Raw genomic sequence first — 69,387 nt, 5'->3', positions numbered from 1 at the left:
GGTCAGCACAGCTCCTCTAGAGCCTGAGAACCAGGTCATTAGAGCTGCTGTAGAGCCAGAGAACCAGGTCCGCAGAGCTTTTGTAGAGCCAGGGAAAGCAGGTCAGCAGAGCTGCATTAGAGCCAGAGAACCAGGTCAGTAGAGCTGCTCTAGAGCCTAAGAACCAGGTCAGCAGCGCTGCTCTAGAGCCTGAGAACCAGGTCATTAGAGCTGCTGTAGAGCAAGAGAACCAGGTCAGCAGAGCTGCTGTAGAGCCAGAGAAAACAGGTCAGCAGAGCTGCATTAGAGCCAGAGAACCAGGTCAGTAGAGCTGCTCTAGAGCCTAAGAACCAGGTCAGCAGAGCTGCTCTAGAGCCAGAGAACCAGGTCAGCCGAGCTGCTGTAGAGCCAGAGAAACCAGGTCAGCAGAGCTGCTCTAGAGGGAGAGAACCAGATCAGCAGAGCTGCTCTAGAGCCTAAGAACCAGGTCAACAGAGCTACTCTAGAGCCATAGAACAAGGTCAGCAGAGCTGCTTTAGAGCCAGAGAACTAGGTCAGCAGAGCTGTTTTAGAGCCAGACAACCAGGTCAGCAGAGATGCTCTAGAGCCTGAGAACCAGGTCAGCACAGCTGCTCTTGAGCCAGATAACGAGGTCAGCAGAGCTGCTTTTGAGGCAGAGAACCAGGTCATCAGAGCTGCTTTAGAGCCTAAGAACCAGGTCAGCAGAGCTGCTCTAGAGACTAAGAACAAGGTCAGCAGATCTGCTCTAGAGCTAGAGAACCAGGTCAGCAGAGCTGTTTTAGAGCCAGAGAACCAGGCCAGCAGAGCTGCTTTAGAGCCAGAGAACCAGGGCAGCAGAGCTGCTTTAGAGCCAGAGAACCAGGGCAGCAGAGCTGCTCTCGAACCAGAGAACCAGGTCAGCAGAGCTGATTTAGAGCCATAGAACCAGGTCAGCAGAGCTGCTTTAGAGCCAGAGAACCAGGTCAGCCGAGCTGCTGTAGAGCCAGAGAAACCAGGTCAGCAGAGCTGCTTTAGAGGGAGAGAACCAGGTCAGGAGAGCTGCTTCAGAGGGAGAGAACCAGGTCAGCAGAGCTGCTCTAGAGCCTAAGAACCAGGTCAGCACAGCTGCTGTAGAGCCAGAGAACCAGGTCAGCAGAGCTGCTGTAGAGCCAGAGAACCAGGTCAGCACAGCTCCTCTAGAGCCTGAGAACCAGGTCAGTAGACCTGCTCTAGAGCCTAAGAACCAGGTCAGCAGAGCTGCTCTAGAGCCAGAGAACCAGGTCAGCCGAGCTGCTGTAGAGCCAGAGAAACCAGGTCAGCAGAGCTGCTGTAGAGGGAGAGAACCAGGTCAGCAGAGCTGCTCTAGAGCCTAAGAACCAGGTCAACAGAGCTGTTTTAGAGCCAGACAACCAGGTCAGCAGAGATGCTCTAGAGCCTCAGAACCACCAGGTCAGCAGAGCTGCTCTAGAGGCAGAGAACCAGGTTAGCAGAGCTGCTTTAGAGCCAGAGAACCAGGGCAGCAGACCTCCTCTAGAACCAGAGAACCAGGTCAGCAGAGCTGCTGTAGAGCCAGAGAAACTAGGTCAGCAGTGCTGCTGTAGAGGGAGAGAACCAGGTCAGCAGAGCTGCTTTAGAGCCAGAGAACTAGGTCAGCAGAGCTGCTCTATAGCCTAATAACCAAGTAAGCAGAGCTGATCTAGAGCCAGAGAACCAGGTCAGTAGAGCTGCTTTAGAGCCAGAGAGCTAGGTCAGCAGACCTGTTTTAGAGCCAGAGAACCAGATCAACAGATCTGCTCTAGAGCCTGAGAACCAGGTCAGCAGAGCTGCTCTAGAGACAGAGAACCAGGTCAGCAGAGCAGCTATAGAGCCAGAGAACCAGGTCAGCAGAGCTGATTTAGAACCAGAGAACCAGGTCAGCAGAGCTGCTGTAGAGCCAGAGAACCAGTTCAGCAGACCTGCTCTAGAGCCTGATAACCAGGTCAGCAGAGCTTCTCAAGAGCCAGAGAACCAGGTCAGCCAAGCTGCTGTAGAGCCAGAGAAACCAGGTCAGCAATGCTGCTTTAGAGGCAGAGAACCAGGTCAGCAGAGCTGCTTTAGAGCCAGAGAACCAGGTCAGCTGAGCTGCTGTAGAGCCAGAGAAACCAGGTCAGCAGAGCTGCTCTAGAGGGAGAGAACCAGGTCAAAAGAGCTGCTTCAGAGGAAGAGAACCAGGTCAGCAGAGCTGTTCTAGAGCCTAAGAACCAGGTCAGCACAGCTGCTCTAGAGCCTAAGAACCAGGTCAGCAGAGCTGCTCTAGAGCCAGAGAACCAGGTCAGCCGAGCTGCTGTAGAGCCAGAGAAACCAGGTCAGCAGAGCTGCTCTAGAGGGAGAAAACCAGGTCAGCAGAGCTGCTCTAGAGCCTAAGAACCAGGTCAGCAGAGCTGCTCTAGAGCCAGAGAACCAGGTCAGCCGAGCTGCTGTAGAGCCAGAGAAACCAGGTCAGCAGAGCTGCTCTAGAGGGAGAGAACCAGGTCAGCAGAGCTGCTCTAGAGCCTAAGAACCAGGTCAACAGAGCTACTCTAGAGCCAGAGAACAAGGTCAGCAGAGCTGCTTTAGAGCCAGAGAACTAGGTCAGCAGAGCTGTTTTAGAGCCAGACAACCAGGTCAGCAGAGATGCTCTAGAGCCTGAGAACCAGGTCAGCACAGCTGCTCTTGAGCCAGATAACGAAGTCAGCAGAGCTGCTTTTGAGGCAGAGAACCAGGTCATCAGAGCTGCTCTATAGACTAAGAACAAGGTCAGCATTTCTGCTCTAGAGCTAGAGAACCAGGTCAGCAGAGCTGTTTTAGAGCCAGAGAACCAGGCCAGCAGAGCTGCTTTAGAGCCAGAGAACCAGGGCAGCAGAGCTGCTCTCGAACCAGAGAACCAGGTCAGCAGAGCTGATTTAGAGCCATAGAACCAGGCCAGCAGAGCTGCTCTCGAACCAGAGAACCAGGTCAGCAGAGCTGATTTAGTGCCATAGAACCAGGTCAGCAGAGCTGCTTTAGAGCCAGAGAACCAGGTCAGCAGAGCTGCTTTAGAGGGAGAGAACCAGGTCAGGAGAGCTGCTTCAGAGGGAGAGAACCAGGTCAGCAGAGCTGCTCCAGAGCCTAAGAACCAGGTCAGCACAGCTGCTGTAGAGCCAGAGAACCAGGTCAGCAGAGCTGCTGTAGCGCCAGAGAACCAGGTCAGCACAGCTCCTCTAGAGCCTGATAACCAGGTCATTAGAGCTGCTGTAGAGCCAGAGAACCAGGTCAGCAGAGCTGCTGTAGAGCCAGAGAAAGCAGGTCAGCAGAGCTGCATTAGAGCCAGAGAACCAGGTCAGTAGAGCTGCTCTAGAGCCTAAGAACCAGGTCAGCAGAGCTGCTCTAGAGCCTGAGAACCAGGTCATTAGAGCTGCTGTAGAGCCAGAGAACCAGGTCAGCAGAGCTGCTGTAGAGCTAGAGAAAGCAGGTCAGCAGAGCTGCATTAGAGCCAGAGAACCAGGTCAGTAGAGCTGCTCTAGAGCCTAAGAACCAGGTCAGCAGAGCTGCTCTAGAGCCAGAGAACCAGGTCAGCCGAGCTGCTGTAGAGCCAGAGAAACCAGGTCAGCAGAGCTGCTCTAGAGGGAGAGAACCAGGTCAGCAGAGCTGCTCTAGAGCCTAAGAACCAGGTCAGCAGAGCTGCTCTAGAGGGAGAGAACCAGATCAGCAGAGCTGCTCTAGAGCCTAAGAACCAGGTCAACAGAGCTACTCTAGAGCCATAGAACAAGGTCAGCAGAGCTGCTTTAGAGCCAGAGAACTAGGTCAGCAGAGCTGTTTTAGAGCCAGACAACCAGGTCAGCAGAGATGCTCTAGAGCCTGAGAACCAGGTCAGCACAGCTGCTCTTGAGCCAGATAACGAGGTCAGCAGAGCTGCTTTTGAGGCAGAGAACCAGGTCATCAGAGCTGCTTTAGAGCCTAAGAACCAGGTCAGCAGAGCTGCTCTAGAGACTAAGAACAAGGTCAGCAGATCTGCTCTAGAGCTAGAGAACCAGGTCAGCAGAGCTGTTTTAGAGCCAGAGAACCAGGCCAGCAGAGCTGCTTTAGAGCCAGAGAACCAGGGCAGCAGAGCTGCTTTAGAGCCAGAGAACCAGGGCAGCAGAGCTGCTCTCGAACCAGAGAACCAGGTCAGCAGAGCTGATTTAGAGCCATAGAACCAGGTCAGCAGAGCTGCTTTAGAGCCAGAGAACCAGGTCAGCTGAGCTGCTGTAGAGCCAGAGAAACCAGGTCAGCAGAGCTGCTTTAGAGGGAGAGAACCAGGTCAGGAGAGCTGCTTCAGAGGGAGAGAACCAGGTCAGCAGAGCTGCTCTAGAGCCTAAGAACCAGGTCAGCACAGCTGCTGTAGAGCCAGAGAACCAGGTCAGCAGAGCTGCTGTAGAGCCAGAGAACCAGGTCAGCACAGCTCCTCTAGAGCCTGAGAACCAGGTCAGTAGACCTGCTCTAGAGCCTAAGAACCAGGTCAGCAGAGCTGCTCTAGAGCCAGAGAACCAGGTCAGCCGAGCTGCTGTAGAGCCAGAGAAACCAGGTCAGCAGAGCTGCTGTAGAGGGAGAGAACCAGGTCAGCAGAGCTGCTCTAGAGCCTAAGAACCAGGTCAACAGAGCTGTTTTAGAGCCAGACAACCAGGTCAGCAGAGATGCTCTAGAGCCTCAGAACCACCAGGTCAGCAGAGCTGCTCTAGAGGCAGAGAACCAGGTTAGCAGAGCTGCTTTAGAGCCAGAGAACCAGGGCAGCAGACCTCCTCTAGAACCAGAGAACCAGGTCAGCAGAGCTGCTGTAGAGCCAGAGAAACTAGGTCAGCAGTGCTGCTGTAGAGGGAGAGAACCAGGTCAGCAGAGCTGCTTTAGAGCCAGAGAACTAGGTCAGCAGAGCTGCTCTATAGCCTAATAACCAAGTAAGCAGAGCTGATCTAGAGCCAGAGAACCAGGTCAGTAGAGCTGCTTTAGAGCCAGAGAGCTAGGTCAGCAGACCTGTTTTAGAGCCAGAGAACCAGATCAACAGATCTGCTCTAGAGCCTGAGAACCAGGTCAGCAGAGCTGCTCTAGAGACAGAGAACCAGGTCAGCAGAGCAGCTATAGAGCCAGAGAACCAGGTCAGCAGAGCTGATTTAGAACCAGAGAACCAGGTCAGCAGAGCTGCTGTAGAGCCAGAGAACCAGTTCAGCAGACCTGCTCTAGAGCCTGATAACCAGGTCAGCAGAGCTTCTCAAGAGCCAGAGAACCAGGTCAGCCAAGCTGCTGTAGAGCCAGAGAAACCAGGTCAGCAATGCTGCTTTAGAGGCAGAGAACCAGGTCAGCGGAGCTGCTTTAGAGCCAGAGAACCAGGTCAGCTGAGCTGCTGTAGAGCCAGAGAAACCAGGTCAGCAGAGCTGCTCTAGAGGGAGAGAACCAGGTCAAGAGAGCTGCTTCAGAGGAAGAGAACCAGGTCAGCAGAGCTGTTCTAGAGCCTAAGACCCAGGTCAGCACAGCTGCTCTAGAGCCTAAGAACCAGGTCAGCAGAGCTGCTCTAGAGCCAGAGAACCAGGTCAGCCGAGCTGCTGTAGAGCCAGAGAAACCAGGTCAGCAGAGCTGCTCTAGAGGGAGAAAACCAGGTCAGCAGAGCTGCTCTAGAGCCTAAGAACCAGGTCAGCAGAGCTGCTCTAGAGCCAGAGAACCAGGTCAGCCGAGCTGCTGTAGAGCCAGAGAAACCAGGTCAGCAGAGCTGCTCTAGAGGGAGAGAACCAGGTCAGCAGAGCTGCTCTAGAGCCTAAGAACCAGGTCAACAGAGCTACTCTAGAGCCAGAGAACAAGGTCAGCAGAGCTGCTTTAGAGCCAGAGAACTAGGTCAGCAGAGCTGTTTTAGAGCCAGACAACCAGGTCAGCAGAGATGCTCTAGAGCCTGAGAACCAGGTCAGCACAGCTGCTCTTGAGCCAGATAACGAAGTCAGCAGAGCTGCTTTTGAGGCAGAGAACCAGGTCATCAGAGCTGCTCTATAGACTAAGAACAAGGTCAGCATATCTGCTCTAGAGCTAGAGAACCAGGTCAGCAGAGCTGTTTTAGAGCCAGAGAACCAGGCCAGCAGAGCTGCTTTAGAGCCAGAGAACCAGGGCAGCAGAGCTGCTCTCGAACCAGAGAACCAGGTCAGCAGAGCTGATTTAGAGCCATAGAACCAGGCCAGCAGAGCTGCTCTCGAACCAGAGAACCAGGTCAGCAGAGCTGATTTAGTGCCATAGAACCAGGTCAGCAGAGCTGCTTTAGAGCCAGAGAACCAGGTCAGCAGAGCTGCTTTAGAGGGAGAGAACCAGGTCAGGAGAGCTGCTTCAGAGGGAGAGAACCAGGTCAGCAGAGCTGCTCCAGAGCCTAAGAACCAGGTCAGCACAGCTGCTGTAGAGCCAGAGAACCAGGTCAGCAGAGCTGCTGTAGCGCCAGAGAACCAGGTCAGCACAGCTCCTCTAGAGCCTGATAACCAGGTCATTAGAGCTGCTGTAGAGCCAGAGAACCAGGTCAGCAGAGCTGCTGTAGAGCCAGAGAAAGCAGGTCAGCAGAGCTGCATTAGAGCCAGAGAACCAGGTCAGTAGAGCTGCTCTAGAGCCTAAGAACCAGGTCAGCAGAGCTGCTCTAGAGCCTGAGAACCAGGTCATTAGAGCTGCTGTAGAGCCAGAGAACCAGGTCAGCAGAGCTGCTGTAGAGCTAGAGAAAGCAGGTCAGCAGAGCTGCATTAGAGCCAGAGAACCAGGTCAGTAGAGCTGCTCTAGAGCCTAAGAACCAGGTCAGCAGAGCTGCTCTAGAGCCAGAGAACCAGGTCAGCCGAGCTGCTGTAGAGCCAGAGAAACCAGGTCAGCAGAGCTGCTCTAGAGGGAGAGAACCAGGTCAGCAGAGCTGCTCTAGAGCCTAAGAACCAGGTCAGCAGAGCTGCTCTAGAGCCAGAGAACCAGGTCAGCCGAGCTGCTGTAGAGCCAGAGAAACCAGGTCAGCAGAGCTGCTCTAGAGGGAGAGGACCAGGTCAGCAGAGCTGCTCTAGAGCCTAAGAACCAGGTCAACAGAGCTACTCTAGAGCCAGAGAACAAGGTCAGCAGAGCTGCTTTAGAGCCAGAGAACTAGGTCAGCAGAGCTGTTTTAGAGCCAGACAACCAGGTCAGCAGAGATGCTCTAGAGCCTGAGAACCAGGTCAGCACAGCTGCTCTTGAGCCAGATAACGAGGTCAGCAGAGCTGCTTTTGAGGCAGAGAACCAGGTCATCAGAGCTGCTCTATAGACTAAGAACAAGGTCAGCATATCTGCTCTAGAGCTAGAGAACCAGGTCAGCAGAGCTGTTTTAGAGCCAGAGAACCAGGCCAGCAGAGCTGCTTTAGAGCCAGAGAACCAGGTCAGCCGAGCTGCTGTAGAGCCAGAGAAACCAGGTCAGCAGAGCAGCTTTAGAGGGAGAGAACCAGGTCAGGAGAGCTGCTTCAGAGGGAGAGAACCAGGTCAGCAGAGCTGCTCTAGAGCCTAAGAACCAGGTCAGCACAGCTGCTGTAGAGCCAGAGAACCAGGTCAGCAGAGCTGCTGTGGAGCCAGAAAACCAGGTCAGCACAGCTCCTCTAGAGCCTGAGAACCAGGTCATTAGAGCTGCTGTAGAGCCAGAGAACCAGGTCCGCAGAGCTTTTGTAGAGCCAGGGAAAGCAGGTCAGCAGAGCTGCATTAGAGCCAGAGAACCAGGTCAGTAGAGCTGCTCTAGAGCCTAAGAACCAGGTCAGCAGCGCTGCTCTAGAGCCTGAGAACCAGGTCATTAGAGCTGCTGTAGAGCAAGAGAACCAGGTCAGCAGAGCTGCTGTAGAGCCAGAGAAAACAGGTCAGCAGAGCTGCATTAGAGCCAGAGAACCAGGTCAGTAGAGCTGCTCTAGAGCCTAAGAACCAGGTCAGCAGAGCTGCTCTAGAGCCAGAGAACCAGGTCAGCCGAGCTGCTGTAGAGCCAGAGAAACCAGGTCAGCAGAGCTGCTCTAGACGGAGAGAACCAGATCAGCAGAGCTGCTCTAGAGCCTAAGAACCAGGTCAACAGAGCTACTCTAGAGCCAGAGAACAAGGTCAGCAGAGCTGCTTTAGAGCCAGAGAACTAGGTCAGCAGAGCTGTTTTAGAGCCAGACAACCAGGTCTGCAGAGATGCTCTAGAGCCTGAGAACCAGGTCAGCACAGCTGCTCTTGAGCCAGATAACGAGGTCAGCACAGCTGCTGTAGAGCCAGAGAACCAGGTCAGCAGAGCTGCTATAGCGCCAGAGAACCAGGTCAGCACAGCTCCTCTAGAGCCTGAGAACCAGGTCATTAGAGCTGCTGTAGAGCCAGAGAACCAGGTCAGCAGAGCTGCTGTAGAGCCAGAGAAAGCAGGTCAGCAGAGCTGCATTAGAGCCAGAGAACCAGGTCAGTAGAGCTGCTCTAGAGCCTAAGAACCAGGTCAGCAGAGCTGCTCTAGAGCCTGAGAACCAGGTCATTAGAGCTGCTGTAGAGCCAGAGAACCAGGTCAGCAGAGCTGCTGTAGAGCTAGAGAAAGCAGGTCAGCAGAGCTGCATTAGAGCCAGAGAACCAGGTCAGTAGAGCTGCTCTAGAGCCTAAGAACCAGGTCAGCAGAGCTGCTCTAGAGCCAGAGAACCAGGTCAGCCGAGCTGCTGTAGAGCCAGAGAAACCAGGTCAGCAGAGCTGCTCTAGAGGGAGAGAACCAGGTCAGCAGAGCTGCTCTAGAGCCTAAGAACCAGGTCAGCAGAGCTGCTCTAGAGCCAGAGAACCAGGTCAGCCGAGCTGCTGTAGAGCCAGAGAAACCAGGTCAGCAGAGCTGCTCTAGAGGGAGAGGACCAGGTCAGCAGAGCTGCTCTAGAGCCTAAGAACCAGGTCAACAGAGCTACTCTAGAGCCAGAGAACAAGGTCAGCAGAGCTGCTTTAGAGCCAGAGAACTAGGTCAGCAGAGCTGTTTTAGAGCCAGACAACCAGGTCAGCAGAGATGCTCTAGAGCCTGAGAACCAGGTCAGCACAGCTGCTCTTGAGCCAGATAACGAGGTCAGCAGAGCTGCTTTTGAGGCAGAGAACCAGGTCATCAGAGCTGCTCTATAGACTAAGAACAAGGTCAGCATATCTGCTCTAGAGCTAGAGAACCAGGTCAGCAGAGCTGTTTTAGAGCCAGAGAACCAGGCCAGCAGAGCTGCTTTAGAGCCAGAGAACCAGGTCAGCCGAGCTGCTGTAGAGCCAGAGAAACCAGGTCAGCAGAGCAGCTTTAGAGGGAGAGAACCAGGTCAGGAGAGCTGCTTCAGAGGGAGAGAACCAGGTCAGCAGAGCTGCTCTAGAGCCTAAGAACCAGGTCAGCACAGCTGCTGTAGAGCCAGAGAACCAGGTCAGCAGAGCTGCTGTGGAGCCAGAGAACCAGGTCAGCACAGCTCCTCTAGAGCCTGAGAACCAGGTCATTAGAGCTGCTGTAGAGCCAGAGAACCAGGTCCGCAGAGCTTTTGTAGAGCCAGGGAAAGCAGGTCAGCAGAGCTGCATTAGAGCCAGAGAACCAGGTCAGTAGAGCTGCTCTAGAGCCTAAGAACCAGGTCAGCAGCGCTGCTCTAGAGCCTGAGAACCAGGTCATTAGAGCTGCTGTAGAGCAAGAGAACCAGGTCAGCAGAGCTGCTGTAGAGCCAGAGAAAACAGGTCAGCAGAGCTGCATTAGAGCCAGAGAACCAGGTCAGTAGAGCTGCTCTAGAGCCTAAGAACCAGGTCAGCAGAGCTGCTCTAGAGCCAGAGAACCAGGTCAGCCGAGCTGCTGTAGAGCCAGAGAAACCAGGTCAGCAGAGCTGCTCTAGACGGAGAGAACCAGATCAGCAGAGCTGCTCTAGAGCCTAAGAACCAGGTCAACAGAGCTACTCTAGAGCCAGAGAACAAGGTCAGCAGAGCTGCTTTAGAGCCAGAGAACTAGGTCAGCAGAGCTGTTTTAGAGCCAGACAACCAGGTCTGCAGAGATGCTCTAGAGCCTGAGAACCAGGTCAGCACAGCTGCTCTTGAGCCAGATAACGAGGTCAGCAGAGCTGCTTTTGAGGCAGAGAACCAGGTCATCAGAGCTGCTTTAGAGCCTAAGAACCAGGTCAGCAGAGCTGCTCTAGAGACTAAGAACAAGGTCAGCAGATCTGCTCTAGAGCTAGAGAACCAGGTCAGCAGAGCTGTTTTAGAGCCAGAGAACCAGGCCAGCAGAGCTGCTTTAGAGCCAGAGAACCAGGGCAGCAGAGCTGCTCTCGAACCAGAGAACCAGGTCAGCAGAGCTGATTTAGAGCCATAGAACCAGGTCAGCAGAGCTGCTTTAGAGCCAGAGAACCAGGTCAGCCGAGCTGCTGTAGAGCCAGGGAAACCAGGTCAGCAGAGCTGCTTTAGAGGGAGAGAACCAGGTCAGGAGAGCTGCTTCAGAGGGAGAGAACCAGGTCAGCAGAGCTGCTCTAGAGCCTAAGAACCAGGTCAGCACAGCTGCTGTAGAGCCAGAGAACCAGGTCAGCAGAGCTGCTGTAGAGCCAGAGAACCAGGTCAGCACAGCTCCTCTAGAGCCTGAGAACTAGGTCAGTAGAGCTGCTCTAGAGCCTAAGAACCAGGTCAGCAGAGCTGCTCTAGAGCCAGAGAACCAGGTCAGCCGAGCTGCTGTAGAGCCAGAGAAACCAGGTCAGCAGAGCTGCTGTAGAGGGAGAGAACCAGGTCAGCAGAGCTGCTCTAGAGCCTAAGAACCAGGTCAACAGAGCTGTTTTAGAGCCAGACAACCAGGTCAGCAGAGATGCTCTAGAGCCTCAGAACCACCAGGTCAGCAGAGCTGCTCTAGAGGCAGAGAACCAGGTTAGCAGAGCTGCTTTAGAGCCAGAGAACCAGGGCAGCAGACCCCCTCTAGAACCAGAGAACCAGGTCAGCAGAGCTGCTGTAGAGCCAGAGAAACTAGGTCAGCAGTGCTGCTGTAGAGGGAGAGAACCAGGTCAGCAGAGCTGCTTTAGAGCCAGAGAACTAGGTCAGCAGAGCTGCTCTATAGCCTAATAACCAAGTAAGCAGAGCTGATCTAGAGCCAGAGAACCAGGTCAGTAGAGCTGCTTTAGAGCCAGAGAGCTAGGTCAGCAGACCTGTTTTAGAGCCAGAGAACCAGATCAACAGATCTGCTCTAGAGCCTGAGAACCAGGTCAGCAGAGCTGCTCTAGAGACAGAGAACCAGGTCAGCAGAGCAGCTATAGAGCCAGAGAACCAGGTCAGCAGAGCTGCTTTAGAACCAGAGAACCAGGTCAGCAGAGCTGCTGTAGAGCCAGAGAACCAGTTCAGCAGACCTGCTCTAGAGCCTGATAACCAGGTCAGCAGAGCTTCTCAAGAGCCAGAGAACCAGGTCAGCCAAGCTGCTGTAGAGCCAGAGAAACCAGGTCAGCAATGCTGCTTTAGAGGCAGAGAACCAGGTCAGCGGAGCTGCTTTATAGCCAGAGAACCAGGTCAGCTGAGCTGCTGTAGAGCCAGAGAAACCAGGTCAGCAGAGCTGCTCTAGAGGGAGAGAACCAGGTCAAGAGAGCTGCTTCAGAGGGAGAGAACCAGGTCAGCAGAGCTGCTCTAGAGCCTAAGAACCAGGTCAGCACAGCTGCTCTAGAGCCTAAGAACCAGGTCAGCAGAGCTGCTCTAGAGCCAGAGAACCAGGTCAGCAGAGCTGCTCTAGAGGGAGAGAACTAGGTCAGCCGAGCTGCTGTAGAGCCAGAGAAACCAGGTCAGCAGAGCTGCTCTAGAGGGAGAGAACCAGGTCAGCAGAGCTGCTCTAGAGCCTAAGAACCAGGTCAGCAGAGCTGCTCTAGAGCCAGAGAACCAGGTCAGCCGAGCTGCTGTAGAGCCAGAGAAACCAGGTCAGCAGAGCTGCTCTAGAGGGAGAGAACCAGGTCAGCAGAGCTGCTCTAGAGCCTAAGAACCAGGGCAGCAGAGCTGCTCTAGAGCCAGAGAACCAGGTCAGCCGAGCTGCTGTAGAGCCAGAGAAACCAGGTCAGCAGAGCTGCTCTAGAGGGAGAGAACCAGGTCAGCAGAGCTGCTCTAGAGCCTAAGAACCAGGTCAACAGAGCTACTCTAGAGCCAGAGAACAAGGTCAGCAGAGCTGCTTTAGAGCCAGAGAACTAGGTCAGCAGAGCTGTTTTAGAGCCAGACAACCAGGTCAGCAGAGATGCTCTAGAGCCTGAGAACCAGGTCAGCACAGCTGCTCTTGAGCCAGATAACGAGGTCAGCAGAGCTGCTTTTGAGGCAGAGAACCAGGTCATCAGAGCTGCTCTATAGACTAAGAACAAGGTCAGCATATCTGCTCTAGAGCTAGAGAACCAGGTCAGCAGAGCTGTTTTAGAGCCAGAGAACCAGGCCAGCAGAGCTGCTTTAGAGCCAGAGAACCAGGGCAGCAGAGCTGCTCTCGAACCAGAGAACCAGGTCAGCAGAGCTGATTTAGAGCCATAGAACCAGGCCAGCAGAGCTGCTCTCGAACCAGAGAACCAGGTCAGCAGAGCTGATTTAGTGCCATAGAACCAGGTCAGCAGAGCTGCTTTAGAGCCAGAGAACCAGGTCAGCAGAGCTGCTTTAGAGGGAGAGAACCAGGTCAGGAGAGCTGCTTCAGAGGGAGAGAACCAGGTCAGCAGAGCTGCTCCAGAGCCTAAGAACCAGGTCAGCACAGCTGCTGTAGAGCCAGAGAACCAGGTCAGCAGAGCTGCTGTAGCGCCAGAGAACCAGGTCAGCACAGCTCCTCTAGAGCCTGAGAACCAGGTCATTAGAGCTTCTGTAGAGCCAGAGAACCAGGTCAGGAGAGCTGCTTCAGAGGGAGAGAACCAGGTCAGCAGAGCTGCTCCAGAGCCTAAGAACCAGGTCAGCACAGCTGCTGTATAGCCAGAGAACCAGGTCAGCAGAGCTGCTGTAGCGCCAGAGAACCAGGTCAGCACAGCTCCTCTAGAGCCTGAGAACCAGGTCATTAGAGCTGCTGTAGAGCCAGAGAACCAGGTCAGCAGAGCTGCTGTAGAGCCAGAGAAAGCAGGTCAGCAGAGCTGCATTAGAGCCAGAGAACCAGGTCAGTAGAGCTGCTCTAGAGCCTAAGAACCAGGTCAGCAGAGCTGCTCTAGAGCCTGAGAACCAGGTCATTAAAGCTGCTGTAGAGCCAGAGAACCAGGTCAGCAGAGCTGCTGTAGAGCTAGAGAAAGCAGGTCAGCAGAGCTGCATTAGAGCCAGAGAACCAGGTCAGTAGAGCTGCTCTAGAGCCTAAGAACCAGGTCAGCAGAGCTGCTCTGGAGCCAGAGAACCAGGTCAGCCGAGCTGCTGTAGAGCCAGAGAAACCAGGTCAGCAGAGCTGCTCTAGAGGGAGAGAACCAGGTCAGCAGAGCTGCTCTAGAGCCTAAGAACCAGGTCAGCAGAGCTGCTCTAGAGCCAGAGAACCAGGTCAGCCGAGCTGCTGTAGAGCCAGAGAAACCAGGTCAGCAGAGCTGCTCTAGAGGGAGAGAACCAGGTCAGCAGAGCTGCTCCAGAGCCTAAGAACCAGGTCAACAGAGCTACTCTAGAGCCAGAGAACAAGGTCAGCATAGCTGCTTTAGAGCCAGAGAACTAGGTCAGCAGAGCTGTTTTAGAGCCAGACAACCAGGTCAGCAGAGATGCTCTAGAGCCTGAGAACCAGGTCAGCACAGCTGCTCTTGAGCCAGATAACGAGGTCAGCAGAGCTGCTTTTGAGGCAGAGAACCAGGTCATCAGAGCTGCTCTATAGACTAAGAACAAGGTCAGCATATCTGCTCTAGAGCTAGAGAACCAGGTCAGCAGAGCTGTTTTAGAGCCAGAGAACCAGGCCAGCAGAGCTGCTTTAGAGCCAGAGAGCCAGGTCAGCCGAGCTGCTGTAGAGCCAGAGAAACCAGGTCAGCAGAGCAGCTTTAGAGGGAGAGAACCAGGTCAGGAGAGCTGCTTCAGAGGGAGAGAACCAGGTCAGCAGAGCTGCTCTAGAGCCTAAGAACCAGGTCAGCACAGCTGCTGTAGAGCCAGAGAACCAGGTCAGCAGAGCTGCTGTAGAGCCAGAGAACCAGGTCAGCACAGCTCCTCTAGAGCCTGAGAACCAGGTCATTAGAGCTGCTGTAGAGCCAGAGAACCAGGTCCGCAGAGCTTTTGTAGAGCCAGGGAAAGCAGGTCAGCAGAGCTGCATTAGAGCCAGAGAACCAGGTCAGTAGAGCTGCTCTAGAGCCTAAGAACCAGGTCAGCAGCGCTGCTCTAGAGCCTGAGAACCAGGTCATTAGAGCTGCTGTAGAGCAAGAGAACCAGGTCAGCAGAGCTGCTGTAGAGCCAGAGAAAACAGGTCAGCAGAGCTGCATTAGAGCCAGAGAACCAGGTCAGTAGAGCTGCTCTAGAGCCTAAGAACCAGGTCAGCAGAGCTGCTCTAGAGCCAGAGAACCAGGTCAGCCGAGCTGCTGTAGAGCCAGAGAAACCAGGTCAGCAGAGCTGCTCTAGAGGGAGAGAACCAGATCAGCAGAGCTGCTCTAGAGCCTAAGAACCAGGTCAACAGAGCTACTCTAGAGCCATGGAACAAGGTCAGCAGAGCTGCTTTAGAGCCAGAGAACTAGGTCAGCAGAGCTGTTTTAGAGCCAGACAACCAGGTCAGCAGAGATGCTTTAGAGCCTAAGAACCAGGTCAGCAGAGCTGCTCTAGAGCCAGAGAACCAGGTCAGCCGAGCTGCTGTAGAGCCAGAGAAACCAGGTCAGCAGAGCTGCTGTAGAGGGAGAGAACCAGGTCAGCAGAGCTGCTCTAGAGCCTAAGAACCAGGTCAACAGAGCTGTTTTAGAGCCAGACAACCAGGTCAGCAGAGATGCTCTAGAGCCTCAGAACCACCAGGTCAGCAGAGCTGCTCTAGAGGCAGAGAACCAGGTTAGCAGAGCTGCTTTAGAGCCAGAGAACCAGGGCAGCAGACCTCCTCTAGAACCAGAGAACCAGGTCAGCAGAGCTGCTGTAGAGCCAGAGAAACTAGGTCAGCAGTGCTGCTGTAGAGGGAGAGAACCAGGTCAGCAGAGCTGCTTTAGAGCCAGAGAACTAGGTCAGCAGAGCTGCTCTATAGCCTAATAACCAAGTAAGCAGAGCTGATCTAGAACCAGAGAACCAGGTCAGTAGAGCTGCTTTAGAGCCAGAGAGCTAGGTCAGCAGACCTGTTTTAGAGCCAGAGAACCAGATCAACAGATCTGCTCTAGAGCCTGAGAACCAGGTCAGCAGAGCTGCTCTAGAGACAGAGAACCAGGTCAGCAGAGCAGCTATAGAGCCAGAGAACCAGGTCAGCAGAGCTGCTTTAGAACCAGAGAACCAGGTCAGCAGAGCTGCTGTAGAGCCAGAGAACCAGTTCAGCAGACCTGCTCTAGAGCCTGATAACCAGGTCAGCAGAGCTTCTCAAGAGCCAGAGAACCAGGTCAGCCAAGCTGCTGTAGAGCCAGAGAAACCAGGTCAGCAATGCTGCTTTAGAGGCAGAGAACCAGGTCAGCGGAGCTGCTTTAGAGCCAGAGAACCAGGTCAGCTGAGCTGCTGTAGAGCCAGAGAAACCAGGTCAGCAGAGCTGCTCTAGAGGGAGAGAACCAGGTCAAGAGAGCTGCTTCAGAGGGAGAGAACCAGGTCAGCAGAGCTGCTCTAGAGCCTAAGAACCAGGTCAGCACAGCTGCTCTAGAGCCTAAGAACCAGGTCAGCAGAGCTGCTCTAGAGCCAGAGAACCAGGTCAGCCGAGCTGCTGTAGAGCCAGAGAAACCAGGTCAGCAGAGCTGCTCTAGAGGGAGAGAACCAGGTCAGCAGAGCTGCTCTAGAGCCTAAGAACCAGGTCAGCAGAGCTGCTCTAGAGCCAGAGAACCAGGTCAGCCGAGCTGCTGTAGAGCCAGAGAAACCAGGTCAGCAGAGCTGCTCTAGAGGGAGAGAACCAGGTCAGCAGAGCTGCTCTAGAGCCTAAGAACCAGGTCAACAGAGCTACTCTAGAGCCAGAGAACAAGGTCAGCAGAGCTGCTTTAGAGCCAGAGAACTAGGTCAGCAGAGCTGTTTTAGAGCCAGACAACCAGGTCAGCAGAGATGCTCTAGAGCCTGAGAACCAGGTCAGCACAGCTGCTCTTGAGCCAGATAACGAGGTCAGCAGAGCTGCTTTTGAGGCAGAGAACCAGGTCATCAGAGCTGCTCTATAGACTAAGAACAAGGTCAGCATATCTGCTCTAGAGCTAGAGAACCAGGTCAGCAGAGCTGTTTTAGAGCCAGAGAACCAGGCCAGCAGAGCTGCTTTAGAGCCAGAGAACCAGGGCAGCAGAGCTGCTCTCGAACCAGAGAACCAGGTCAGCAGAGCTGATTTAGAGCCATAGAACCAGGCCAGCAGAGCTGCTCTCGAACCAGAGAACCAGGTCAGCAGAGCTGATTTAGTGCCATAGAACCAGGTCAGCAGAGCTGCTTTAGAGCCAGAGAACCAGGTCAGCAGAGCTGCTTTAGAGGGAGAGAACCAGGTCAGGAGAGCTGCTTCAGAGGGAGAGAACCAGGTCAGCAGAGCTGCTCCAGAGCCTAAGAACCAGGTCAGCACCGCTGCTGTAGAGCCAGAGAACCAGGTCAGCAGAGCTGCTGTAGCGCCAGAGAACCAGGTCAGCACAGCTCCTCTAGAGCCTGAGAACCAGGTCATTAGAGCTGCTGTAGAGCCAGAGAACCAGGTCAGCAGAGCTGCTGTAGAGCCAGAGAAAGCAGGTCAGCAGAGCTGCATTAGAGCCAGAGAACCAGGTCAGTAGAGCTGCTCTAGAGCCTAAGAACCAGGTCAGCAGAGCTGCTCTAGAGCCTGAGAACCAGGTCATTAGAGCTGCTGTAGAGCCAGAGAACGAGGTCAGCAGAGCTGCTGTAGAGCTAGAGAAAGCAGGTCAGCAGAGCTGCATTAGAGCCAGAGAACCAGGTCAGTAGAGCTGCTCTAGAGCCTAAGAACCAGGTCAGCAGAGCTGCTCTAGAGCCAGAGAACCAGGTCAGCCGAGCTGCTGTAGAGCCAGAGAAACCAGGTCAGCAGAGCTGCTCTAGAGGGAGAGAACCAGGTCAGCAGAGCTGCTCTAGAGCCTAAGAACCAGGTCAGCAGAGCTGCTCTAGAGCCAGAGAACCAGGTCAGACGAGCTGCTGTAGAGCCAGAGAACCAGGTCAGCAGAGCTGCTCTAGAGCTTAAGAACCAGGTCAACAGAGCTACTCTAGAGCCAGAGAACAAGGTCAGCAGAGCTGCTTTAGAGCCAGAGAACTAGGTCAGCAGAGCTGTTTTAGAGCCAGACAACCAGGTCAGCCGAGCTGCTGTAGAGCCAGAGAAACCAGGTCAGCAGAGCTGCTCTAGAGGGAGAGAACCAGGTCATCAGAGCTGCTTTAGAGCCTAAGAACCAGGTCAGCAGAGCTGCTCTAGAGACTAAGAACAAGGTCATCAGATCTGCTCTAGAGCTAGAGAACCAGGTCAGCAGAGCTGTTTTAGAGCCAGAGAACCAGGCCAGCAGAGCTGCTTTAGAGCCAGAGAACCAGGGCAGCAGAGCTGCTCTCGAACCAGAGAACCAGGTCAGCAGAGCTGATTTAGAGCCATAGAACCAGGTCAGCAGAGCTGCTTTAGAGCCAGAGAACCAGGTCAGCCGAGCTGCTGTAGAGCCAGAGAAACCAGGTCAGCAGAGCTGCTTTAGAGGGAGAGAACCAGGTCAGGAGAGCTGCTTCAGAGGGAGAGAACCAGGTCAGCAGAGCTGCTCTAGAGCCTAAGAACCAGGTCAGCACAGCTGCTGTAGAGCCAGAGAACCAGGTCAGCAGAGCTGCTGTAGAGCCAGAGAACCAGGTCAGCACAGCTCCTCTAGAGCCTGAGAACCAGGTCAGTAGAGCTGCTCTAGAGCCTAAGAACCAGGTCAGCAGAGCTGCTCTAGAGCCAGAGAACCAGGTCAGCCGAGCTGCTGTAGAGCCAGAGAAACCAGGTCAGCAGAGCTGCTGTAGAGGGAGAGAACCAGGTCAGCAGAGCTGCTCTAGAGCCTAAGAACCAGGTCAACAGAGCTGTTTTAGAGCCAGACAACCAGGTCAGCAGAGATGCTCTAGAGCCTCAGAACCACCAGGTCAGCAGAGCTGCTCTAGAGGCAGAGAACCAGGTTAGCAGAGCTGCTTTAGAGCCAGAGAACCAGGGCAGCAGACCTCCTCTAGAACCAGAGAACCAGGTCAGCAGAGCTGCTGTAGAGCCAGAGAAACTAGGTCAGCAGTGCTGCTGTAGAGGGAGAGAACCAGGTCAGCAGAGCTGCTTTAGAGCCAGAGAACTAGGTCAGCAGAGCTGCTCTATAGCCTAATAACCAAGTAAGCAGAGCTGATCTAGAGCCAGAGAACCAGGTCAGTAGAGCTGCTTTAGAGCCAGAGAGCTAGGTCAGCAGACCTGTTTTAGAGCCAGAGAACCAGATCAACAGATCTGCTCTAGAGCCTGAGAACCAGGTCAGCAGAGCTGCTCTAGAGACAGAGAACCAGGTCAGCAGAGCAGCTATAGAGCCAGAGAACCAGGTCAGCAGAGCTGCTTTAGAACCAGAGAACCAGGTCAGCAGAGCTGCTGTAGAGCCAGAGAACCAGTTCAGCAGACCTGCTCTAGAGCCTGATAACCAGGTCAGCAGAGCTTCTCAAGAGCCAGAGAACCAGGTCAGCCAAGCTGCTGTAGAGCCAGAGAAACCAGGTCAGCAATGCTGCTTTAGAGGCAGAGAACCAGGTCAGCGGAGCTGCTTTAGAGCCAGAGAACCAGGTCAGCTGAGCTGCTGTAGAGCCAGAGAAACCAGGTCAGCAGAGCTGCTCTAGAGGGAGAGAACCAGGTCAAGAGAGCTGCTTCAGAGGGAGAGAACCAGGTCAGCAGAGCTGCTCTAGAGCCTAAGAACCAGGTCAGCACAGCTGCTCTAGAGCCTAAGAACCAGGTCAGCAGAGCTGCTCTAGAGCCAGAGAACCAGGTCAGCCGAGCTGCTGTAGAGCCAGAGAAACCAGGTCAGCAGAGCTGCTCTAGAGGGAGAGAACCAGGTCAGCAGAGCTGCTCTAGAGCCTAAGAACCAGGTCAGCAGAGCTGCTCTAGAGCCAGAGAACCAGGTCAGCCGAGCTGCTGTAGAGCCAGAGAAACCAGGTCAGCAGAGCTGCTCTAGAGGGAGAGAACCAGGTCAGCAGAGCTGCTCTAGAGCCTAAGAACCAGGTCAACAGAGCTACTCTAGAGCCAGAGAACAAGGTCAGCAGAGCTGCTTTAGAGCCAGAGAACTAGGTCAGCAGAGCTGTTTTAGAGCCAGACAACCAGGTCAGCAGAGATGCTCTAGAGCCTGAGAACCAGGTCAGCACAGCTGCTCTTGAGCCAGATAACGAGGTCAGCAGAGCTGCTTTTGAGGCAGAGAACCAGGTCATCAGAGCTGCTCTATAGACTAAGAACAAGGTCAGCATATCTGCTCTAGAGCTAGAGAACCAGGTCAGCAGAGCTGTTTTAGAGCCAGAGAACCAGGCCAGCAGAGCTGCTTTAGAGCCAGAGAACCAGGGCAGCAGAGCTGCTCTCGAACCAGAGAACCAGGTCAGCAGAGTTGATTTAGAGCCATAGAACCAGGCCAGCAGAGCTGCTCTCGAACCAGAGAACCAGGTCAGCAGAGCTGATTTAGTGCCATAGAACCAGGTCAGCAGAGCTGCTTTAGAGCCAGAGAACCAGGTCAGCAGAGCTGCTTTAGAGGGAGAGAACCAGGTCAGGAGAGCTGCTTCAGAGGGAGAGAACCAGGTCAGCAGAGCTGCTCCAGAGCCTAAGAACCAGGTCAGCACCGCTGCTGTAGAGCCAGAGAACCAGGTCAGCAGAGCTGCTGTAGCGCCAGAGAACCAGGTCAGCACAGCTCCTCTAGAGCCTGAGAACCAGGTCAGCAGAGCTGCTCTAGAGACAGAGAACCAGGTCAGCAGAGCAGCTATAGAGCCAGAGAACCAGGTCAGCAGAGCTGCTTTAGAACCAGAGAACCAGGTCAGCAGAGCTGCTGTAGAGCCAGAGAACCAGTTCAGCAGACCTGCTCTAGAGCCTGATAACCAGGTCAGCAGAGCTTCTCAAGAGCCAGAGAACCAGGTCAGCCAAGCTGCTGTAGAGCCAGAGAAACCAGGTCAGCAATGCTGCTTTAGAGGCAGAGAACCAGGTCAGCGGAGCTGCTTTAGAGCCAGAGAACCAGGTCAGCTGAGCTGCTGTAGAGCCAGAGAAACCAGGTCAGCAGAGCTGCTCTAGAGGGAGAGAACCAGGTCAAGAGAGCTGCTTCAGAGGGAGAGAACCAGGTCAGCAGAGCTGCTCTAGAGCCTAAGAACCAGGTCAGCACAGCTGCTCTAGAGCCTAAGAACCAGGTCAGCAGAGCTGCTCTAGAGCCAGAGAACCAGGTCAGCCGAGCTGCTGTAGAGCCAGAGAAACCAGGTCAGCAGAGCTGCTCTAGAGGGAGAGAACCAGGTCAGCAGAGCTGCTCTAGAGCCTAAGAACCAGGTCAGCAGAGCTGCTCTAGAGCCAGAGAACCAGGTCAGCCGAGCTGCTGTAGAGCCAGAGAAACCAGGTCAGCAGAGCTGCTCTAGAGGGAGAGAACCAGGTCAGCAGAGCTGCTCTAGAGCCTAAGAACCAGGTCAACAGAGCTACTCTAGAGCCAGAGAACAAGGTCAGCAGAGCTGCTTTAGAGCCAGAGAACTAGGTCAGCAGAGCTGTTTTAGAGCCAGACAACCAGGTCAGCAGAGATGCTCTAGAGCCTGAGAACCAGGTCAGCACAGCTGCTCTTGAGCCAGATAACGAGGTCAGCAGAGCTGCTTTTGAGGCAGAGAACCAGGTCATCAGAGCTGCTCTATAGACTAAGAACAAGGTCAGCATATCTGCTCTAGAGCTAGAGAACCAGGTCAGCAGAGCTGTTTTAGAGCCAGAGAACCAGGCCAGCAGAGCTGCTTTAGAGCCAGAGAACCAGGGCAGCAGAGCTGCTCTCGAACCAGAGAACCAGGTCAGCAGAGTTGATTTAGAGCCATAGAACCAGGCCAGCAGAGCTGCTCTCGAACCAGAGAACCAGGTCAGCAGAGCTGATTTAGTGCCATAGAACCAGGTCAGCAGAGCTGCTTTAGAGCCAGAGAACCAGGTCAGCAGAGCTGCTTTAGAGGGAGAGAACCAGGTCAGGAGAGCTGCTTCAGAGGGAGAGAACCAGGTCAGCAGAGCTGCTCCAGAGCCTAAGAACCAGGTCAGCACCGCTGCTGTAGAGCCAGAGAACCAGGTCAGCAGAGCTGCTGTAGCGCCAGAGAACCAGGTCAGCACAGCTCCTCTAGAGCCTGAGAACCAGGTCATTAGAGCTGCTGTAGAGCCAGAGAACCAGGTCAGCAGAGCTGCTGTAGAGCCAGAGAAAGCAGGTCAGCAGAGCTGCATTAGAGCCAGAGAACCAGGTCAGTAGAGCTGCTCTAGAGCCTAAGAACCAGGTCAGCAGAGCTGCTCTAGAGCCTGAGAACCAGGTCATTAGAGCTGCTGTAGAGCCAGAGAACGAGGTCAGCAGAGCTGCTGTAGAGCTAGAGAAAGCAGGTCAGCAGAGCTGCATTAGAGCCAGAGAACCAGGTCAGTAGAGCTGCTCTAGAGCCTAAGAACCAGGTCAGCAGAGCTGCTCTAGAGCCAGAGAACCAGGTCAGCCGAGCTGCTGTAGAGCCAGAGAAACCAGGTCAGCAGAGCTGCTCTAGAGGGAGAGAACCAGGTCAGCAGAGCTGCTCTAGAGCCTAAGAACCAGGTCAGCAGAGCTGCTCTAGAGCCAGAGAACCAGGTCAGACGAGCTGCTGTAGAGCCAGAGAACCAGGTCAGCAGAGCTGCTCTAGAGCCTAAGAACCAGGTCAACAGAGCTACTCTAGAGCCAGAGAACAAGGTCAGCAGAGCTGCTTTAGAGCCAGAGAACTAGGTCAGCAGAGCTGTTTTAGAGCCAGACAACCAGGTCAGCAGAGATGCTCTAGAGCCTGAGAACCAGGTCAGCACAGCTGCTCTTGAGCCAGATAACGAGGTCAGCAGAACTGCTTTTGAGGCAGAGAACCAGGTCATCAGAGCTGCTCTATAGACTAAGAAGAAGGTCAGCATATCTGCTCTAGAGCTAGAGAACCAGGTCAGCAGAGCTGTTTTAGAGCCAGAGAACCAGGCCAGCAGAGCTGCTTTAGAGCCAGAGAACCAGGTCAGCCGAGCTGCTGTAGAGCCAGAGAAACCATGTCAGCAGAGCAGCTTTAGAGGGAGAGAACCAGGTCAGGAGAGCTGCTTCAGAGGGAGAGAACCAGGTCAGCAGAGCTGCTCTAGAGCCTAAGAACCAGGTCAGCACAGCTGCTGTAGAGCCAGAGAACCAGGTCAACAGAGCTGCTGTGGAGCCAGAGAACCAGGTCAGCACAGCTCCTCTAGAGCCTGAGAACCAGGTCATTAGAGCTGCTGTAGAGCCAGAGAACCAGGTCCGCAGAGCTTTTGTAGAGCCAGGGAAAGCAGGTCAGCAGAGCTGCATTAGAGCCAGAGAACCAGGTCAGTAGAGCTGCTCTAGAGCCTAAGAACCAGGTCAGCAGCGCTGCTCTAGAGCCTGAGAACCAGGTCATTAGAGCTGCTGTAGAGCAAGAGAACCAGGTCAGCAGAGCTGCTGTAGAGCCAGAGAAAACAGGTCAGCAGAGCTGCATTAGAGCCAGAGAACAAGGTCAGCAGAGCTGCTTTAGAGCCAGAGAACTAGGTCAGCAGAGCTGTTTTAGAGCCAGACAACCAGGTCAGCAGAGATGCTCTAGAGCCTGAGAACCAGGTCAGCACAGCTGCTCTTGAGCCAGATAACGAGGTCAGCAGAGCTGCTTTTGAGGCAGAGAACCAGGTCATCAGAGCTGCTTTAGAGCCTAAGAACCAGGTCAGCAGAGCTGCTCTAGAGACTAAGAACAAGGTCAGCAGATCTGCTCTAGAGCTAGAGAACCAGGTCAGCAGAGCTGTTTTAGAGCCAGAGAACCAGGGCAGCAGAGCTGCTCTCGAACCAGAGAACCAGGTCAGCAGAGCTGATTTAGAGCCATAGAACCAGGTCAGCAGAGCTGCTTTAGAGCCAGAGAACCAGGTCAGCCGAGCTGCTGTAGAGCCAGAGAAACCAGGTCAGCAGAGCTGCTTTAGAGGGAGAGAACCAGGTCAGGAGAGCTGCTTCAGAGGGAGAGAACCAGGTCAGCAGAGCTGCTCTAGAGCCTAAGAACCAGGTCAGCACAGCTGCTGTAGAGCCAGAGAACCAAGTCAGCAGAGCTGCTGCAGAGCCATAGAACCAGGTCAGCACAGCTCCTCTAGAGCCTGAGAACCAGGTCAGTAGAGCTGCTCTAGAGCCTAAGAACCAGGTCAGCAGATCTGCTCTAGAGCCAGAGAACCAGGTCAGCCGAGCTGCTGTAGAGCCAGAGAAACCAGGTCAGCAGAGCTGCTGTAGAGGGAGAGAACCAGGTCAGCAGAGCTGCTCTAGAGCCTAAGAACCAGGTCAACAGAGCTGTTTTAGAGCCAGACAACCAGGTCAGCAGAGATGCTCTAGAGCCTCAGAACCACCAGGTCAGCAGAGCTGCTCTAGAGGCAGAGAACCAGGTTAGCAGAGCTGCTTTAGAGCCAGAGAACCAGGGCAGCAGACCTCCTCTAGAACCAGAGAACCAGGTCAGCAGAGCTGCTGTAGAGCCAGAGAAACTAGGTCAGCAGTGCTGCTGTAGAGGGAGAGAACCAGGTCAGCAGAGCTGCTTTAGAGCCAGAGAACTAGGTCAGCAGAGCTGCTCTATAGCCTAATAACCAACTAAGCAGAGCTGATCTAGAGCCAGAGAACCAGGTCAGTAGAGCTGCTTTAGAGCCAGAGAGCTAGGTCAGCAGACCTGTTTTAGAGCCAGAGAACCAGATCAACAGATCTGCTCTAGAGCCTGAGAACCAGGTCAGCAGAGCTGCTCTAGAGACAGAGAACCAGGTCAGCAGAGCAGCTATAGAGCCAGAGAACCAGGTCAGCAGAGCTGCTTTAGAACCAGAGAACCAGGTCAGCAGAGCTGCTGTAGAGCCAGAGAACCAGTTCAGCAGACCTGCTCTAGAGCCTGATAACCAGGTCAGCAGAGCTTCTCAAGAGCCAGAGAACCAGGTCAGCCAAGCTGCTGTAGAGCCAGAGAAACCAGGTCAGCAATGCTGCTTTAGAGGCAGAGAACCAGGTCAGCGGAGCTGCTTTAGAGCCAGAGAACCAGGTCAGCTGAGCTGCTGTAGAGCCAGAGAAACCAGGTCAGCAGAGCTGCTCTAGAGGGAGAGAACCAGGTCAAGAGAGCTGCTTCAGAGGGAGAGAACCAGGTCAGCAGAGCTGCTCTAGAGCCTAAGAACCAGGTCAGCACAGCTGCTCTAGAGCCAGAGAACAAGGTCATCAGAGCTGCTGTAGAGCCAGAGAACCAGGTCAGCAGAGCTGCTGTAGAGCCAGAGAAACCAGGTGAGAATAGCTGCTTTAGAGGGAGAGAACCAGGTCAGCAGAGATGCTCTAGAGCCTAAGAACCAGGTAAGCACAGCTGCTCTAGTGCCAGAGAACCAGGTCAACAGATCTGCTTTAGAGCCAGAGAAACCAGGTCAGCAGTGCTGCTTTAGAGGGAGAGAACCAGGTCTGCAGAGCTGCTCTAGAGCCTAAGAACCTAGTCAGCACAGCTGCTCTTGAGCCAGATAACGAGGTCAGCAGAGCTGTTTTAGAGCTAGACAACTAGGTCAGCAGAGCTGCTCTAGAGCCTGAGAACCAGGTCAGCAGAGCTGCTCTAGAGGCAGAGAACCAATGCAGCAGAGCGACTTTAGAGCCAGAGAACCAGGGCAGCAGACCTCCTCTAGAACCAGGTCAGCAGAGCTGCTGTAGAGCCAGAGAAACCAGGTCAGCAGTGCTGCTTTAGAGGGAGAGAACCAGGTCTGCAGAGCTGCTCTAGAGCCTAAGAACCTAGTCAGCACAGCTGCTCTTGAGCCAGATAACGAGGTCAGCAGAGCTGCTTTTGAGGCAGAGAACCAGGTCATCAGAGCTGCTTTAGAGCCTAAGAACCAGGTCAGCAGAGCTGCTCTAGAGACTAAGAACAAGGTCAGCAGATCTGCTCTAGAGCGAGAGGACCAGGTCAGCAGAGCTGTTTTAGAGCCAGAGAACCAGGCCAGCAGAGCTGCTTTAGAGCCAGAGAACCAGGTCAGCAGAGCTGCTCTAGAGCCAGAGAACCAGGTCAGCCGAGCTGCTGTAGAGCCAGAGAAACCAGGTCAGCAGAGCTGCTCTAGAGGGAGAGAACCAGGTCAGCAGAGCTGCTCTAGAGCCTAAGAACCAGGTCAGCAGAGCTGCTCTAGAGCCAGAGAACCAGGTCAGACGAGCTGCTGTAGAGCCAGAGAACCAGGTCAGCAGAGCTGCTCTAGAGCCTAAGAACCAGGTCAACAGAGCTACTCTAGAGCCAGAGAACAAGGTCAGCAGAGCTGCTTTAGAGCCAGAGAACTAGGTCAGCAGAGCTGTTTTAGAGCCAGACAACCAGGTCAGCCGAGCTGCTGTAGAGCCAGAGAAACCAGGTCAGCAGAGCTGCTCTAGAGGGAGAGAACCAGGTCATCAGAGCTGCTTTAGAGCCTAAGAACCAGGTCAGCAGAGCTGCTCTAGAGACTAAGAACAAGGTCATCAGATCTGCTCTAGAGCTAGAGAACCAGGTCAGCAGAGCTGTTTTAGAGCCAGAGAACCAGGCCAGCAGAGCTGCTTTAGAGCCAGAGAACCAGGGCAGCAGAGCTGCTCTCGAACCAGAGAACCAGGTCAGCAGAGCTGATTTAGAGCCATAGAACCAGGTCAGCAGAGCTGCTTTAGAGCCAGAGAACCAGGTCAGCCGAGCTGCTGTAGAGCCAGAGAAACCAGGTCAGCAGAGCTGCTTTAGAGGGAGAGAACCAGGTCAGGAGAGCTGCTTCAGAGGGAGAGAACCAGGTCAGCAGAGCTGCTCTAGAGCCTAAGAACCAGGTCAGCACAGCTGCTGTAGAGCCAGAGAACCAGGTCAGCAGAGCTGCTGTAGAGCCAGAGAACCAGGTCAGCACAGCTCCTCTAGAGCCTGAGAACCAGGTCAGTAGAGCTGCTCTAGAGCCTAAGAACCAGGTCAGCAGAGCTGCTCTAGAGCCAGAGAACCAGGTCAGCCGAGCTGCTGTAGAGCCAGAGAAACCAGGTCAGCAGAGCTGCTGTAGAGGGAGAGAACCAGGTCAGCAGAGCTGCTCTAGAGCCTAAGAACCAGGTCAACAGAGCTGTTTTAGAACCAGACAACCAGGTCAGCAGAGATGCTCTAGAGCCTCAGAACCACCAGGTCAGCAGAGCTGCTCTAGAGGCAGAGAACCAGGTTAGCAGAGCTGCTTTAGAGCCAGAGAACCAGGGCAGCAGACCTCCTCTAGAACCAGAGAACCAGGTCAGCAGAGCTGCTGTAGAGCCAGAGAAACTAGGTCAGCAGTGCTGCTGTAGAGGGAGAGAACCAGGTCAGCAGAGCTGCTTTAGAGCCAGAGAACTAGGTCAGCAGAGCTGCTCTATAGCCTAATACCCAAGTAAGCAGAGCTGATCTAGAGCCAGAGAACCAGGTCAGTAGAGCTGCTTTAGAGCCAGAGAGCTAGGTCAGCAGACCTGTTTTAGAGCCAGAGAACCAGATCAACAGATCTGCTCTAGAGCCTGAGAACCAGGTCAGCAGAGCTGCTCTAGAGACAGAGAACCAGGTCAGCAGAGCAGCTATAGAGCCAGAGAACCAGGTCAGCAGAGCTGCTTTAGAACCAGAGAACCAGGTCAGCAGAGCTGCTGTAGAGCCAGAGAACCAGTTCAGCAGACCTGCTCTAGAGCCTGATAACCAGGTCAGCAGAGCTTCTCAAGAGCCAGAGAACCAGGTCAGCCAAGCTGCTGTAGAGCCAGAGAAACCAGGTCAGCAATGCTGCTTTAGAGGCAGAGAACCAGGTCAGCGGAGCTGCTTTAGAGCCAGAGAACCAGGTCAGCTGAGCTGCTGTAGAGCCAGAGAAACCAGGTCAGCAGAGCTGCTCTAGAGGGAGAGAACCAGGTCAAGAGAGCTGCTTCAGAGGGAGAGAACCAGGTCAGCAGAGCTGCTCTAGAGCCTAAGAACCAGGTCAGCACAGCTGCTCTAGAGCCTAAGAACCAGGTCAGCAGAGCTGCTCTAGAGCCAGAGAACCAGGTCAGCCGAGCTGCTGTAGAGCCAGAGAAACCAGGTCAGCAGAGCTGCTCTAGAGGGAGAGAACCAGGTCAGCAGAGCTGCTCTAGAGCCTAAGAACCAGGTCAGCAGAGCTGCTCTAGAGCCAGAGAACCAGGTCAGCCGAGCTGCTGTAGAGCCAGAGAAACCAGGTCAGCAGAGCTGCTCTAGAGGGAGAGAACCAGGTCAGCAGAGCTGCTCTAGAGCCTAAGAACCAGGTCAACAGAGCTACTCTAGAGCCAGAGAACAAGGTCAGCAGAGCTGCTTTAGAGCCAGAGAACTAGGTCAGCAGAGCTGTTTTAGAGCCAGACAACCAGGTCAGCAGAGATGCTCTAGAGCCTGAGAACCAGGTCAGCACAGCTGCTCTTGAGCCAGATAACGAGGTCAGCAGAGCTGCTTTTGAGGCAGAGAACCAGGTCATCAGAGCTGCTCTATAGACTAAGAACAAGGTCAGCATATCTGCTCTAGAGCTAGAGAACCAGGTCAGCAGAGCTGTTTTAGAGCCAGAGAACCAGGCCAGCAGAGCTGCTTTAGAGCCAGAGAACCAGGGCAGCAGAGCTGCTCTCGAACCAGAGAACCAGGTCAGCAGAGCTGATTTAGAGCCATAGAACCAGGCCAGCAGAGCTGCTCTCGAACCAGAGAACCAGGTCAGCAGAGCTGATTTAGTGCCATAGAACCAGGTCAGCAGAGCTGCTTTAGAGCCAGAGAACCAGGTCAGCAGAGCTGCTTTAGAGGGAGAGAACCAGGTCAGGAGAGCTGCTTCAGAGGGAGAGAACCAGGTCAGCAGAGCTGCTCCAGAGCCTAAGAACCAGGTCAGCACCACTGCTGTTGAGCCAGAGAACCAGGTCAGCAGAGCTGCTGTAGCGCCAGAGAACCAGGTCAGCACAGCTCCTCTAGAGCCTGAGAACCAGGTCATTAGAGCTGCTGTAGAGCCAGAGAACCAGGTCAGCAGAGCTGCTGTAGAGCCAGAGAAAGCAGGTCAGCAGAGCTGCATTAGAGCCAGAGAACCAGGTCAGTAGAGCTGCTCTAGAGCCTAAGAACCAGGTCAGCAGAGCTGCTCTAGAGCCTGAGAACCAGGTCATTAGAGCTGCTGTAGAGCCAGAGAACGAGGTCAGCAGAGCTGCTGTAGAGCTAGAGAAAGCAGGTCAGCAGAGCTGCATTAGAGCCAGAGAACCAGGTCAGTAGAGCTGCTCTAGAGCCTAAGAACCAGGTCAGCAGAGCTGCTCTAGAGCCAGAGAACCAGGTCAGCCGAGCTGCTGTAGAGCCAGAGAAACCAGGTCAGCAGAGCTGCTCTAGAGGGAGAGAACCAGGTCAGCAGAGCTGCTCTAGAGCCTAAGAACCAGGTCAGCAGAGCTGCTCTAGAGCCAGAGAACCAGGTCAGACGAGCTGCTGTAGAGCCAGAGAACCAGGTCAGCAGAGCTGCTCTAGAGCCTAAGAACCAGGTCAACAGAGCTACTCTAGAGCCAGAGAACAAGGTCAGCAGAGCTGCTTTAGAGCCAGAGAACTAGGTCAGCAGAGCTGTTTTAGAGCCAGACAACCAGGTCAGCAGAGATGCTCTAGAGCCTGAGAACCAGGTCAGCACAGCTGCTCTTGAGCCAGATAACGAGGTCAGCAGAACTGCTTTTGAGGCAGAGAACCAGGTCATCAGAGCTGCTCTATAGACTAAGAAGAAGGTCAGCATATCTGCTCTAGAGCTAGAGAACCAGGTCAGCAGAGCTGTTTTAGAGCCAGAGAACCAGGCCAGCAGAGCTGCTTTAGAGCCAGAGAACCAGGTCAGCCGAGCTGCTGTAGAGCCAGAGAAACCAGGTCAGCAGAGCAGCTTTAGAGGGAGAGAACCAGGTCAGGAGAGCTGCTTCAGAGGGAGAGAACCAGGTCAGCAGAGCTGCTCTAGAGCCTAAGAACCAGGTCAGCACAGCTGCTGTAGAGCCAGAGAACCAGGTCAACAGAGCTGCTGTGGAGCCAGAGAACCAGGTCAGCACAGCTCCTCTAGAGCCTGAGAACCAGGTCATTAGAGCTGCTGTAGAGCCAGAGAACCAGGTCCGCAGAGCTTTTGTAGAGCCAGGGAAAGCAGGTCAGCAGAGCTGCATTAGAGCCAGAGAACCAGGTCAGTAGAGCTGCTCTAGAGCCTAAGAACCAGGTCAGCAGAGCTGCTCTAGAGCCAGAGAACCAGGTCAGACGAGCTGCTGTAGAGCCAGAGAACCAGGTCAGCAGAGCTGCTCTAGAGCCTAAGAACCAGGTCAACAGAGCTACTCTAGAGCCAGAGAACAAGGTCAGCAGAGCTGCTTTAGAGCCAGAGAACTAGGTCAGCAGAGCTGTTTTAGAGCCAGACAACCAGGTCAGCAGAGATGCTCTAGAGCCTGAGAACCAGGTCAGCACAGCTGCTCTTGAGCCAGATAACGAGGTCAGCAGAACTGCTTTTGAGGCAGAGAACCAGGTCATCAGAGCTGCTCTATAGACTAAGAAGAAGGTCAGCATATCTGCTCTAGAGCTAGAGAACCAGGTCAGCAGAGCTGTTTTAGAGCCAGAGAACCAGGCCAGCAGAGCTGCTTTAGAGCCAGAGAACCAGGTCAGCCGAGCTGCTGTAGAGCCAGAGAAACCAGGTCAGCAGAGCAGCTTTAGAGGGAGAGAACCAGGTCAGGAGAGCTGCTTCAGAGGGAGAGAACCAGGTCAGCAGAGCTGCTCTAGAGCCTAAGAACCAGGTCAGCACAGCTGCTGTAGAGCCAGAGAACCAGGTCAACAGAGCTGCTGTGGAGCCAGAGAACCAGGTCAGCACAGCTCCTCTAGAGCCTGAGAACCAGGTCATTAGAGCTGCTGTAGAGCCAGAGAACCAGGTCCGCAGAGCTTTTGTAGAGCCAGGGAAAGCAGGTCAGCAGAGCTGCATTAGAGCCAGAGAACCAGGTCAGTAGAGCTGCTCTAGAGCCTAAGAACCAGGTCAGCAGCGCTGCTCTAGAGCCTGAGAACCAGGTCATTAGAGCTGCTGTAGAGCAAGAGAACCAGGTCAGCAGAGCTGCTGTAGAGCCAGAGAAAACAGGTCAGCAGAGCTGCATTAGAGCCAGAGAACAAGGTCAGCAGAGCTGCTTTAGAGCCAGAGAACTAGGTCAGCAGAGCTGTTTTAGAGCCAGACAACCAGGTCAGCAGAAATGCTCTAGAGCCTGAGAACCAGGTCAGCACAGCTGCTCTTGAGCCAGATAACGAGGTCAGCAGAGCTGCTTTTGAGGCAGAGAACCAGGTCATCAGAGCTGCTTTAGAGCCTAAGAACCAGGTCAGCAGAGCTGCTCTAGAGACTAAGAACAAGGTCAGCAGATCTGCTCTAGAGCTAGAGAACCAGGTCAGCAGAGCTGTTTTAGAGCCAGAGAACCAGGGCAGCAGAGCTGCTCTCGAACCAGAGAACCAGGTCAGCAGAGCTGATTTAGAGCCATAGAACCAGGTCAGCAGAGCTGCTTTAGAGCCAGAGAACCAGGTCAGCCGAGCTGCTGTAGAGCCAGAGAAACCAGGTCAGCAGAGCTGCTTTAGAGGGAGAGAACCAGGTCAGGAGAGCTGCTTCAGAGGGAGAGAACCAGGTCAGCAGAGCTGCTCTAGAGCCTAAGAACCAGGTCAGCACAGCTGCTGTAGAGCCAGAGAACCAAGTCAGCAGAGCTGCTGCAGAGCCATAGAACCAGGTCAGCACAGCTCCTCTAGAGCCTGAGAACCAGGTCAGTAGAGCTGCTCTAGAGCCTAAGAACCAGGTCAGCAGATCTGCTCTAGAGCCAGAGAACCAGGTCAGCCGAGCTGCTGTAGAGCCAGAGAAACCAGGTCAGCAGAGCTGCTGTAGAGGGAGAGAACCAGGTCAGCAGAGCTGCTCTAGAGCCTAAGAACCAGGTCAACAGAGCTGTTTTAGAGCCAGACAACCAGGTCAGCAGAGATGCTCTAGAGCCTCAGAACCACCAGGTCAGCAGAGCTGCTCTAGAGGCAGAGAACCAGGTTAGCAGAGCTGCTTTAGAGCCAGAGAACCAGGGCAGCAGACCTCCTCTAGAACCAGAGAACCAGGTCAGCAGAGCTGCTGTAGAGCCAGAGAAACTAGGTCAGCAGTGCTGCTGTAGAGGGAGAGAACCAGGTCAGCAGAGCTGCTTTAGAGCCAGAGAACTAGGTCAGCAGAGCTGCTCTATAGCCTAATAACCAACTAAGCAGAGCTGATCTAGAGCCAGAGAACCAGGTCAGTAGAGCTGCTTTAGAGCCAGAGAGCTAGGTCAGCAGACCTGTTTTAGAGCCAGAGAACCAGATCAACAGATCTGCTCTAGAGCCTGAGAACCAGGTCAGCAGAGCTGCTCTAGAGACAGAGAACCAGGTCAGCAGAGCAGCTATAGAGCCAGAGAACCAGGTCAGCAGAGCTGCTTTAGAACCAGAGAACCAGGTCAGCAGAGCTGCTGTAGAGCCAGAGAACCAGTTCAGCAGACCTGTTCTAGAGCCTGATAACCAGGTCAGCAGAGCTTCTCAAGAGCCAGAGAACCAGGTCAGCCAAGCTGCTGTAGAGCCAGAGAAACCAGGTCAGCAATGCTGCTTTAGAGGCAGAGAACCAGGTCAGCGGAGCTGCTTTAGAGCCAGAGAACCAGGTCAGCTGAGCTGCTGTAGAGCCAGAGAAACCAGGTCAGCAGAGCTGCTCTAGAGGGAGAGAACCAGGTCAAGAGAGCTGCTTCAGAGGGAGAGAACCAGGTCAGCAGAGCTGCTCTAGAGCCTAAGAACCAGGTCAGCACAGCTGCTCTAGAGCCAGAGAACAAGGTCATCAGAGCTGCTGTAGAGCCAGAGAACCAGGTCAGCAGAGCTGCTGTAGAGCCAGAGAAACCAGGTGAGAATAGCTGCTTTAGAGGGAGAGAACCAGGTCAGCAGAGATGCTCTAGAGCCTAAGAACCAGGTAAGCACAGCTGCTCTAGTGCCAGAGAACCAGGTCAACAGATCTGCTTTAGAGCCAGAGAAACCAGGTCAGCAGTGCTGCTTTAGAGGGAGAGAACCAGGTCTGCAGAGCTGCTCTAGAGCCTAAGAACCTAGTCAGCACAGCTGCTCTTGAGCCAGATAACGAGGTCAGCAGAGCTGTTTTAGAGCTAGACAACTAGGTCAGCAGAGCTGCTCTAGAGCCTGAGAACCAGGTCAGCAGAGCTGCTCTAGAGGCAGAGAACCAATGCAGCAGAGCGACTTTAGAGCCAGAGAACCAGGGCAGCAGACCTCCTCTAGAACCAGGTCAGCAGAGCTGCTGTAGAGCCAGAGAAACCAGGTCAGCAGTGCTGCTTTAGAGGGAGAGAACCAGGTCTGCAGAGCTGCTCTAGAGCCTAAGAACCTAGTCAGCACAGCTGCTCTTGAGCCAGATAACGAGGTCAGCAGAGCTGCTTTTGAGGCAGAGAACCAGGTCATCAGAGCTGCTTTAGAGCCTAAGAACCAGGTCAGCAGAGCTGCTCTAGAGACTAAGAACAAGGTCAGCAGATCTGCTCTAGAGCGAGAGGACCAGGTCAGCAGAGCTGTTTTAGAGCCAGAGAACCAGGCCAGCAGAGCTGCTTTAGAGCCAGAGAACCAGGGCAGCAGAGCTGCTCTCGAACCAGAGAACCAGGTCAGCAGAGCTGATTTAGAGCCATAGAACCAGGTCAGCAGAGCTGCTTTAGAGCCAGAGAACCAGGTCAGCCGAGCTGCTGTAGAGCCAGAGAAACCAGGTCAGCAGAGCTGCTTTAGAGGGAGGGAACCAGGTCAGGAGAGCTGCTTCAGAGGGAGAGAACCAGGTCAGCAGAGCTGCTCTAGAGCCTAAGAACCAGGTCAGCACAGCTGCTCTAGAGCCAGAGAACCAGGTCAACAGAGCTGCTGTAGAGCCAGAGAACCAGGTCAGCAGAGCTGCTGTAGAGCCAGAGAACCAGGTCAGCAGATCTGCTTTAGAGCCAGAGAACTAGGTCAGCAGATCTGCTTTTGAGCCAGAGAACCAGGTCAGCACAGCTCCTCTAGAGCCTGAGAACCAGGTCATTAGAGCTGCTGTAGAGCCAGAGAAAGCAGGTCAGCATTTCTGGTGATGAGGATATTATTCCTCCCTTCTAGAGGGAGAGACATGTTAAAATCCTACTTTGCTGTTTAACTCTAACCAAAGCCTCAGCATCACAAAATGGATGCTGCTGCCACAGACACGAGTCTGACCCCCTGCTGCTGGGAGTGATCCTGGCAAGGGAGGCTTGCACAATAGGTTCCCTGCTTGGGGAGGTGCTAGCACCTCCCCAGACAGACTTTAGTGTATTGGGGCAGGGAGGGCTGAAAGGAATGAGACATGCCTGGGGCACACAAGGGTGCCGATTACGATCCTGTAAAAAAATTCCCCATACGACTCGTATCCGGTCTTTTTACCGTACGAATCGTACAAGTGCCGTACAAACTGCCAACTACGATTCGCTTGGGAAAAAGTCCATACGAATCGCATTGGGAATAATTCCCCACACGTCCTCGGGTCGGAAAATGTGCCCGACACGTCTCCGGACGAATTACCGTACAAATGTGAAAAGTGAAGTCCGACCGCGGAAGTACGATCCATCCCGTGCGTCCGATGTTACAACCGGATGGGAAAAGCACCGTCCGCACCGAACTCCCATAGCAACCATGGAGACATGTGCCCGCATACGCGCCCAACACTCCCCCCAGCCCCGTATGTACGCGCCCAACCAGCCCCCCAGCCCTCCTATGTACGAGTCGAACCCCCACCCGTGTATGTACACCCGTGTACGTACGAGTCGAACCCCCACCCGTGTATGTACACCCGTGTATGTACGAGACGTACCCCCACCCGTGTATGTACACCCCCGTACGTACGGCCCGTACCCCCACCCGCGTATGTATGGAGCGTACCCCCACCCCAACCATGTATGTACGGACCGTACCCACACCCGTGTATGTATGGAGCGTACCCCCACCCCAACCGTGCATGTACGGCTCGTACCCACACCCGCGTATGTATGGAGCGTACCCCCACCCCAACTGTGTATGTACGGCCCGTACCCTCACCCGCGTATGTATGGAGCGTACCCCCACCCCAACCGTGCATGTACGGCTCGTACCCACACCCGCGTATGTATGGAGCGTACCCCCACCCCAACCATGCATGTACGGCTCGTACCCACACCCGCGTATGTATGGAGCGTACCCCCACCCCAACAGTGTACGTACGGACCGTAACACCACCCCCGTATGTATGGAGCGTACCCCCACCCCAACCGTGTATGTACGGCCCGTACCCTCACCCGCGTATGTATGGAGCGTACCCCCCCCAACAGTGTATGTAAGGACCGTAACACCACCCCCGTATGCATGGAGCGTACCCCCACCCCAACCGTGTATGTACGGCCCGTACCCCCATCCGCGTATGTATTGAGCGTACCCCGACCCCAACAGTCTAAGTACGGAGCGCACCCCAGGCCCCAACACCAGCACCTTCACCCAACATTGCGCATGTACGAGTCGTACCAAGCCAGCGACAAGGACAGCACAGTACAACAAAATGGCCGATGTACACACCGTACACACGCTAAAAACACACGTACACAACCAGGACAAAGCAAAACAACACAAGAATACTCTATTCGAATCGCACAAAGCCACAAAACATGTCCAACAAGCACAAATACATCACATTCACTGACCTGCAACTGCCAAACTCCCAAACAGAGGCCCAAAACACAACCACTCCTTATAACACACCCACCCAAAGTTCAAACACAGCCACACCCACCAATGGACCAATAAAAAGGGCCCACAGACACAAACCATGAGCCTTTGCAACAGACTCACTGCTGCCAGACCCCACAGACAACCCACAGCACCATACTTGAACCTTTACTACGCCTCACACTTGCTCACCTTCACACAACCACCTTCACAAACACCCCCTCATCAGATTCACACACACACCTGCACAACCACACCCACACACCCACAACCATCCACACCCACACCCCCCACAACCATCCACACCCACACCCCTCACCATGCCCACTAACAAGAATCCAAAGTTCACTAGCCAAGAGTTGGAGGTCCTTGTCGATGAAATCCTCAGAGTCGAGCCACACCTCTTTGGAACATTGGTCAGACAGACCAGCATTTTCGAAAAAACAGCCATGTGGCAGACGATTGTCGATGCTGTGAATGCTGTTGCGTCCACCAGAAGGACCAGGCATGAATGCCAAGCCAGGTGGTACGATCTGCGGAGGAGGGTCCGAGCCAAAATGACCGACGACCACAACCAGGCCAACATCACTGGAGGAGGGCCGCCCCGCAGACGCGTACAATACCATCCCTGGGAGGAGAGGGTGATGGCCATACTGACGGTGGTGGCAGTGGACGGAGTAGAAGGACTCCGAGAGCCGGGTGAGTACACAAACAACTCACCTCACATGGGGGGAACGTCATCCACAACCAAACTCACAATTATGCACGCAACCACCCCAAGCTATCGCATGACTCAACCACACTCCATAAACACGCACATGCCACTAGCGCCACCATGCCCCATGCACCCCGCTGGACAATGCCAAGTCACAGGCCACAGAAAACACCAACACAAGACACGGTAACCCGGATGGCGGGAGTGTGGGCCCCAAAAATCACATAGTGCAACTCAGAAGCAGACAACAATGCCCTCTGCCCATATGGCCTAGGTCACAGCCAGACAAACAGTGTGTCCCCACACAGGAAAGACTTGCCTGCAAATGGAGGACGCCTTGCATGAAGACATGGGGGTGAAGGCACTTTTTGCACATGACAGCAGCCAATGAACAGCCAACACTGTGAAAGAGTGGCAGCACACACCACCACAGCAGCAGCGCAGACACAGACACTACACCCAATGGGTGCCTGGAGATCAGAAACAAACTCACATGAACAAGCCAAGGGCCCTTCAAAGATCTGCAAAAAGTGTGTGCCTAGGAAGCTGGGCTGAGGTGACAGAGGGTGACACACAGAGGGAGGGAGAGGGGGAGAGAGAGGGAGGGAGACACAGGGAGACGGACAGAGGGAGGAGGCTGACACAAGGAGGGAGGGAGAGGGGGACAGAGAGGGAGTGAGAAAGGGAGACACAGGGAGACCAATTCAGCCTTGGGTGGTGTGGGAATGTCTGCTCGTCAGCAGGTGGACTGCGTGCATGTAGACAAGGGTGGCCAGTGCCTGAATCCCCCTCTCTTCACCATGGAAAAACACTGGGCCATGTCTCAACCTGTGCACGAGCACAACAACAGCTACCTGCATCATATAAGTGTGTGGAACAACTCCATGTGCCCACGTACAGTGCAACACGGAAGGCGCCAATGCATGGCTCGCCACACCTGCTCACTCCACTGCTGACTGCAGTCACAATTGACGCAGCAAGTAAGACTGTGTCACACATAGGTAAAATCTCAAAAGCTGTGGCCAAGGGACATACCCATGCACAAGTGCACTGTGAGTGGAATGCAAGACATATCCAAATACCCAGAGGAAATTTGCCAACTTTGAAACATGGATGTTGCATGGAACAAAATTAACATTGTCTCTCTCACACACAGGTCAACGTCGTGGATCACCCCCCAACCCGGGGGGGAAGACTCACAGGACCCGGCTCTGCGGGATGACGATCCCACCGGCAGTGACGACTCTCACCACTCTGTGGACGACCCCGACCAACCTGGCCCCTCTGGTGTCCAACCACCTGCAGCACCTGCGTCAGGTACAACTGGGCCAACCACCACCCCCACTCCTGCCACATCCCAGGAGACACCCAGGATCCCTGCCCTACCACCACAATGCAGCCAGGCTGACCAGGAGGTACACGGTGTACCGGGCACCCAGGAGGAGGCAGGCGACAACGCTAATGCCACCCCTCAGGGGTCCCGGAGACCCGATGTGCCGACAAGGGCAGGCCAGGTGCAAGTGGGCAGGGGTGGTGGGAGTGGAGGACGGCGGAGGCGCGAGCCTGACCAGTTGGCTGCGGAACCGGTATATTCCCATGTCAGAAACATCCTGGACACATACCGGCAGGACACCACGGGCATGGGCCAGGTTGTGTCCACCCTCAACGAGATGAAGGGGACCCTCGAGGAGATCAAGACCCAGCAGGCCCAGCAACATGCGGAGCAACATGCCTGTCTACTGCGACACCAAGGGCGGATGGAGGACAGACAGGCTGAGCTCGTGACGGTGTTCACGGGAATTCACCGTACACTCCGTCGGATAGCCGACAACATGGGCAACCCTCCCTGTGCCACCAGGCCAAGAACATCACCACCCACAGGGAGGGATCAGGAGGAGGAGGAGACATCCGACGGAGCATCCCAAACATCGTCACGGCCTGCTTCTGAGGGTTCCCGCAGGAGGGAGGGTCGTCCCCGGAAAAGACCGTGAGGGTCGGCGCAACAGCACCATCTCCCAGGACACCTGGCCTGGCACCTGGCCCACTGGACCAAAAGCAGCACATCAGCAAAAGACATTCTCTGCCACATGGACTTGCTGGTCACTGTCTGACCAATGTTGACAAAGACTGTGGCATGGACTCTGATGATTTCCAATGGCAAGGACACCAACTCCCCCAGTGAACTTTGGATTCCACACACCCGGAAAGCCCCTCTTGTCATACCCCCCCCAACACCTACCCCAACACAAATAAAAAGTTACACAATAAAGAGATGATGCCTACATTTTGCATTATTACCTTACATGTGTCTTGTAAAGTCTAACCATGCCTGAGTTCTCATATGACTTCAACCATCCATACCCTGGGGCCTGAGTCTGGCACAGGACACACATGGGTCACAATGTATTAGGCAAGACAGACATGGATCACCATACACACCCGTGATGGGCCCAACCAGCTGAGGGGGTGGCCGCACAACCGTGCCGACAGACATATTGAGTACAGCGACAGTCATGCGCAGAGGTCAGGGATCATGTGGAGTGTCCTGGGGGGCTCCCAGATATGTGTAGACAGGTGGCAGAACCATGTCCTGCAAGCTTGAGTCAGGTGGATGCAGAGAATGGTGGCCTGGCCAACGTTGAATGCATGGGGATGGCACATGTCACAATCCCCACACAGTCATGGACATCATGCACAATACAGAGTCTAATCCCACACAAACAGCTTGCAACTTGCTACTCGACACATAGACACATAGCCACTATCACGGAAAACCATGCCAGACATGCCGTATGCACCGTGGTAACACACCAGCATTGACTGAGAAGAGGCACCTTGGAGGCATAGGGACACCTTTATTAGTCATGTATTCGGGAATGCAGAGGCAACTCGGAGTACACATACACAGGTCATGTGGAGTAACATGTGGGTCCAACACTGGAACCCCCCTTCTGCAGCACAAATGCGTGATAGCCATGGAACTGGCACACAAGTGTCGGGTAACAGCTAAACACCCCCTGCTGCTCACGGAGAGGCTGCCATACACCATTGATCCTCTGATGTGGAAGTCCCACACCATGTCAAGCCAATGCAAACCGTATGTGTCCGAGGGCAGTGTTACACACATTGATGACATCATCACAATCCACTATCCCATCACAGATGACTGTCAACAAGTCTGACCATCTATTCAGGTGTATCCAGCTACATGTAATGTGTCCCATGGTGATGCGACATGTCTGCAGAGGAACCAAACATCGACAGGGGCAGTGTGCACACATCGGAAACAACTGCCACACCCAATACACCCCTGATGCATCCCTTACCCTAAGGAGACTTCCAAACTTGTCCGTGCGTGTAACGCTGAGTCAGCACACAATGACGTGTCCATGAGGAATAGCAGTGCCACAACAATGCAACCAGCAGACGGCATGCGCAAGTACCTGGGGATGAGAGACACACAAGAAGTCAGCCACAAAAAGCACAGCCACTTGCATGTGCATGTACTCGACACATGTAAGGATGACAACATGCTAGGTCACTATTATGACTGGGGAAATACACTCATCACTGGCACCATCACTCGAGTGACACATCCACACACACCTCTGACTCACGTGGTATACATGCAGATGGACACACACATCGCAACACATGCCACACGGGGACCAATGCGTGCACACTCAGACACTGGTACTCACCACTAAGCAAAGAAGTTGCGTATGAGCCGACTCCGGATGTCCTCTTGCGGAACCACATCCTCCACATCACTAGCCCCATTGCCAAGCTCTTCGTCCTCCACGGGTGGATGGTCCTGATCATCTTGATCCAGGATGAGTGGCACAGCTTTCTCAACTGCCATGTTGTGCAGCATGCAGCAGACCATGAAGATTTTGCAGACCTTCGCCGGGGCATATGGGAGGGCGCCGCCGGTCTTGTGGAGGCACCTGAATCGGCTCTTCAGGAGGCCAAATGTCCTCTCTATCACTCGCCTTGTGCGGCCATGGGCGGTGTTGTAGCGGAGCTGGGCCGGCATGCTGGGGTTGCGGAGAGTTGTGATCAGCCATGGCATGTTGGGATAGCCAGCGTCCCCTACATGGAAACCACATGGACATAAGTAGGACAGGAGAAGCGGTCGTGCTGGAAGTCTACGCAAAATACAGGACAAACAGAGTGTCCCCACCAACAACACATGCTCGTTCGTTGCGCAGCTGCGTCATCATTTCAGGCACCCTGCTACGCCTCATGATGTAGGCATCGTGTGCTGATCCTGGAAAACGAGCACAGACATGTGAAATCACCATGTTGGGCAGACACACCACAAGGGCATTGATGGGGTGGTAGTGTTTGCGATTCCTGTACGCTACCTCCTGTGCCTGTGGTGGTACCAAAGCCACATGTGTCCCATCTATGGACCCAATGACATGGGGCATCCCTCCCAGGGCATAGAATCCACGCTTGACCCCAGTCAACTGTTCAGGAGTTGGGAAATGGATGAACTCATCCAGGTAAAGCAACATGGCCTCTAAGAAATCATGCAGCACACGGCTGAACATGCTCTGGGACATGCCACCAACATGAGCTATGGTATATTGAAAGGTACCCGTGGCAAGAAAATGTAGGGCTGCCATTACCTTCAGCTTGGGTGTCAGTGCCGTAGGATACCTGTGCAACGGTTGCAGGTGTGGTGCCAGCCTTGCCATCAAGACCTCAATCAACGGTTGTGGGAAGCGGTAGCAGCATATACAGTCATTCTCCCGCATGTCAGCCAAGTCCGGAATTGGTCGGGGAAGAGGCGGCGCTCTGCAGTAATTTGGAAGAGTGAGTGCACTACAACGACAATTTATATGTACTGAGCACATGTTAATCTGTCAATACACATATGCTACATAGGGAGTCAGGTATGTGCTACATGCCCTGGACACGTATGGCTGCCAGGTGACACTCCTACCAAGACCCAGCTACACACGGAGATTGTGAACCTCCACATCCCATGGCATGGGACTAGCTGTGTCCCAGTGTAAGTGAACAGCCAGACGCAACACAGGAGTGACATACATCAACACATCAGCAGAAGTAGGATGTCGATTGCAGAGACAGGTAGCGGAACACTAGAGCCACAGGTCACATGACATTACACTAGGACAGCCCACACACCTTGCCATTAAGGTGTACATGTCATGACTCACCACACATACATTGAGAGGATGCAGACAGGTCCTTGTTACGCTACTCCGTGTCCCATGCATACATACACACCTCACATCCGATACCACATGTGGCCTGGTGTGCGTAACAGTGTGCCATGGCCATCTACACACAGACACATGTTGGTTGCTGCAACAGCAGATGCTTTTGAGGGAACACCAACATCAAGCTAATGGGAACACACCACACATACATGACATAGACACATCGTGCACCGTGGGTAGTCACATGTCTGGTGTGGTAACCCCTGCAGCGGGCATCAGGGGACACTTGCGTGTGTTGTTGACTGTGCCATGCCAGTGACGCTCATCCCAAGTGTGCAGTACGACATGCACACATGTCAAAGGAGTTAAGGGCATGTCTGCCACATATTGCACCGTCACACATAACATCTGTACACATCTCATCATACATCTATTGCCTTCTCAACTCAGAAGTAATGTGCCACATCACAGCCTTTCACACCTGTGCCCCACACATGTAGTACTGCCCAGACAATGCCTTGATGTCCATCCATGGACAAGTATGTCAGCTCTATTCCTTCCTGTGTGCTGCCTGTCACCACTGTGATGTGTGAAAGGCACCGTACATTCGCTCTGAGGGCCTGTGTACGTTCCCTATCACTATGGGAGTGCTGCCGTAGGCCTACCCATAGTGATAGTGAGCGTAGGCACGCGTGTACGGTCCGTATCACTATGGGTACGCATACGCGAGCACACCCATAGTGATAGTGAGCGTAGGCGCGCGTGTACGGTCTGTATCACTATGGGTACGCATACGCGAGCACACCCATAGGGATAGTGAGCGTAGGCGCGCGTGTACGGTCCGTATCACTATGGGTACGCATACGCGAGCACACCCATAGTGATAGTGAGCGTAGGCGCGCGTGTACGGTCCGTATCACTATGGGTACGCATACGCAAGCACACCCATAGTGATACGGACCGTACACACGCGCGTATGCTCACTATCACTATGGGTGTGCTCGCGTATGCCTACCCATAGTGATACGGACCGTACACGCGCGCCTACGCTCACTATCACTATGGGTGTGCTCGCGTATGCGTAACCATAGTGATACGGACCGTACACGCGCGCCTACGCTCACTATCACTATGGGTGTGCTCGCGTATGCGTACCCATAGTGATACGGACCGTACACACGCCTGTACGGGCCATTGCCATGCATTTGGGGTGCCCTAGGGCCCCGGAACGCACCGTACCTGGGTGTGAATCTCCAAATTACATAGGGGACACATGAGGGACAAGTATAAAGGCCTACATGCATGCTGGTTGTCATGGAGACCAAGTTTAAAGTATGAGTGTTTTTCTGCAGGTGCACAGCAAAAGTCAGTTTGAATGAATCTACTTTGTTGCAATGTGGTTGTGGAGTTGACATCATGCTCAAGGAAAAAACAATAAGAACCCACTGACTGTGCTAGGTTTAAAGGGATTGGAGGAAACATAGGATGCAAATGTGAGTGACCAATCACTCTGTACTCCTGTGCATGAAACAGGCCTGCAAGGCAGATATAAGGCAGCCAGGTCCCATGAGAGAGCACTTGCCTGCACATCTTTGGATTCTAAGACCCAGCTGCTGCTCGTGATTCCCTGGAACCATGTCAAGGTCTGTGGAGAGGGCCCAGCCTTTCACCCTGGAGGAGAACCTGGCATTGCTGGATGTGATCCTCCCGCAGTACCCCCTGCTGTATGGGCGACCAGAGTATCAGGTGAGTGCAGAGTCCACTAGCACAGACTGTGTCCCTTTTTTGTGACTGTGACTTCTGGCATTGTGTCCAGGTGTGACACACATGCAATGTACTGTAGGGGGGGTCCCAGGGGCGGGAATGCCTGATGTCTCCCAGCCAGAGCATGCTGTGGTGCATGTCTGCCGTCCTCACTTGCATTGTGTTTACTGTGACAATCACTGCATGGTGCATGCCACATTCTGCCTGTCTTATCCTCCTGGGAATGTAGCCTCTACAGTCCTCATGTGATTATGTGGTCAGCCCAGTGTGACAGGTGACTGTACCCACAGATGTGTGTTAGTTCTGTGTACCTGTGCTGAGAGTGTCCACATGATGTGTTCGTACCCTGGACATCGGTGTGTGTGTAAGTCCCCTGTCATGTGGGTGGGTGCATATGTGGAGTGTAGCACCCAAGCTGCATGAGGGATGGATATACCCTGCCCATCTGATGTGAGCAGGGAGCAGTGCTGTGTATCTGACGTGCAGAGCCAGCCCCACACCTGTGAGCCCCCCCCGTCTAGTGGCACATGTGCAGAGTGAGGTTTGTAGCTGCATTTGGCAATGGCAGGTGAATGTCCTGTGCCTGTGTGTGTCTGTGTACTCTGCTGAGGTAGCGTCAGTGGCCTGTGGCATGTGACTGCTTTGAGGTGCTGCACATAATCCTGGTGTAGCTTGTGATGCACAGTGTGAGCCTGGATCATTGATTGTGTCGTTGCCCTCATTCCACCTGTGTACTTTCAATGGCACGTACTGCTTTTGCCATTCCCCAGAGGATAATGTCCCTATGACAAAGGTGCAATGCGTTGGATGCATACTATGCCTTGTTGTAACCAGCAAATTTGTTCTAATATGTGTCTCTGTGACATGTGCCAGGTGTATTGATGTAGTGTCACTTGTTCATCCTCACAGGTAGGCGCCTCTGCCAAGAAGCAGATCTGGATGAACGCCGTCAGTGCCGTGAGGAGGACGGATGGTCGCAAGCGGCGCCTGGCCCAGGTGAGAAAACGCTGGCAGGATATCCGGTGCTGGACGCGGAGGATCGCACGGGTCCTGCTGGGGGACTCACCTGAGACCCATAAGAACCGCGGGCGCCGCCGTCTGACCCACATCCACAAGCGTGTGCTGGCGGTGGTCTTTCCAGACTTGGACAGGCGCTTACAGGAGAAGCAGCAGCAGGAAGGGGGTAGGTACATGTGTGTTTGTTGTGTGTCACCAGCATTTGTAAGTGCGCAGTTGCATGGATACACTGCCAGGGTTTAAAGGTGCTGTGCAGATCCTGTTACCCTCAGTATGGCGGTGCTCTCCTGCCTCCCTTCCCCTCCTTGCAATGTGTTCCCTGGTCTGTGTGTAGTCACTCCTTCACAAGGTTATCTAGGCTGGCAGTTTATCCACGTGAACAATGCCTGTAGCATCATGTGTGGGGGTGGTGTGTAACAGGTTTTGGGACCTTGCCTGTGCCCTGTCCAGTTCAGTACTTGTGGGTTCCATGTCAGTTGGCACTGATGCTGAGTCCAGACATGGGAGTTAGTCTCTCAAGTGTCATGCCTTACAGCACGCATGTCCTATGTTGTGGCCTGTTACATGATGTGCATGAGTGTGCGATACGCATAGTGCAGGGATGGTGGCGTGTGTTGCAGTCATTCCCATTCAGGACCATAGAGTTGTGTGGCCACTACTGTCCCCTGGGGCATATTTTCCTAGGTGGCATGTGTGTCATCACAAAATGTGGACACTCTGAGTGTCTACGGCATAGGTTGTGCTCTGTGCCATTGTCCGCTGGCACCATGTATATTGACGTAAAATGTAGTACAAGTGTCCACTGTACAGCCTGACCTGATTTTCCTTGTTCATACTCACGGTGGCCAGTGCCTGTGTGTCTTGTTACAATCATCTGATGATGCCCATTTGTACATGATTATTGGGACAGGCACACCTTGGGTATTTTGTGTCCAATCTTGCATTTTTCCAGCCCATGTGTATTTCACCCAGACTAAGAGATGTAAGTGCTTCCTGTGTCTCAACAAATTGTCTCATGTAGGGGGTCGTTGGTGCAGGCAAAGCCTACATGTCAAAACCTGATATCTCCTTGCTAGGTCTGGCCAGTGTGTGATGTTTGTCTGGACATACACTCAAGGTGCAGTGAGCCAGTCATGGTGGGCATGTTTTCTGTATTACCTATGCAGCATGTGCCTAAAGTTCATGGATATGGTCCCTGCTCATCCCTATTTTCTGCAACGCTGTGTGGTGCAGATGCAGTGCTGGATTGTCCCCAGAGCCTGGCTCCTCTGTCAAAATCCATTTCATGTCATTTGCTATTGTGTCATGCTCTCCATAGTATTTCAGTCGCATGGTGGGTCAACCAACTGTGTGTTGCGGGGCCTACATATGTACCTTGTTTTGTAGATGTTACTCATCTTTCTTTTCAGGCTATGCACTGTGACCTATGTAGATTGGACTCATGTGACATATGTATACAGGTGTCTGATTAATTCCTGTCTCTTTACCTTGCCCACAGCATCGTCGGGGGACACGGAGGGAGACATCAGCACAGACCGAGCGGAGGGACCGAGCACCAGTGCCAGCGGTGACATCTTGGCTGGCACATCGAGTGGAACTGAGGCGGAGGGGAGTGAGGCGGAGGACCTGTCCACTGCCACCACAGAATATGAAGCTGACGGGTCCGAGGCTGAGCTCTCCGAGTGGGCGGAGGCTGCACCACCAGCTGACAACAGCACATCATCTCTCCCCACCCCCTCCATTGCCATCAGCCGCCTCCCACTTGCTCGTGTCCCTTCCCAGCGTGCCCGGTCACCACATGTCTCCTTCCTGCCAGGCACCGCACCCCCTGCCCCTGTCTCCACTGCTGCCGCCAATGCCGAGTCTGTGGACATCCAGCGGCAGTTGCAGGTTGGTCAGGCTGCGATGCTTAATGTCCTCCATGGCCACAGCCAAGTGCTGAATAACATGGAGGCATACTTGGAGGGCATTTTCTCATTGCAGGCTGACCAACGCAACTTGCTGAGGTCCATTGACTCGACACTGACTGCAGCAGTGGGTCTCCTGCAGCGCTTCATCCAACCCCCTACCCCTGACCCATCCACACTTCCCACTCCCATGCCTGTCCCACATACACCCAGACGTCAGCATGCACCCACCACAACAGACACAGGCACCACACCAGCAGGGAAGGTCAAACGCACACCTCCTGGCACGCACACACAGGGTGAAGTAGGCACACCCACTGGGTCGGGGGGCAAACGTAAGACACGCAGCCAGAGTGGGAGTCCGCATTCCACAAAATCCACTCCCTCCAAATCCCCTTCCCTCAGCTCTCCTGGCCAAAAGTCGGATACAGGGTCAGTCCTGCCCAGTCTGTCCATCAGCCCCAGAGTGGCACCACCCCGCAAGCGGTGGAGGCAGGACACCGGCAGGGGAGTTGAGTCCCCCCCCTGTCCACACCCTCCCCCAGTGGCGCTGCGACCCATCCCTCCGACCCTTGGGGCCTGTGGTTCCTTCGGGTGCAGGGGAGTCGCTGGAGGACCTTGCTAAGGTGTGCAGCGCCATCCTGACCTCCGCCTTTGGCGCTGCCCCACCCCCTGTGGTGGAGTCCTCCGTCCCTGCACCCAGGACGCCTACCCTTCGCCCTCATGTCCCTGCGGTGCCTGGTCCTTCCCCCCCACATGATGCCCCCCCCCCCCTCTGGAAGACAAAGGAGTCTGACTGTGCAGGCAAGCTAGGGGACACGCGTCCCACTGTGTCCCTGTTGGACTTGGCCCTTTTTCCCTCATTTTTTTCGTTTTTGTAATGTTAAGGTGCAGGTGCTTACTTCGCCCAAGATGGCTGCCACAGACTCCTGCTACTGCAGGGTGGTCGTTTTTCATAGTAGCACCCTAGCTGCCAGGAGCTGGCTGGGACCCACAACAATGTTGCGATACCAGCCCGCCTTTTTGTCCCATAGTTAGAGTGGGGAAGCTCCTGGAAGAAGCTGGAACCTTCTAGAAGGGAGGCGGGGTTTTACTTTTGCCGCCTTGGCTAGAGGTCACCTGACCTAGGGCTACTTAAGAGTGGGAGGGAAGCTTTTGTGGTGAGTTGGCCGTTGGGGTGAAGCAGAGCTGGAAGAATCCACCAGGAGTGTAGGCGGTAGGGCCTAGCCAGGGACTTATGCCTCTGAGAGTGACAGGATTTAGGTACTGCCTCTTAAGTGAGTGAGGTGCCCTGTGAATCCCACTGATCTTGCCCAGTAGTAGGAGGACCCAGAGACTCTCTGCCAGCCTGACTAGGAAGGACCTAGTCGCCCTCTCCATCCCTACCCCTGTAACAGAACCCCTTAAGGGCGCCAGATACATCTGCGCCAAAAGACTTCATCTGTCAACTGAGAACTGAAACCTAACTTTAAGAACTGAGACTGCATGACAAGAGCGAGCTGTAAGCCTTGAATCCCAGAGCTGAGACTGCGTGTCCAAGCTACCCTAGTGAACAAAATACTAAGCCGATTGCCAAGTCACCGGGGATCGACCAGGTACTAGCGCTGTGACCCCCGCGCTCCCTGCCCTGGTCTGGGACCCCCGGCAGCGTGCTCCGCTGAGCACTGATCCCCATCCTTAATTTGAGCCCCCCCCCCTGCGACAACGAAGCCAGCGCGCTCACCGCCGCGGCCTGGAGGCCTGTAGGAGTGCCCTGCTGTGTCGCGAGGCCCAGGCGAAGTCCAGGGCCCCGTCGCTGCCGTCGCAGCCGTGTGAGGAGAAGCGCAAGGTCGGGGCCGAGTTCCCCCAACGTCGTGAGGACGGACGCCTTCTGACGCCGAGACGGAGGTAAGCCCGGAGGCCGAGATCCCCCCTGGTGCGCCCCCTGCTGGTCCGGAAACCGCACCGCACTTGGCCCGGGTTGTCCCCTCCGTGGGAATCCCCTCCCCTGCCTGCGCGACGGAGAGACCCCGCCGAGGGATCCTGTCCGTGTCCCCCCTTCTGTGCTACTGAGCGCGGTGCTCTGTGAACTGCACCGGAGCATAGGGACTCGCTCCTCAAGTCCAGTAATCCTCCCCGCTGGAAGCCGTTCAAAGTACTGACTGACATTGCTCTCGCGTGGCGCTTCACGCCACCGACTCTGCTTCCTCAGCCGGAGAGACCGGGACGGCGAGTAACCCCCTGTGTTGTATGCTCTGCTCGAAAGTAATTATATGCCCAGGGATGCGAGTAGCGCACTGTGTTACATGCTCTGCTCGAAGTAGATTATATGCCCAGGGATGCGAGTAGCGCACTGTGTTACATGCTCTGCTCGAAGTAGATTATATGCCAAGGAGTGCGAGTAGCGCATTGTGTTATATGCTCTGCTCGAAAGTAATTACATGCCAAGGAATGCGAGTAGCGCACTGTGTTATATGCTCTGCTCGAAAGTAATTACATGCCAAGGAATGCGAGTAGCGCACTGTGTTCTATGCTCTGCTCGAAAGTAATTATATGCCCAGGAATGCGAGTAGCGCACTGTGTTATATGCTCTGCTCAAAGGTAATGACATGCGACTGATTACGAGTCACGCGATGTATTAAATGTTCTACGCAAACGTATCCACATGCAACTGATTGCGCGTAGCGCTATGTTTATATGCCTTGCTTCACAGTACTAGGGGCCATTGATCACGAGGAGTGCTCAGTTCTACAGGCGCCATGTTAGTGAACCCAATGTTTCCCCCTTCAAGTATTACGCTTAGTTAGACGGCCGGTTCAGGGAAAGACTTTACGTAAGCGCGCACAGCGCTAGAACAAGGTTAGGCACTGCATAGATATCACCCAGAGTGTCGAATGTAATGTTACAATGGTATTATGTTTCATGTATTACCTTGTTATTTCCTGAACTGCAACTGACCAGCTATACTTGGATAAACTTGAAGTATTTGCATAATTTAAACGGTGTGGCGTCCCTTATTGCGTGTGACTCTAGTCCATGAGAAGCGTGTGGTGTATGGTTGCTTAACACATAGCCCTCTGGTTGCCCGACCGGCTCGCGCCACGCTACCGCCTATAGGGCCTGGTGACCCCAGGTTCCTACATTGGTGGCAGCGGTGGGATCCTTGGGACTTGTGACCATACAGCATCCTTCCGTGAGGCGAAGGGCGCCACAATTAAACGCCTATTTGTTCCAGAGCTTGAAAACCATTGATTGCTGCATTATTATTTCCACTGTACAGGTTGAGAGTGCAAGGAGCCTGGTTAGCTGAGAACTGTTACCTATACCCTAGGAAATTTTCTCCTTAGTGTCTAGGTCCCCACCCGCCAGAATGGAATTCCGGTTAGCTGACCTCGAGGGGTACACAGCGAAGCAACTAAGGGAGTTCGCGCAGGAGTTGGGGGTGCCTGGGATGCGGAGGGCCAAAGGGCCGGAACTCCGTACCGCCATTAGGGCATGGGTAGAGGCCCACCCAGACGGGAGAGGGGATGAGGGACAGGAAGCGCCAGAGGCACCTCAGGGGGAGAGCGCCCAGGAAGTCCTAGACATCTTGAATGTAGACATGTCTGAGAATGTGCCCCCAGGAAGACGTTCTGGGGCCAGTAGTAGGACAGGGTCCAGGAGGAGCGCGTCTCCAGAAGAGTACGAGGACAGGAGGGAAGAGAGGCGATTAAAATGGGAGCTGGCCAAATTAGAGCAGGAGAAAGAAAGGGAAAAGGCCAGATTGGAACAGGAAAAGGAATTAGCAAAATTGGAATGGGCAATGGAGGAGAAGAGGATGGCGCACGAGCTTCGGATGAAGGAGTTGGAGCTGTGTGCCCTCCAGATGAATGTGTCCAGTGAGGACACTGGTGGCAGCATACCGGAAGCTCCACAGGAGCTAGAAGTTTATTTACCCCAGGATGACATCACCAGGGTGTCTGAGGAGGCATTGGTGGGTGACCCTGAAGGGGGTGGTGCAGGGATCTCCAAACCCAGCGAGGTGGGAGAAGTGCCAGATAGCCCAGCTAGGTCCCAGGGAGAGAGGGTTGTAGGGCCTCACGACCTATCTATAGGAAGGCGTGAGACGGGGAGGTGTCCCGAGGTGCCCCAACCGAAGTCTCAGGGCCTGGAGAGTTCCGCAAGGGAGCCCCAGGTTGGGAGCCTAGGCTGTCCCGATGTGCCATCCAGTGTCAGGAGGACCCAGGGCGACTGTAACCAGCGCTCCTGAGGTTCTGGGGTTGGCCCAGTTGCAGGGTTTAGATCCTGGGCTGGGGTGCCAGGCTCAGGGGTTGCCTGACCTGGCGGGTGGGGCCTCTGCTAACAGGGTCCCCCCGAAATTGACTTCCAGGGGTACTTTTCCCGTTAGGAGGGTGCTGAAATCTGGAAGGGGGTGCAGAGGGAGGAAGGTCTCGCCTCGGGCACCAGCTCGGCCTAAGGGTTTAGACCCTAGGTTGAGGAATCAGTTGAAGGGTCAAGGCCCTGTACTGAGGAGACAGTGGTGGTCTGAGGGTGCCCCGCAGGGTAGGGTGAGGAACCCCAGAAGGAGAGTTAGGGGGAGGAGAGCCTCGCCCCTGAAGGCTGGTCAGCCTAAGGGTGTGAACCCCAGGAGGAAGGACCAGAGGCAGTTTAGGACTGCAAGGAGGAGGACCGGAGTGGTCAACGGACACTGGATTTGAACTTTGGATTGCCCTATGGGCATTGTACATTTTGAACTTTCAAGGGACAAACAGATTTTTGGATGCTGAATAAAGCAATTTCTTTTTCCTTAGTACACTACTGTCTATCTGGTATTGCTGTTGGTGGACCTGCTCCATTATTTTGGGTGGTGATAATGTGTTGGGTGTGTGGGAATTGTCGTCTTGTGCTGGTCATAGGGTGGACCCAGGTATCTGTGTGCCATCACAAGCTGTTGGCTACATAACTTTGTTCATGTAAGCAGTTACTGCATGGTGACATCGTCCCAAGGTGTGTTCCTTCCTCTGTGTAACCTGACATCTTCCCTGCAGGGTCATTCCAATATGTGGTGCTGAGCTGTGTCTACATTGGCTGGGTGTGTGACGGACTCGTTAGACTTTGGCCATGCATGCTGAGCGATGTCTCCACCTGCATCATTCGTGGCGTCCTTGGTGGTCACTGTACTTGTGTATGTAGACTGTTGACATGACTTCATGTGGACATGTTTTCTTTTCGGCGCTATGCATGTGTATACTCCCAGCCTCCCACACATGTAGTACATGTACTGCAGGATCTTTGTGCACCTGACTGACATTTGTGGGCATTGGATCTGTGGGTACTCCACCCTTTTCTTTGCAGGGGCACTGCTGTGAGTGTTATGCACCCACCCCTCCTGTGTCTGGGCACTGCTGGGAGTGTTAGGCACCCACCCCTCCTGTGTCTGGGCACTGCTGGGAGGACTCTGCACACACCCCTCTTATGTCTGGGCACTGCTGGGAGGACTCTGCACCCACCCCTCCTGTGTCTGGGCACTGCTGGGAGGACTCTGCACACACCCCTCTTATGTCTGGACACTGCTGGGAGGACTCTGCACCCACCCCTCCTGTGTCTGGGCACTGCTGGGAGGACTCTGCACCCACCCCTCCTGTGTCTGGGCACTGCTGGGAGGACTCTGCACACACCCCTCTTATGTCTGGGCACTGCTGGGAGGACTCTGCACCCACCCCTCCTGTGTCTGGGCACTGCTGGGAGGACTCTGCACCCACCCCTCCTGTGTCTGGGCACTGCTGGGAGGACTCTGCACCCACCCCTCCTGTGTCTGGGCACTGCTGGGAGGACTCTGCACCCACCCCTCCTGTGTCTGGGCACTGCTGGGAGGACTCTGCACACACCCCTCTTATGTCTGGGCACTGCTGTGAGTGTTAGGCACCCACCCCTCCTGTGTCTGGGCACTGCTGGGAGGACTCTGCACACACCCCTCTTATGTCTGGGCACTGCTGGGAGGACTCTGCACCCACCCCTCCTGTGTCTGGGCACTGCTGGGAGGACTCTGCACACACCCCTCTTATGTCTGGGCACTGCTGGGAGGACTCTGCACCCACCCCTCCTGTGTCTGGGCACTGCTGGGAGGACTCTGCACCCACCCCTCCTGTGTCTGGGCACTGCTGGGAGGACTCTGCACACACCCCTCTTATATCTGGGCACTGCTGGGAGGACTCTGCACCCACCCCTCCTGTGTCTGGGCACTGCTGGGAGGACTCTGCACCCACCCCCCCTGTGTCTGGGCACTGCTGGGAGGACTCTGCACCCACCCCTCTTATGTCTGGGCACTGCTGGGAGGACTCTGCACCCACCCCTCCTGTGTCTGGGCACTGCTGGGAGGACTCTGCACACACCCCTCTTATGTCTGGGCACTGCTGTGAGTGTTAGGCACCCACCCCTCCTGTGTCTGGGCACTGCTGGGAGGACTCTGCACACACCCCTCTTATGTCTGGGCACTGCTGGGAGGACTCTGCACACACCCCTCCTGTGTCTGGGCACTGCTGGGAGGACTCTGCACACACCCCTCTGATGTCTGGACACTGCTGGGAGGACTCTGCACCCACCCCTCCTGTGTCTGGGCACTGCTGGGAGGACTCTGCACCCACCCCTCCTGTGTCTGGGCACTGCTGGGAGGACTCTGCACACACCCCTCTTATGTCTGGGCACTGCTGGGAGGACTCTGCACCCACCCCTCCTGTGTCTGGGCACTGCTGGGAGGACTCTGCACCCACCCCTCCTGTGTCTGGGCACTGCTGGGAGGACTCTGCACACACCCCTCTTATGTCTGGGCACTGCTGGGAGGACTCTGCACCCACCCCTCCTGTGTCTGGGCACTGCTGGGAGGACTCTGCACCCACCCCTCCTGTGTCTGGGCACTGCTGGGAGGACTCTGCACACACCCCTCTTATGTCTGGGCACTGCTGGGAGGACTCTGCACCCACCCCTCCTGTGTCTGGGCACTGCTGGGAGGACTCTGCACACACCCAGACCTCTTATGTCTGGGCACTGCTGTGAGTGTTAGGCACCCACCCCTCCTGTGTCTGGGCACTGCTGGGAGGACTCTGCACCCACCCCTCCTATATCAGGATATGTATGCTTAGAACATACATGGGTGTGGGTTCGTTCCATGCATACGTGGGTGGGGGTACGGTCCGTACGTACACTGTTGGGGTGGGGGGTACGCTCCATGCATACGGGGGTGGTGTTACGGTCCGTATGTACACTGTTGGGGTGGGGGTACGCTCCATGCATACGGGGGTGGTGTTACGGTCCGTACGTACACTGTTGGGGTGGGGGGTATGCTCCATGCATATGGGGGTGGGGGTACGGTCCGTACGTACACTGTTGGGGTGGGGGTACGCTCCATGCATACGGGGGTGGGGGTATGGTCCGTACGTACACTGTTGAGGTGGGGGTACGCTCCATGCATACGCGGGTGGGGGTACGGTCCGTACGTACACTGTTGGGGTGGGGGGTACGCTCCATACATACGCGGGTGAGGGTACGGGCCGTACATACACGGTTGGGGTGGGGGTACGCTCCATGCATACGGGGGTGGTGTTACGCTCCGTACGTACACTGTTGGGGTGGGGGTACGCTCCATGCATACGCGGGTGGGGGTACGGTCCGTACGTACACTGTTGGGGTGGGGGTACGCTCCATGCATATGCGGGTGGGGGTACAGTCCGTACGTACACTGTTGGGGTGGGGGTACGCTCCATGCATACGGGGGTGGGGGTACAGTCCGTACATACACTGTTGGGGTGGGGGGTACGCTCTATGCATACGCGGGTGGGGGTACGGTCCGTACATATCCATACCCACGCTGTGGAATGCTTGTGCGGGCCGTACCCAGACCTTTGCCACGTGGGTACGAGCCGTCCCGCCATTGTTGGGGTGACGTAGGTGTGGGCGTGATACGACTCGTACCCATGCTCTTAAGGCGTGGGTACGGGACGTACCTGTATTGTTGTGTTACCGGTTCGCGTCGTCATCCACTTCCGTTGTGGCGGACGCTGGCTTTGCTGGACACGCCCCCACCCCCTCGTAGTGACCAGGGCCTGGGGGTCAGGTACGTCCAGGGCATGTGTGCGTGTGTCTTGGGTGGGGGTTTTGTGGCCTGCCCCTGCTCCTGCCCCCCCCCCTTTCCCCTCTCCCTTTGTTGTTCTGACCTTCTGCGGTGTCTGCGTCGGAACCTGTAGAGGAGGTCGACTGCTATGAGGGCCGGGATGACACGTAGGTTCGGGTCCATGTCTGTCCGCGTTCGCGTCGTCCTGATTTCCCGGCAGTTTTTGGCTGCCGGAAAATATTCTCCGTGCGGTGCGAATCGTACTTCCTGGTTCGTGAAAGGCAGGCTGCGTGCGTCCCGACGTCACGTCGGCGCTTTCCCGGATCACATTTGTATGTATATTTTCGTCGGACGGTGTTTTGTACGATTCGTACGGAAATAGTATCTCCGTGCGAATCGTACTTCCATGTTTGTATATTGTTCCGACCGGGTACGCGTCGGACGGGGAATATGCTCCGTCTGACGGTTCGTACCCGGTTTTTACAGGATCGTAATCGCCACCAAGGTGTCCCATGCATAGTCCAGTTCAAACCGGTGCTGGGGCACACAAGCCCCAGTCCTGGCGCGAAACTGGACAAAGGGAAGGGGGTGTAACCACCCCCCTCCCAGGTCCCACCCATAAGGCGTGACCTAGCAGGTAACCCAGCCCCCAAGATTTGGATAAGAGTGGTAGCTGGGCCCCAGGAGATTAGATTATCCTGAACCTGCAACTTGAACAGAAACTCTGGACCTTCGACATTTGACGAAAGAAGAAGACTGAAGAATCTCCCTTGTGGCCAAGGAGTGGCTACCCTGTGCAAACAGGCACCATCAAGAGACTACCCTTTGCTTTGCTGAAGTTCTACGAGGGACCGACTGCAGAGCCCGACCAGAGCCTTGACTTCCAGACTTCTCCGACCCTGATCCACATCCACAGCCGAGCTGAGATCCGTGGAGGCGACGAGAGACGTGGGACCGGCTACCTGGGAAAAGTGGCGAGTATCTTCCAGCGCAGCTTCTGAGGCACCCTCGAAGTTGTGCACCGGGGATTGAGAAGCCCCAACCCCAAGCACCATCTGCACCGAAGATCAGCCCCCCACACTCCACGAGTCCTGCGTGGGGCCCTTCTGCATTTTCCTGCTTGCCGCGTCTGTCCGGTTGCTTGCCCGTTGGCTAGCGGCCTTTGTGACGACACACCTTGAAATCTTCACTGCTGGTTTGGCTCCTCCAGACTGGCTCCCGCTTCTTTGCAAAAGAGAAGCACCCCAGACCTTCCTGGTCTGCACCAGAAGCAAGTCCTCCGTTCTTCGTGGGTTCCGCTTGCCAAGGCTTGGTGAGTCCTAGTTCGACTTCGACGCCGCCGACAGCAAGAGCCTTTGTGGGACAGCTCGCCTCCTGGTCCTGGTCGTCCACGACGTCTCCTGGTACCCGTGGCTGCAGCGACAAGCTTCACCCTTCACCTGCAATCTTCACGACATCGCCTGGTTCCTTCCTGGTTCCACGTGGTCACTGGCTAGTGACCTTGACTCTGTCCCTTCTGCTTGCAGGTATCCTCCCTTCTTGATCCCAGCCTTGGGATCCACCGGACACTCTTCACTGACTGCCTGTCAGCAACCTTCCTTCAGGCATCCATAGAAGTCCACGATGAAACCCGACGCAAGTTCACACCTATGCACCCGCAGCCTGTGGGCTAGGTAACTTGGGTACTTCGGTGCTCACAAGGGTAGTGACTATCCTAGGGTCTAGTTTCCGAGTCTCGACTCTCTAGCTGCTTCACAAGTGTCCTTAAACTGTTAATTTCTAATTGCTAGTAATTCTATCGACTTTTACGCATTATGCGTGAGTGTTTCCACTCTGCACCTGAATCCCGTGGGCCTCCCACTTCCTAACTGTTGCTAGTGTAGTGTAGCCCCAGCGATTCCCTAGGCCTATCCTATTTCCGTGACAGTGGTCCTTATACCACTTCTTTAGTATATGGTTTGCGTGGCCCCTAGGGCCTAACTGTATTACTTACCTGTGTGACTTAATGTATGCTTAAATAAGACTGTGTTGTACTTACCTCGAATCTCATAAAGAGTGCTGAGGGTTTGACTAGAATAAATACACTTTATTTTATATATATATCTGTTGTGGTGTCCTTTCATTTGGTATTCAAGGGATTATATATGGTATCACAGCTGGCTTCACATGCCATTCAGAGTTTAGCCTAAGACTGCTCTTGTCCATGCTACCACTAGGATAGCTGGCCTATAAGGTTGACTTTACATCCAATCACCATAAGGGTTGTTTGGACTGATATAGGGTGTACACTAGAACTAGTGACATCATACATCAGGCCAACTTCCCACACTCTAGAGCCTGAGAACCAGGTCAGCAGAGCTGCTCTAGAGCCAGAGAACCAGGGCAGCAGACCTCCTCTGGAACCAGAGAACTAGGTCAGCAGAGCTGCTGTAGAGCCAGAGAAACCAGGTCAGCAGTGCTGCTGTAGAGGGAGAGAACCAGGTCAGCAGAGCTGCTTTAGAGCCTAAGAACCAGGTCAGCAGAGCTGCTCTAGACCCAGTGAACCAGGTCAGCTGAGCTGCTGTAGAGCCAGAGAAACCAGGTCAGCAGAGCTGCTTTAGAGGGAGAGAACCAGGTCAGCAGAGCTGCTTTAGAGCCAGAGAACCAGGTCAGCAGAGCTGCTCTAGAGCCAGAGAACAAGGTCAGCAGAGCTGCTGTAGAGCCAGAGAAACCAGGTCAGCAGAGCTTCTTTAGAGGGAGAGAACCAGGTCAGCAGAGCTGCTCTAGAGCCTAAGAACCAGGTCAGCACAGCTGCTCTAGAGCCAGTGAACCAGGTCAGCAGATCTGCTTTAGAGCCAGAGAACTAGGTCAGAAGAGCTGCTTTAGAGCCAGAGAACCAGGTCAGCAGAGCTCCTCTAGAGCTTGAGAACCAGGTCATAAGAGCTGCTGTAGAGCCAGAGTACCAGGTCAGCAAAGCTGCTGTAGAGCCAGAGAAAGCAGGTCAGCAGAGCTGCTTTGGAGTCAGAGAACCAGGTCAGTAGAGCTGCTCTAGAGCCTAAGAACCAGGTCATCAGAGCTGCTGTAGAGCCAGAGAACCAGGTCAGCAGAGCTGCTGTAGAGCCAGAGAAACCAGGTCAGCAGAGCTGCTCTAGAGGGAGAGACCCAGGTCAGCAGAGCTGCTCTAGAGCCTAAGAACCAGGTCAGCACAGCTGCTCTAGAGCCAGAGAACCAGGTCAGCAGATCTGCTTTAGAGCCAGAGAACTAGGTCAGCAGAGCTGCTTTTGAGCCAGATAAAAAGGTCAGCACAGCTGCTCTAGAGCCTGAGAACCAGGTCATTAGAGCTGCTGTAGAGCCAGAGAACCAGGTAAGCTGAGCTGCTGTAGAGCCAGAGAAAGCAGGTCAGCAGAGCTGCTTTGGAGCCAGAGAACCAGGTCAGTAGAGCTGCTCTAGAGCCTAAGAACCAGGTCAGCAGAGCTGCTCTAGAGCCAGAGAACCAGGTCAGCCGAGCTACTGTAGAGCCAGCGAAACCAGGTCAGCAGAGCTGCTCTAGAGCCAGAGAACCGGGTCAGCCGAGCTGCTGTAGAGCCAGAGAAACCAGGTCAGCTGAGCTGCTTTAGAGGGAGAGAACCAGGTCAGGAGAGTTGCTTCAGAGGGAGAGAACCAGGTCAGCAGAGCTGCTCTAGAGCCAAAGAACCAGGTCAGCACAGCTGCTCTAGAGCCAGAGAACCAGAGATCCAGGTCATCAGAGCTGCTGTACAGCCAGAGAAACAGGTCAGCAGAGCTGCTGTAGAGCCAGAGAAACCACGTCAGAAGAGCAGCTTTAGAGGGAGACAACCAGCTCAGCAGAGCTGCTCTAGAGCCTAAGAACCAGGTCAGCACAGCTGCTCTAGAGCCAGTGAACCAGGTCAGCAGATCTGCTTTAGAGCCAGAGAACTAGGTCAGAAGAGCTGCTTTAGAGCCAGAGAACCAGGTCAGCAGAGCTGCTTTAGAGCCAGAGAACCAGGTCAGCAGAGCTGCTGTAGAGCCAGAGAAACCAGGTCAGCAGAGCTGCTTTAGAGGGAGAGAACCAGGTCAGCAGAGCTGCTCTAGAGCCTAAGAACCAGGTCAGCAGAGCTGCTCTAGAGCTAGAGAACCAGGTCAGCAAAGCTGTTTTAGAGCCGGAGAACCAGGCCAGTAGAGATGATCTAGAACCTGAGAACCAGGTCAGCAGAGCTGCTGTAAAGCCTGAGAAAGCAGGTCAGCAGAGCTGCTTTAGAGCCAGAGAACCAGGTCAGTAGAGCTGTTCTAGAGCCTAAGAACCAGGAAAGCAGAGCTGCTCTAGAGCCGGAGAACCAGGTCAGCCGAGCTGCTGTAGAGCCAGAGAAACCAGGCCAGCAGAGCTGCTCTAGAGGGAGAGAACCAGGTCAGCAGAGCTGCTCTAGAGCCTAAGAACCAGGTCAGCACAGCTGCTATAGAGCCAGAGAACCAGGTCAGCAGAGCTGCTTTAGGGCCTAAGAACCAGGTCAGCACAGCTGTTATAGAGCCAGTGAACCAGGTCAGCAGATCTGCTTTAGAGCAAGAGAACTAGGTCAGAAGAGCTGCTTTAGAGCCAGAGAACCAGGTCAGCAGAGCTGCTTTAGAGCCAGAGAACCAGGTCAGCAGAGCTGCTGTAGAGCCAGAGAAACCAGGTCAGCAGAGCTGCTTTAGAGGGAGAGAACCAGGTCAGCAGAGCTGCTCTAGAGCCTAAGAACCAGGTCAGCAGAGCTGCTCTAGAGCTAGAGAACCAGGTCAGCAAAGCTGTTTTAGAGCCAGAGAACCAGGCCAGTAGAGCTGATCTAGAACCTGAGAACCAGGTCAGCAGAGCTGCTGAAGAGCCTAAGAAAGCAGGTCAGCAGAGCTGCTTTAGAGCCAGAGAACCAGGTCAGTAGAGCTGTTCTAGAGCCTAAGAACCAGGAAAGCAGAGCTGCTCTAGAGCCAGAGATCCAGGTCAGCCGAGATGCTGTAGAGCCAGAGAAACCAGGCCAGCAGAGCTGCTCTAGAGGGAGAGACCCAGGTCAGCAGAGCTGCTCTAGAGCCTAAGAACCAGGTCAGCACAGTTGCTCTAGAGCCAGAGAACCAGGTCAGCAGATCTGCTTTAGAGCCAGAGAACTAGGTCAGCAGATCTGCTTTTGAGCCAGACAACCAGGCCAGCACAGCTGCTCTAGAGCCTGAGAACCAGGTCATTAGAGCTGCTGTAGAGCCAGAGAAAAAGGTCAGCAGAGCTGCTGTAGAGCCAGAGAAAGCAGGTCAGCAGAGCTGCTTTAGAGCCAGAGAACCAGGTCAGTAGAGCTGCTCTAGAGCCTGAGAACCAGGTCATTAGAGCTGCTTTTGAGCCAGACAACCAGGCCAGCACAGCTGCTCTAGAGCCTGAGAACCAGGTCATTAGAGCTGCTGTAGAGCCAGAGAACCAGGTCAGCAGAGCTGCTGTAGAGCCAGAGAAACCAGGTCAGAAGAGCTGCTCTAGAGCCAGAGAACCAGGTCAGCCGAGCTGCTGTAGAGCCAGAGAAACCAGGTCAGCAGAGCTGCTTTAGAGGGAGAGAACCAGGTCAGGAGAGCTGCTCTAGAGCCAGAGAACCAGGTCATCAGAGCTGCTGTAGAGCCAGAGAACCAGGTCAGCAGAGCTGCTGTAGAGCCAGAGAAACCACGTCAGAAGAGCAGCTTTAGAGGGAGACAACCAGGTCAGCAGAGCTGCTCTAGAGCCTAAGAACCAGGTCAGCACAGCTGCTCTAGAGCCAGTGAACCAGGTCAGCAGATCTGCTTTAGAGCCAGAGAACTAGGTCAGAAGAGCTGCTTTAGAGCCAGAGAACCAGGTCAGCAGAGCTGCTCTAGAGCCAGAGAACCAGATCAGCAGAGCTGCTGTAGAGCCAGAGAAACCAGGTCAGCAGAGCTGCTTTAGAGGGAGAGAACCAGGTCAGCAGAGCTGCTCTAGAGCCTAAGAACCAAGTCAGCACAGCTGCTCTTGAGCCAGATAACCAGGTCAGCAGAGCTGCTTTTGAGGCAGAGAACCAGGTCAGCAGAGCTGCTGTAGAGCCAGAGAAACCAGGTCAGCAGTGCTGCTGTAGAGGGAGAGAACCAGGTCAGCAGAGCTGCTTTAGAGCCTAAGAACCAGGTCAGCAGAGCTGCTCTAGACCCAGTGAACCAGGTCAGCTGAGCTGCTGTAGAGCCAGAGAAACCAGGTCAGCAGAGCTGCTTTAGAGGGAGAGAACCAGGTCAGCAGAGCTGCTTTAGAGCCAGAGAACCAGGTCAGCAGAGCTGCTCTAGAGCCAGAGAACAAGGTCAGCAGAGCTGCTGTAGAGCCAGAGAAACCAGGTCAGCAGAGCTTCTTTAGAGGGAGAGAACCAGGTCAGCAGAGCTGCTTTAGAGCCTAAGAACCAAGTCAGCACAGCTGCTCTTGAGCCAGATAACCAGGTCAGCAGAGCTGCTTTTGAGCCAGAGAACCAGGTCAGCAGAGCTGCTTTAGAGCTAGAGAACCAGGGCAGCAGAGCTGCTCTCGATCCAGAGAACCAGGTCAGCAGAGCTGATTTAGAGCCATAGAACCAGGTCAGCAGAGCTGCTTTAGAGCCAGAGAACCAGGTCAGCCGAGCTGCTGTAGAGCCAGAGAAACCAGGTCAGCAGAGCTGCTTTAGAGGGAGAGAACCAGGTCAGGAGAGCTGCTTCAGAGGGAGAGAACCAGGTCAGCAGAGCTGCTCTAGAGCCTAAGAACCAGGTCAGCACAGCTGCTCTAGAACCAGAGAACCAGGTCATCAGAGCTGCTGTAGAGGCAGAGAACCAGGTCAGCAGAGCTGCTGTAGAGCCAGAGAAACCACATCAGAAGAGCAGCTTTAGAGGGAGAGAACCAGGTCAGCAGAGCTGCTCTAGAGCCTAAGAACCAGGTCAGCACAGCTGCTCTAGAGCCAGTGAACCAGGTCAGCAGATCTGCTTTAGAGCCAGAGAACTAGGTCAGAAGAGCTGCTTTAGAGCCAGAGAACCAGGTCAGCAGAGCTCCTCTAGAGCTTGAGAACCAGGTCATAAGAGCTGCTGTAGAGCCAGAGTACCAGGTCAGCAAAGCTGCTGTAGAGCCAGAGAAAGCAGGTCAGCAGAGCTGCTTTGGAGTCAGAGAACCAGGTCAGTAGAGCTGCTCTAGAGCCTAAGAACCAGGTCATCAGAGCTGCTGTAGAGCCAGAGAACCAGGTCAGCAGAGCTGCTGTAGAGCCAGAGAAACCAGGTCAGCAGAGCTGCTCTAGAGGGAGAGACCCAGGTCAGCAGAGCTGCTCTAGAGCCTAAGAACCAGGTCAGCACAGCTGCTCTAGAGCCAGAGAACCAGGTCAGCAGATCTGCTTTAGAGCCAGAGAACTAGGTCAGCAGAGCTGCTTTTGAGCCAGATAAAAAGGTCAGCACAGCTGCTCTAGAGCCTGAGAACCAGGTCATTAGAGCTGCTGTAGAGCCAGAGAACCAGGTAAGCTGAGCTGCTGTAGAGCCAGAGAAAGCAGGTCAGCAGAGCTGCTTTGGAGCCAGAGAACCAGGTCAGTAGAGCTGCTCTAGAGCCTAAGAACCAGGTCAGCAGAGCTGCTCTAGAGCCAGAGAACCAGGTCAGCCGAGCTACTGTAGAGCCAGCGAAACCAGGTCAGCAGAGCTGCTCTAGAGCCAGAGAACCGGGTCAGCCGAGCTGCTGTAGAGCCAGAGAAACCAGGTCAGCTGAGCTGCTTTAGAGGGAGAGAACCAGGTCAGGAGAGTTGCTTCAGAGGGAGAGAACCAGGTCAGCAGAGCTGCTCTAGAGCCTAAGAACCAGGTCAGCACAGCTGCTCTAGAGCCAGAGAACCAGAGATCCAGGTCATCAGAGCTGCTGTACAGCCAGAGAAACAGGTCAGCAGAGCTGCTGTAGAGCCAGAGAAACCACGTCAGAAGAGCAGCTTTAGAGGGAGACAACCAGCTCAGCAGAGCTGCTCTAGAGCCTAAGAACCAGGTCAGCACAGCTGCTCTAGAGCCAGTGAACCAGGTCAGCAGATCTGCTTTAGAGCCAGAGAACTAGGTCAGAAGAGCTGCTTTAGAGCCAGAGAACCAGGTCAGCAGAGCTGCTTTAGAGCCAGAGAACCAGGTCAGCAGAGCTGCTGTAGAGCCAGAGAAACCAGGTCAGCAGAGCTGCTTTAGAGGGAGAGAACCAGGTCAGCAGAGCTGCTCTAGAGCCTAAGAACCAGGTCAGCAGAGCTGCTCTAGAGCTAGAGAACCAGGTCAGCAAAGCTGTTTTAGAGCCGGAGAACCAGGCCAGTAGAGATGATCTAGAACCTGAGAACCAGGTCAGCAGAGCTGCTGTAAAGCCTGAGAAAGCAGGTCAGCAGAGCTGCTTTAGAGCCAGAGAACCAGGTCAGTAGAGCTGTTCTAGAGCCTAAGAACCAGGAAAGCAGAGCTGCTCTAGAGCCGGAGAACCAGGTCAGCCGAGCTGCTGTAGAGCCAGAGAAACCAGGCCAGCAGAGCTGCTCTAGAGGGAGAGAACCAGGTCAGCAGAGCTGCTCTAGAGCCTAAGAACCAGGTCAGCACAGCTGCTATAGAGCCAGAGAACCAGGTCAGCAGAGCTGCTTTAGGGCCTAAGAACCAGGTCAGCACAGCTGTTATAGAGCCAGTGAACCAGGTCAGCAGATCTGCTTTAGAGCAAGAGAACTAGGTCAGAAGAGCTGCTTTAGAGCCAGAGAACCAGGTCAGCAGAGCTGCTTTAGAGCCAGAGAACCAGCGCAGCAGAGCTGCTGTAGAGCCAGAGAAACCAGGTCAGCAGAGCTGCTTTAGAGGGAGAGAACCAGGTCAGCAGAGCTGCTCTAGAGCCTAAGAACCAGGTCAGCAGAGCTGCTCTAGAGCTAGAGAACCAGGTCAGCAAAGCTGTTTTAGAGCCAGAGAACCAGGCCAGTAGAGCTGATCTAGAACCTGAGAACCAGGTCAGCAGAGCTGCTGAAGAGCCTAAGAAAGCAGGTCAGCAGAGCTGCTTTAGAGCCAGAGAACCAGGTCAGTAGAGCTGTTCTAGAGCCTAAGAACCAGGAAAGCAGAGCTGCTCTAGAGCCAGAGATCCAGGTCAGCCGAGATGCTGTAGAGCCAGAGAAACCAGGCCAGCAGAGCTGCTCTAGAGGGAGAGACCCAGGTCAGCAGAGCTGCTCTAGAGCCTAAGAACCAGGTCAGCACAGTTGCTCTAGAGCCAGAGAACCAGGTCAGCAGATCTGCTTTAGAGCCAGAGAACTAGGTCAGCAGATCTGCTTTTGAGCCAGACAACCAGGCCAGCACAGCTGCTCTAGAGCCTGAGAACCAGGTCATTAGAGCTGCTGTAGAGCCAGAGAAAAAGGTCAGCAGAGCTGCTGTAGAGCCAGAGAAAGCAGGTCAGCAGAGCTGCTTTAGAGCCAGAGAACCAGGTCAGTAGAGCTGCTCTAGAGCCTGAGAACCAGGTCATTAGAGCTGCTTTTGAGCCAGACAACCAGGCCAGCACAGCTGCTCTAGAGCCTGAGAACCAGGTCATTAGAGCTGCTGTAGAGCCAGAGAACCAGGTCAGCAGAGCTGCTGTAGAGCCAGAGAAACCAGGTCAGAAGAGCTGCTCTAGAGCCAGAGAACCAGGTCAGCCGAGCTGCTGTAGAGCCAGAGAAACCAGGTCAGCAGAGCTGCTTTAGAGGGAGAGAACCAGGCCAGGAGAGCTGCTCTAGAGCCAGAGAACCAGGTCATCAGAGCTGCTGTAGAGCCAGAGAACCAGGTCAGCAGAGCTGCTGTAGAGCCAGAGAAACCACGTCAGAAGAGCAGCTTTAGAGGGAGACAACCAGGTCAGCAGAGCTGCTCTAGAGCCTAAGAACCAGGTCAGCACAGCTGCTCTAGAGCCAGTGAACCAGGTCAGCAGATCTGCTTTAGAGCCAGAGAACTAGGTCAGAAGAGCTGCTTTAGAGCCAGAGAACCAGGTCAGCAGAGCTGCTCTAGAGCCAGAGAACCAGGTCAGCAGAGCTGCTGTAGAGCCAGAGAAACCAGGTCAGCAGAGCTGCTTTAGAGGGAGAGAACCAGGTCAGCAGAGCTGCTCTAGAGCCTAAGAACCAAGTCAGCACAGCTGCTCTTGAGCCAGATAACCAGGTCAGCAGAGCTGCTTTTGAGGCAGAGAACCAGGTCATCAGAGCTGCTTTAGAGCCTAAGAACCAGGTCAGCAAAGCTGCTCTAGAGACTAAGAACAAGGTCAGCAGATCTGCTCTGGAGCCAGAGAACCAGGTCAGCAGAGCTGTTTTAGAGCCAGAGAACCAGGCCAGCAGAGCTGATCTAGAACCTGAGAACCAGGTCAGCAGAGCTGCTGTAGAGCCTGAGAAAGCAGGTCAGCAGAGCTGCTTTAGAGCCAGAGAACCAGGTCAGTAGAGCTGTTCTAGAGCCTAAGAACCAGGAAAGCAGCGCTGCTCTAGAGCCAGAGAACCAGGTCAGCCGAGCTGCTGTAGAGCCAGAGAAACCAGGCCAGCAGAGCTGCTCTAGAGGGAGAGAACCAGGTCAGCAGAGCTGCTCTAGAGACTAAGAACCAGGTCAGCACAGCTGCTCTAGAGCCAGAGAACCAGGTCAGCAGATCTGCTTTAGAGCCAGAGAACTAGGTCAGCAGAGCTGTTTTATAGCCAGACAACCAGGTCAGCCGAGCTGCTCTAGAGCCTAAGAACCAGGTCAGCACAGCTGCTCTAGAGCCAGAGAACCAGGTCAGTAGATCTGCTTTAGAGCCAGAGAACTAGGTCAGAAGAGCTGCTCTAGAGCCAGAGAACAAGGTCAGCAGAGCTGCTTTAGAGCCAGAGAACTAGGTCAGCAGAGCTGTTTTAGAGCCAGACAACCAGGTCAGCAGAGATGCTCTAGAGCCTGAGAACCAGGTCAGCAGAGCTGCTCTAGAGCCAGAGAACCAGGTCAGCAGAGCTGTTTTAGAGCCAGAGAACTAGGTCAGAAGAGCTGCTTTAGAGCCAGAGAACCAGGTCAGCAGAGCTGCTCTAGAGCCAGAGAACCAGGTCAGCAGAGCTGCTGTAGAGCCAGAGAAACCAGGTCAGCAGAGCTGCTTTAGAGTGAGAGAACCAGGTCAGCAGAGCTGCTCTAGAGCCTTAGAACCAAGTCAGCACAGCTGCTCTTGAGCCAGATAACCAGGTCAGCAGAGCTGCTTTTGAGGCAGAGAACCAGGTCATCAGAGCTGCTTTAGAGCCTAAGAACCAGGTCAGCAGAGCTGTTTTAGAGACTAAGAACAAGGTCAGCAGATCTGCTCTAGAGTTAGAGAACCAGGTCAGCAGAGCTGTATTAGAGCCAGAGAACCAGGCCAGCAGAGGTGATCTAGAACCTGAGAACCAGGTCAGCAGAGCTGCTGTAGAGCCTGGGAAAGGAGGTCAGCAGAGCTGCTTTAGAGCCAGAGAACCAGGTCAGTAGAGCTGTTCTAGAGCCTAAGAACCAGGAAAGCAGAGCTGCTCTAGAGCCAGAGAACCAGGTCAGCCGAGCTGCTGTAGAGCCAGAGAAACCAGGCCAGCAGAGCTGCTCTAGAGGGAGAGAACCAGGTCAGCAGGGCTGCTCTAGAGCCTAAGAACCAGGTCAGCACAGCTGCTCTAGAGCCAGAGAACCAGGTCAGCAGATCTGCTTTAGAGCCAGAGAACTAGGTCAGCAGAGCTGCTTTTGAGCCAGAGAACCAGGTCAGCACAGCTCCTCTAGAGCCTGAGAACCAGGTCATTAGAGCTACTGTAGAGCCAGTGAACCAGGTCAGCAGAGCTGCTGTAGAGCCAGAGAAAGCAGGTCAGCAGAGCTGCTTTAGAGCCAGAGAACCAGGTCAGTAGAGCTGCTCTAGAGCCTAAACACCAGGTCAGCAGAGCTGCTCTAGAGCCAGAGAACCAGGTCAGCCGAGCTGCTGTAGAGCCAGAGAAACCAGGTCAGCAGAGCTGCTCTAGAGGGAGAGAACCAGGTCAGCAGAGCTGCTCTAGAGCCAGAGAACCAGGTCAGCAGAGCTGCTCTAGAGCCAGAGAACCAGGTCAGCAGAGCTGCTTTAGAGCCAGAGAAACCAGGTCAGCAGAGCTGCTTTAGAGGGAGAGAACCAGGTCAGCAGAGCTGCTCTAGAGCCTAAGAACCAGGTCAGCACAGCTGCTATAGAGCCAGAGAGCCAGGTCAGCAGAGCTGCTTTAGAGCCTAAGAAGCAGGTCAGTAGAGCTGCTCTAGAGCCTAAGAACCAGGTCAGCAGATCTGCTCTAGAGCCAGAGAACCAGGTCAACAGAGCTGCTTTAGAGCCAGAGAACAATGTCAGAAGATCTGTTTTAGAGCCTAAGAACCAAATCAGCACAGCTGCTCTTGAGCCAGATAACCAGGTCAGCAGAGCTGCTTTTGAGGCAGAGAACCAGGTCATCAGAGCTGCTTTAGATCCAGAGAACCAGGTCAGCCGAGCTGCTGTAGAGCCAGAGAAACCAGGTCAGCAGAGCTGCTTTAGAGGGAGAGAACCAGGTCAGGAGAGCTATTTCAGAGGGAGAGAACCAGGTCAGCAGAGCTGCTCTAGAGCCAGAGAACCAGGTCAGCAGAGCTGCTTTAGAGCCAGAGAACCAGGTCAGTAGAGCTGCTCTAGAGCCTAAGAACTAGGTCAGCAGAACTGCTCTAGAGACAGAGAACCAGGTCAGCCGAGCTACTGTAGAGCCAGAGAAACCAGGTCAGAAGATCTGCTCTAGAGCGAGAGAACCAGGTCAGCCGAGCTGCTGTAGAGCCAGAGAAACCAGGTCAGCAGAGCTGCTTTAGAGGGAGAGAACCAGGTCAGGAGAGCTGCTTCAGAGGGAGAGAACCAGGTCAGCAGAGCTGCTCTAGAGCCTAAGAACCAGGTCAGCACAGCTGCTCTAGAGCCAGGGAACCAGGTCATCAGAGCTGCTGTAGAGCCAGAGAACCAGGTCAGCAGAGCTGCTGTAGAGCCAGAGAAACCACGTCAGAAGAGCAGCTTTAGAGGGAGACAACCAGGTCAGCAGAGCTGCTCTAGAGCCTAAGAACCAGGTCAGCACAGCTGCTCTAGAGCCAGTGAACCAGGTCAGCAGATCTGCTTTAGAGCCAGAGAACTAGGTCAGAAGAGCTGCTTTAGAGCCAGAGAACCAGGTCAGCAGAGCTGCTCTAGAGCCAGGGAACCAGGTCAGCAGAGCTGCTGTAGAGCCAGAGAAACCATGTCAGCAGAGCTGCTTTAGAGGGAGAGAACCAGGTCAGCAGAGCTGCTCTAGAGCCTAAGAACCAAGTCAGCACAGCTGCTCTTGAGCCTGATAACCAGGTCAGCAGAGCTGCTTTTGAGGCAGAGAACCAGGTCATCAGAGCTGCTTTAGAGCCTAAGAACCAGGTCAGCAGAGCTGCTCTAGAGACTGAGAACAAGGTCAGCAGATCTGCTCTGGAGCTAGAGAACCAGGTCAGCAGAGCTGTTTTAGAGACAGAGAACCAGGCCAGCAGAGCTGATCTAGAACCTGAGAACCAGGTCAGCAGAGCTGCTGTAGAGCCTGAGAAAGCAGGTCAGCAGAGCTGCTTTAGAGCAAGAGAACCAGGTCAGTAGAGCTGTTCTAGAGCCTAAGAACCAGGAAAGCAGAGCTGCTCTAGAGCCAGAGAACCAGGTCAGCCGAGCTGCTGTAGAGCCAGAGAAACCAGGCCAGCAGAGCTGCTCTAGAGGGAGAGAACCAGGTCAGCAGAGCTTCTCCAGAGCCTAAGAACCAGGTCAGCACAGCTGCTCTAAAGCCAGAGAACCAGGTCAGCAGATCTGCTTTAGAGCCAGAGAACTAGGTCAGCAGAGCTGCTTTTGAGCCAGAGAACCAGGTCAGCACAGCTCCTCTAGAGCCTGAGAACCAGGTCATTAGAGCTGCTGTAGAGCCAGAGAACCAAGTCAGCAGAGCTGCTGTAGAGCCAGAGAAAGCAGGTCAGCAGAGCTGCTTTAGAGCCAGAGAACCAGGTCAGTAGAGCTGCTCTAGAGCCTAAAAACCAGGTCAGCAGAGCTGCTCTAGAGCCAGAGAACCAGGGCAGCCGAGCTGCTGTAGAGCCAGAGAAACCAGGTCAGCAGAGCTGCTCTAGAGGGAGAGAACCAGGTCAGCGGAGCTGCTCTAGAGCCTAAGAACCAGGTCAACAGAGCTACTCTAGAGCCAGAGAACAAGATCAGCAGAGCTGCTTTAGAGCCAGTGAACTAGGTCAGCAGAGCTGTTTTAGAGCCAGACAACCAGGTCAGCAGAGATGCTCTAGAGCCTAAGAACCAGGTCAGCACAGCTGTTATAGAGCCAGAGAACCAGGTCAGCAGAGCTGCTTTAGGGCCTAAGAACCAGGTCAGCACAGCTGTTATAGAGCCAGAGAACCAGGTCAGCAGATCTGCTTCAGAGCCAGAGAACTAGGTCAGCAGAGCTGCTTTTGAGCCAGACAACCAGGCCAGCACAGCTGCTCTAGAGCCTGAGAACCAGGTCATTAGAGCTGCTGTAGAGCCAGAGAACCAGGTCAGCAGAGCTGCTGTAGAGCCAGAGAAAGCAGGTCAGCAGAGCTGCTTTAGAGCCAGAGAACCAGGTCAGTAGAGCTGCTCTAGAGCCTGAGAACCAGGTCATTAGAGTTGCTTTTGAGCCAGACAACCAGGCCAGCACAGCTGCTCTAGAGCCTGAGAACCAGGTCATTAGAGCTGCTGTAGAGCCAGAGAACCAGGTCAGCAGAGCTGCTGTAGAGCCAGAGAAACCAGGTCAGAAGAGCTGCTCTAGAGCCAGAGTACCAGGTCAGCCGAGCTGCTGTAGAGCCAGAGAAACCAGGTCAGCAGAGCTGCTTTAGAGGGAGAGAACCATGTCAGGAGAGCTGCTTCAGAGGGAGAGAACCAGGTCAGCAGAGCTGCTCTAGAGCCTAAGAACCTGGTCAGCACAGCTGCTCTAGAGCCAGAGAACCAGGTCATCAGAGCTGCTGTAGAGCCAGAGAACCAGGTCAGCAGAGCTGCTGTAGAGCCAGAGAAACCACGTCAGAAGAGCAGCTTTAGAGGGAGACAACCAGGTCAGCAGAGCTGCTCTAGAGCCTAAGAACCAGGTCAGCACAGCTGCTCTAGAGCCAGTGAACCAGGTCAGCAGATCTATTTTAGAGCCAGAGAACTAGGTCAGAAGAGCTGCTTTAGAGACAGAGAACCAGGTCAGCAGAGCTGCTCTAGAGCCAGAGAACCAGGTCAGCAGAGCTGCTGTAGAGCCAGAGAAACCAGGTCAGCAGAGCTGCTTTAGAGGGAGAGAACCAGGTCAGCAGAGCTGCTCTAGAGCCTAAGAACCAAGTCAGCACAGCTGCTCTTGAGCCAGATAACCAGGTCAGCAGAGCTGCTTTTGAGGCAGAGAACCAGGTCATCAGAGCTGCTTTAGAGCCTAAGAACCAGGTCAGCAAAGCTGCTCTAGAGACTAAGAACAAGGTCAGCAGATCTGCTCTGGAGCCAGAGAACCAGGTCAGCAGAGCTGTTTTAGAGCCAGAGAACCAGGCCAGCAGAGCTGATCTAGAACCTGAGAACCAGGTCAGCAGAGCTGCTGTAGAGCCTGAGAAAGCAGGTCAGCAGAGCTGCTTTAGAGCCAGAGAACCAGGTCAGTAGAGCTGTTCTAGAGCCTAAGAACCAGGAAAGCAGCGCTGCTCTAGAGCCAGAGAACCAGGTCAGCCGAGCTGCTGTAGAGCCAGAGAAACCAGGCCAGCAGAGCTGCTCTAGAGGGAGAGAACCAGGTCAGCAGAGCTGCTCTAGAGCCTAAGAACCAGGTCAGCACAGCTGCTCTAGAGCCAGAGAACCAGGTCAGCAGATCTGCTTTAGAGCCAGAGAACTAGGTCAGCAGAGCTGTTTTATAGCCAGACAACCAGGTCAGCCGAGCTGCTCTAGAGCCTAAGAACCAGGTCAGCACAGCTGCTCTAGAGCCAGAGAACCAGGTCAGTAGATCTGCTTTAGAGCCAGAGAACTAGGTCAGAAGAGCTGCTTTAGAGCCAGAGAACCAGGTCAGCAGAGCTGCTCTAGAGCCAGAGAACAAGGTCAGCAGAGCTGCTTTAGAGCCAGAGAACTAGGTCAGCAGAGCTGTTTTAGAGCCA

This window comes from Triturus cristatus, chromosome 1_1, assembly GCF_964204655.1.
Source record: "Triturus cristatus chromosome 1_1, aTriCri1.1, whole genome shotgun sequence".
In the NCBI taxonomy this organism is placed as follows: domain Eukaryota; kingdom Metazoa; phylum Chordata; class Amphibia; order Caudata; family Salamandridae; genus Triturus; species Triturus cristatus.
The sequence above is the reverse complement of the archived record's forward strand: the minus strand, read 5'-3'. Positions refer to the sequence as shown.